The sequence below is a fragment of the Hemicordylus capensis genome, chromosome 2 (genome assembly GCF_027244095.1).
Source record: "Hemicordylus capensis ecotype Gifberg chromosome 2, rHemCap1.1.pri, whole genome shotgun sequence".
Classification (NCBI taxonomy): domain Eukaryota; kingdom Metazoa; phylum Chordata; class Lepidosauria; order Squamata; family Cordylidae; genus Hemicordylus; species Hemicordylus capensis.
This window is the reverse complement of record NC_069658.1, coordinates 276,663,684-276,735,772: the sequence shown is the minus strand read 5'-3', so window position 1 is coordinate 276,735,772 and position 72,089 is coordinate 276,663,684. Positions and strand designations below refer to the sequence as shown.

The 72,089-nt window shown below is 44.4% G+C and overlaps 1 protein-coding gene across 3 annotated transcripts; it reads right to left on the bottom strand.

Annotated features, from left to right (window-relative positions):
• Window positions 1-23,613: 23,613 nt before the first annotated feature.
• KBTBD8 (kelch repeat and BTB domain containing 8) lies at window positions 23,614-71,175 on the bottom strand. 3 transcript variants are annotated; one of them, XM_053296271.1, is made up of 5 exons: window positions 67,996-68,196; window positions 65,164-65,237; window positions 50,175-50,385; window positions 47,093-48,207; window positions 23,614-27,823 (listed from the first exon to the last, which is right to left on the bottom strand). In XM_053296271.1, the coding sequence occupies exons 3-5, from the start codon at window positions 50,321-50,323 to the stop codon at window positions 27,360-27,362; spliced, it is 1,728 nt and encodes a 575-aa protein (XP_053152246.1). In that variant the 5' UTR covers window positions 50,324-50,385; window positions 65,164-65,237; window positions 67,996-68,196; the 3' UTR covers window positions 23,614-27,359. The 3 variants fall into 3 exon arrangements, with proteins under 3 accessions (XP_053152246.1, XP_053152248.1, XP_053152245.1); XM_053296273.1 differs by lacking the exons at window positions 65,164-65,237; window positions 67,996-68,196 and adding an exon at window positions 71,058-71,175; XM_053296270.1 differs by lacking the exon at window positions 65,164-65,237.
• Window positions 71,176-72,089: the final 914 nt, after the last annotated feature.

Here is a 72,089-nt window from a genome sequence, read left to right as displayed (position 1 = left end):
TTTCCATGCATAGTCTCCTCTGCTCATGGCAGGAGCCCACAGCAGCCTAGAGCCCGAGGTTCAGTAGTTTCCCTGTCATAAGTCAATTAGCGATTGTAAACTCCACTCCCTGCTTGCTGAGAAGAAAACTGGTGAAAGAGCTGCTGCTTCCTAAACAAAAGGGCGAGAGAGTATTATAGCTACCTCCCCACACCTGTGTGATCCAGGGACCCTCTAAAAATTATCTAGTTTTCCTGCAGGAAAAAGCACTTGACAACCAGACACAGTATCTGTGACTGTCTTGTTAGAAGCCCGCATCACTTTAAGTGCCCCCCTCCACCCTATTGCTGGATTTTCCATTGCATAATTTCAGTTAATGGATGCATATTAGCAATCAAGAACAAAAACAAATATTTATATACCGCTTTTCAACAAAAGTTTTCAAAGTGGTTTACATAGAGAAATAACAAATAAATAAATAAGATGGCTCCCTGTCCTTGAAGGGCTCACAATCTAAAACGAAACATAAGATAGACACCAGCAACAGTCACTGGAAGTACTGTGCTGGGGGTGAATAGCGCCAGTTACTCTCCCCCTGCTCAATAAAGAGAATCACCACGTTAAAAGGTGCCTCTTTGCCCAGTTAGCCAGGATAAATCATATTGCAAAAGAAACCAAATCCTTTGCATTTACATGGACAATAGGCCGTTTGTCCTCAAAAGTGACCTTACAGATGTTTGCAAATCAGAAGCTGTCTGAGCAGGGAAGTAACATAAAGGTAAGGTTGTGCTCTCCAGTTGGTGTGGACTCCTGACAACCACAGAATCCTGTGGTTTACTTTGGTAGGATAGAGGAGAGGTTTGCCATTGCTGCCTCCTGCGCAGTATGAGATGATGCCTTTCAGCATCTTCCTATATCACTGCTGCCCAATATAGGTGTTTCCCATGTTCCGGGAAACATACCAGTGGGGATTCAAACCAGCAACTTCTTGCTGACTAGGCAAGTCATTTCCCTGCTACGCCGTTAGGTGGCTTGGAAGTAATATAGGCTGAGGCTATAAATGTGAGGAGGGTTTCAACATGGATACAGGAAACAGATAACCACAGATATCCTGTTCATTGATGCAGTGTGCATAACAAAACTGGGGAGAAAAGTAAGATACATAAGCAGGGGAGATGCAGTCAGAAAGCAGTAAACAACTATCTATATAGTTAATTCTCTTAAATGTACCCGTCGCTAATCTCGCGAGAGTTTGCGAGCAGCTGCTGGGGGATAAGCTACGGGGACGGGGGAAGAAAACAGCTATGGCGGCTGGTGGAGCCACGCCAACAGGAGGAGCTGGCCAGCCGGCCAAGCCATGCTGGCAGGAGGAGGTGGCTGGCCAGCGGAGCCATCCTGGCAGGCAAAGCTGAGCTGGCGGGAGGAGGAGGCCAGCCGGCCGGTGGAGCCATGCCGGTGAGAGGAGGTGGCCGGCTGGTGGAGCCGCACTGGTGGGAGGAGGCGGCCGGCCAGTGGACGAAGCCGCACCAGCAGGAGGAGGAGGAGGCTGGCTGACTAGAGGAGATGGTGGCAGGCAGGCCAGACGGAGGCGGCTGGCAGCCGGGCGGGTGGGAAGTTAGGCGTCGGCGGTGAGAAAAAGGTGGCGGCGAGTGGGAGAAAACGGCTGGGCCAAACTAGAGGCACAGATACTAACCCAGCTAGTTGTCATTAAGGGTATAAAAACAATTGTATTGGATTGTCCTCAGCTTTCACTGGAAGTCTGGGCACCTTCAGTTGTTTTGCTGTTTACTGCTCTGGATGGTGGTGGGTCCTGAAAGAAAGCCTTTCAGATAAGTAACATACACGTCTTTTCTTGGTGGGTCCTGAAAGAGAAAGCATAGTTTGTCAGTAGCACCTCCTGTGACGACTAGAAGTCTAGCCTGACATTAATCTGATCTTCTGAAAGCTGGTGCTTCACCGGAGCAAAGGCCAAGCTTGGAGTGAACCATAAACGGAAAATTTTCACTCAATTTAAAATTCTCTTTCACCTTCCACTTGAAAAAAAAGATGAGAAAAGAAAAGAAAAGGATGGTTCACAGGTTCTTGGTGAGAAAATACTATACTACCAGCCAACTCGCACAGAGCATCTGTGCGCTCTTTGGGGCTGGCTGTTCCCCCTCCCTCCTGCCCCACTCTCCCTCCCTCCCTTCTGCCCCACACTCTTGCCCCTCTTCCCCTCCCTCCCTCCCCACTCTCTCACCCTCCTGCCCCAGTCTCTCCTGCCCTTCCCCTCTCCCCCTGCTCCACTCTCTCTTGCCCTCCCTCCTGCCCCACTCTCTCACCCTCCCCCCACTCTCTTGCCCTCCCCTCCCCCTCCCCCTGACCCACACTCTCTTGCCCTCCCACTCCCCCCTCCCCCTGCCCCACACTCTCTTGCCCTCCTCCTCCTCCCCCCTGCCCCCTGCTCTCTTGCCCTCCCTCCACCCCCACACTCTTGCCCTCCCCTGCCCCTGCTCCATGCTTTCTTGCCCTCTGCCCTCCCCCCACTCTCTTGCCCTCCCCCACTCTCTCCTCCCCCTTCCCTCCTCCCCATTTTATTCTCCTTACCGGGCGGCCAAAAAGGGCCCACCACCACCACCGCCGCTCCTCCTCTTGGGCAGTGAACAGGGAACTCCCGCCGCCTGGTTCCCTCCCACCCCAGCACCCCACGGCCGCCTGGCCTCAGCAGCCTGTCCCGCCACCTCCTGGCCGAGAGCCGCCTCAGCAGCTGGGCCCAGCACCTCCACGGCCTGGCCCACCGCCGGGCCGAGTGCCGCCATTGCGGCCGGGCGTGCCGTGGCAAGTGCCACCTCTGCAGCCCACCCGGCCTGCTGCCACTACTTGCCAACCTCTGTGGCCGGCCTCTTCAGGGCCGGCTACCTCTCCCCAGCCCCCAGCCCCACCTTCAGCTCCAGTCTCCGGGCACGGATGGGCCCAGGCTGCTGGGCCAAGCGCCGCCTCTGCGGCCGGGCCCGCCGCCTCGCCTCTGCTGCCCAGGCTGGGTGCCGGGACACACATTCGAAGGCACACCCAGGAGAAATAAATATATAGATACTATACTATACTATACATCTGCAGAATTGCTTTATAACTATCTTATTGCATTATTGCATTATGTACTCCTATTATGTTCTCTCTTGCATGATGAAGTCATTCTATTCTGGGAAAATAAAAAATATTGCTAGTATAAAAAGGAATTCGATTTTATTGCAGGTGGTTCATTCACCTTTCAGAATTACATCAACTCACAAAACAATCCGGCAGTCTGGTTATTTTAAATGCATTTTTGATTTTTTTTCAGGGTCATCAGTAGATCAACCCTTGGCCTACTGAGCCTGAAAAAATGGGGGGGGGAATCCTTTAAAATAGCCTGATTGCTTTGTGGGTTGGGTGGTTGGTACTCTGGTACTCAGCCACTCTACAAACCAAGTCTTCAGCCGACCTGCCAGGGTCACCCTTCATGATGCACCCTTCATGACGTACCACCCAACCCATTTTGTTGTCCCTCGGCACTACTCATAGGGATTAATGGGATGGTTTGAATTCCCATTATTCCCTATAGCAGAAATTCATATGGCAAGTACATTAAAAAATGTACACCAGTGTGGTGTAGTGGTAAGAATGCTGGTCTTGGACTGGGGAGACCTGAGTTCAAATCTCCATTCAGCCATGATACTTGCTGGGTGACTCTGGGCCAGTCTCTCAGCCTAACCTACTTCACAGGGTTGTAGTGAAGAGAAACCTACATATGTAGTACTTAGTATGTAGTACATACTCTGGGCTCCTTGGAGGAAGAGCGGGATATAAAATGAAAAACAAAACAAACTCCAGCTGGCGTGCCAACCTCATCACATTGGCAACATTGTCAGTTACCATGAAGTCCCTGTGAAGGTTTGGCCACCCAGTCATTCCTTCAACAGGCACCCGATGACCACTGACAGCTCATTTGCTGTGTGACTGAAGACCACACTGACCACTGGGGGCAGGGTATGTACCCTGGCAGGTCAGCTGAAGACTTGGTTTGTAGAGTGGCTGAGTACCAGATTGGGTCAATCAGCAGAGTATGTCTTGACCCAGGGGTGTAGTGATAATTAAGCAGATGGGTTCAAAGCACCTTGGCCATCTAGCTCCTGAGAGCCCCCCAACTCCACCCCTCCCTATTTTCTTCATTATTTCCCTTACTCCAAGGGGCCATCAGGTTGAACATGGTTTCCCTCTCCCCTAGCTACCTTAGCTACCCTCTCCCCTAGCTCCCATGTCTCGGCCTGCCTGTGTGATGCAACCATGAAGGGCAATGCGGTCACTCCTGATATGCTGTCTGAGTGGAGGGCCCTCCTGGTTTAAGGGGTGTATCAAGCAGAGGAGAGGAGGCTGGGTAAGAACCAGGAGGAGGATGCTGGAGCGCCTCTTTTGAGTGCACAGTCCACACCCAGCATCAGCAGCCCTGCTTCCTGGTCCAGCAGCATGGTGTTCCTGGCAGCGCCAATGCAGTCAGCAATGCCACCTGTTCATTCCACCCTGTGGTTCAAACAAAGATGCCTTGGCACCTTGTCAAGGGTACAGGAGATGCCTACTGCTCCCTGCACTGGTACCTAGCAGAGCATTCTGCAGTACCTGCAGGAACTGGTGGAAGAGAGCCCCATGACAGATCTCATCCAGTTTTGAGCAACAGGTTGTGAAGTCTGGCCAGACTTGGCAGCGGTGTGTGTCAGATGGCTCTTCTCTTGCCTCCTGACCAGAGCGAGAGGGTGTTCTCCATGGCCAGGGACGTGGTGACCCCCCACCAGTTGTGCTTGGATGGTCTTCCTGAAGGCCAATCTCCCTCTGCTGGGCTACCCCGACATCACACATGGTCACCTCCCCCAAGGGTCACCCCCACCCACTGCAACACCAGTTCATCCTGGCCAACTCCGCATGTGTCACAGTCTGCCCATTAGTGCTGCTGACACATGCAGACATGCATGCACGCCACCGGCTCATCATGATGGACTGGCGCCCCAGGGCCAGCACCCATTGGAGACCATTGTGGAGCATAGCTGGGTTCTTTGGCAGCGGGGGTGGGGTGGGGGCTTGCTGGCTCTGGTTGGCTTGTGTTGGCACCACCAGGCTCATCCAAAATCCAAACATATTTTGGGTAAATATACTACCTGTTTTCTTTTTTTTTAATAATTCAGATTCTGCATATCTCACCCCCACTCCATTTTATGCAAAAGGCATAAATCAGCTTGTTTGCATTTCACATGTAAATGTACACCTTACATCATCTAGAATGCACACATCCAGCATCAGTTTCACCTACCAGCTCTTCTGCCACTGCACTAGCTCTCTTTCTCCCCCCTCCCCCACTCTCTTTCCCCCTACTGCAGGGATAGGCAACCTTAGCTCACCAGCTGATGTTGAACTACAGTTCCCATCATTCCCAGCCATAGTTTATTTAAGGTTGCCTACCTCTGTTCAAGCAGTCAGACAGGCCCTCTCTTTGGATGCATTATGTCACAGCGCAAAGACCTTTGTATTCAGACAGACATCTGCTTGCTAATCCTATGATGTGAGTTGTCCGTTATTCCGACAGTGATTACTGCTCCTGTTCCTTGTGTGAGCTGTATTTTATATCCATGATTGTATTTCAATCTACTGTATGACACAATCATGTATTTTATATCTTTGTTGCTTGTTTTACACTTGTTTCCATTTTTGGTTGTATTCAAGATAGAAAGGTGGTATAGAAGTGTAATTTTTATGTGTGTGGGGGCCTACCTAAAAAGATCCTGTTGGTGGACATTGAGGTCTAGTAAGAAAAAGTTCCACAAGGTTAAAGCCTGCATATTTCTGCCTATTGTATGAAAAAATTGTGTTTGAGCTTATCATCCTACAAAGCAAGAGAATGCACTCACAGGGAGATTTAATCTCCAATTCATTTTGTAAGGCCATTTTGAATAAACAATAATAATAATAATAATAATAATAATAATAATAATAATAATTTATTTATTTACATTTATATCCTGCTCTTCGCCCAGGGAGCCCAGAGCGGTGTACTACATACTTGAGTTTCTCCTCACAACAACCCTGTGAAGTAGGTTAGGCTGAGAGAGAATGACTGGCCCAGAGTCACCCAGCTAGTCTCATGGCTGAATGGGGATTTGAACTTGGGTCTCCCCGGTCCTAGTCCAGCACTCTAACCACTACACCACACTGGCTTTATTATCCTCAGATAATAATACAGTTAATAACTGCCCCCCTTTCCCTCCACAAAACCTATATTAAAAGGGATCTATACTGCTTACATGAGGAATGAAAGCCATCAAGAGGGATTTAAAACAATTTCCCTGTGGGGTTTTCAGTGCACCTACTGCAAAGGATTGCTTGTTGTCTTAGAAACAGGTGGTACAGTTGTGTGTTCTGGATAGCTTAATGCACATTCATATGTGAACATCCAGACACTGCCCAATAGATATGTTTTCCAAAAGACTTGGGTGGCATATTCAGGGCCGGAGCTACCATAGGCCAACCAGGCAGCCGCCTAGGGTGCAGCCCTCAGAGGGGCACAGAGTTATCAAATCAATCAAAATGATTGGTGTGCCAAAATAGTTTCTTTTGTAATTGAGAAAGATAATCAAAAATTGATGTATTACCTATTCTTGCAATTTAAAATACATTTAGCAGTTTCAAGTTTTGTGCTTTTTATTTTTTCTACAAAACATCTGTTTTTGAAAATCGAAGTTGAAATTGTTTTCAGGGGGTGCAAGTACTTAGCCTTGCCTAGGGCGCAAAATAGTCTGGCACCGGCCCTGGGAATATTTCAAAGATACATCATGATATATAGTTTGGTGTGGATTTTATAGTTTGGTGTGGATCCCTTTAAGGTTATTAAAGGTGGGGGGAGGCTGCTTAATAGTTTTCAAACACAATGTATTAGAGGCTGTATAAGCCATTATATTCAAGATACTGGTTCCCTGATTTCTAAAGGGGTTTTCCAGTCCTTGCTATCTCCTGGCAGGACAGGAAAAGGCCCTTGCTTGAAATCCTGGAGAACCACTATTTGTTAGTGTACAGTCCAGGGCTGCTCAACTTCAGCCCTTCTGCAGATGTTGGCCTACAATTCCCATAATCCCTAGCTATTGCCTGCTGTGGCTGGGAATTATGGGAGTTGTAGTCCAAAAACAGCTGGAGGGTTGAAGTTGAGAGCAGCCTTGGTGTAGACACAACTGGACCATTATTAAGATGGACCATTAGTCAGACTGACTACAAGGCTGACTGACTTGCTACAAGGCAGCTGCATGGTTATGTGATGCCAGAAGTTTAGAAGCCTGATGATAATAGGTAATAGGCAGGCATTCTTCTCATCCCATACATCTTGTTCTTTGAAGAGCTGTCCTATTCAGTGTTCCCTTTAACAGGAATGCTCAGATATTGTTGACTACAACTCCCATAATCCTCAACCAAAAGCCATTGCAGCTGGGGATTCTGGGAATTGTAGTCAACAACATCTGGGAATCCCTGTTAGAGGGAACACTGGTCCTATGGCCTTGTGGTCTGCACATGCAGTAGAATAATGGTGGTAGAACACACAGTATCACTGCAGACTGGGGCAAGGTGGGTCACATGTTTGGATGCTCTTGGCCACTAAGAGCAGCCCTGCAAGTAGAAACCTTGGAGAATGGGTAACACTGATGGTTTACTTGTGTAAAAGGACTTCACTTAGTTATTTGCAGGAAGTGTACAAAAAGGATAGTTTGAAAACTGAATCCTTGGTAACAGTAGTTTATGATGTAGAGACGTTCACTTATTAAAGGTAAAGTGTGCCATCGAGTTGGTGTCGACTCCTGGCAACCACAGAGCCCTGTGGTTGTCTTTGGTAGACTCCAGGAGGCGTTTACCATTGCCTCTTCCCATGCAGTGTGAGATGATGCCTTTCAGCATCCTCCTATATTGCTGCTGCCCAATATAGGTATTTCCCATAGTCTGGGAAACATAGTCCCATAGTATGGGAAACATACCAGCGAGGATTTGAATCAGCAACCTCTGGCTTGCTCGTCAAGTCATTTCCCCATTGTGCCATTAGGTGGCATTAGCTAGCCATATTATGAAAATAGTAATTTTGGACATGCCAAAATTAAGTTAAGGTCATGTGGGGCAACAAGAGCACAGGCTCGAGCTTGCTGCACAAAGTTGTTGAGTCATGCTTTCTGCTATAGAATTTTCTCATCCAGAAGAAGGCCTGGAAGAGGCCTTTGAGGTCTTTGAGTCAAACCTACAATGTAGGCACTGCTATATTATCCCTGGCAGATCACGCCCCCACCCCACCTCTGTCTTCAGTCCTCATTGCTACTGAGAATACTTACAGACCCCGAGCATTACACTTGCAACTCAAAAGTGGTACAGTCCGCTCTGGGGCTTCACTCTGCTGCTCACATAGACTGGGCCCTAGTTGCCACCGGAAAAGAACAATGGCCACCATCAGGCCATGTTCTCTCTTGGTTCCAGTACTGATAATGGGTAGCAGAGGCAACCTCCCCAGAAGGTCCTCCCTATGGAACTTCCCTGGGCCATTGCTGAGGACAGGACTTTTTTGAATTCTGGCTAGAGGCTTAGTATTTGATGTATTGACAAATACACGAGATGAGCATTAGATAGGGTTGAAATAGCAGAACACGGAATAGCAAGAAATAGCTTGAAGAAGCACCAACAAGATCGGGTGCTTCAGTTCTCTGCTTAGCTTCTCCAATGAAGTATTTTCAAAACTCAATCCATCTCTCTTGCTGCTAGAAAAAAAAAACTGCTTGTCCTTTCATAGGAAGCTGACTTATACCAAGCCCATTGGTCCATCTAGCTCAGTATTGTCTATACCAGGGCTGCACCACTCAAATGCCCTGGTGGGCTGGAATCATCCACAACTTGGTGTGCAGGGGCCAAGGTAAAATTTTTAGTACATTATTGTGTTCAAATTCCCCTGCTAACTTGGCAAAGAGGCACCTTTTAATGTGGTGATTCTCTTTATTTAGCAGGGGGAGAGTAACTGGCCCTGTCCACCCCCAGCACAGTATCTCCAGTGACTGTTGCTGGTGTCTCTCATGTTTCTTTTTAGATTGTGAGCCCTTTGGGGACAGAGATCCATCTTATTTATTTATTATTTCTCTATGTAAACTGCCCTGAGCCAATTTTTGGAAGGGCAGTATAGAAATCACATGAATGAATGAAATTAAAAATATTATTAGTTACTTGTGGATCTATTCCCCCTGTCAATAGACCCATAGTTTTAACCAACAATAGTGGCCAGAGAATAGGTCCTGTCCCTACTCAATCAGTGGGGCCCCTAGAGTGCATGCCAGCCCCAAATGAATGCCAAGTCCTCTCCTCTCTCTAAATTGTTGTTGCTTTCAGGCTGCAATGCTAGGCATGCTTACACAGGAGTAAGCCGCCTCACTGGGCATACCATGGAGCATATTTCGGAGAAAGCATACAGAGGATGGCACTATAAGGCAGTTTCCAGCTCCTGTGTTGCTGCAAGATATCTGAGTGCCAGTAAAATAGTCCCTGCGGGCCGAATCCAGCCCCCGGGCCTTATGTTGTACAGGCCTGGTCTATACAGATTGGCAGCAGCTTCGCCAAGGTTGCAGGCAGGAGCCTCTCTTGGCCCTATCTTGGAAATGCCAGGGAGGGAACTTGGAACCTTCTGCATGCAAGCAGGCAGATGCTCCTCCCAGAGCTGCCCCATTCCCTAAGGGGAAGATCTTACAGTGCTCACACAGGTCGTTTCCCATTCAGATGCAAACCAGGGCAATTCATGCTTGCTGCCACAAGACCAGCTCTCCTCTTTTTCATCTCACACATCAGTCTCTTCCATCAGGTGGATGTACCTGCCATCTTACAAGATTTATGACTTCACTCACTCAGGATACTTCAGAATAATTAATGGCTTGTTGCTGAGACAGTTGGTGATCTGCCTAAGAGAAGAGTTGGCCAGATAGCATTTATACACATAATTCCAAATTCATATTATGACCCATTCTTCCCCCATGTGAAAAGACACATCTTTTTAATGAAGCTTAATTAAATGTGTAAATTGTGTTTTTTAATGTTTTAATTTTTATTTCTTTTACATTTTACGTTGTATTTCACTGCATAAACTACCTGAAGACACAAATTGGGGTAGCATATAAATGCTAAATAAAAAATAAATTAAAAAAAAAAACAGTGTGAGAGAACCAAAAAGATGCAGCTCTGTAGTTTCACAGTAATGCACACTACTCACCACATAACAAAACATACTGAGAGTAAACCTATTTCACCAGAGATCATGGTCTTTTAAAAGTTTAGCATCCACTGTCAGCACTCAGCCCACCACTCCTTTGCTGTTATGGGGGTTCCTACACTTTTCAGAAGATCCCCCGCCGCCAAAAAAAAAAATACTCTCCCCTGTGCAATGCAACTACATTTCTGCTGGCAATTGCAAAAAGCAGGCAGTTTAAAAATAAATAAACAAACCCAGCTCAGTCACATGTCTGATATCCTACTGTATTCTTGCTTGCATTCCACTCAAAGTTCGCTTTACTATTGTCTTCAGTGACAGAAAGCTTTCAGTTGATGAAATACTTGCATCAACAACCTATAGGAACTGTACTGTGCCATCACTGTTCTTTCTCTAAATGAACCTCTTCTGTGGCACACAGTAGAAGCTGCAAAATGTCTCACACACCTGTGGAATTCATTTCCATATTTTGAAACAACATCTTATTGGTTGAAGGTCTACAGTCGCAGTGTAAACATAGCCTCATCTGTGGGACCTCAGTAACCAGTTCCAAATGTGTAAACAAGTAGGCTAACTGCAACGTTTAAATGCATTACAATATTAGAAGCTTCTGCGCATGTGCAGAAGCCTGAAATTGTCCCGATTCCTGCCAACGCAGTGTTGGCAACCCTAGTCAGGAACACTTGCAGGATGGGGAACACTGGAGTCCTCCTTCCCAGGGGCCAAGTAGCAGGACAGGGTAGAGAAGAGGCAAGAGTGCCACTTGCAAGCCAGGGAACCAGGAAAGTGAATGGTTCCAGGGAAAGTCCAGGGGAGGTCAACCAAGAGTGGTGCGGCGTTTGGATCAGGAGATGGGTCTAAACCAGAAGCTGGAGGTGAAGCTCGAGCAATGGCTGTGGCAGATGGAATTGCCAGAGCCAAAGCACATGCAGATAGTGGGTCTGAAGGAGTACACCACTAAGTGGAGCTTAGGGTTAAAATAGGCAAACGCATGCCTTTGGGCAAAACAAAGGTCACACCTCCTGATTGCAGGAGATGACATACATGGTTAACAAACAAATACATGCTGTATCATTCAATCGTGGGTGTGTGCAATCTTGAAGGACAACGGAGTCAAGTGGCTTGAAAAACCTGTATGGGATAGGGTGAAGGGGTTATATCGTTCAAAGCTTATATAGTGGGTCAGGAGGACCTTCCAGGTGTGGAAACGGGAATGCTTTTCACCCTAACAAGTCTCTTCCCTGGTCTGTGTCAGACCATTAACACTGCAATAGTGAGGTGAAGGAGTAATACAGCTTTATCTGAGCTCCTTTTGAGGTGATTGAGGTAAAGTCACTTAATGGCACAGCAGAGAAGTAACTTGCCTAGGGAGCAAGAGGCTGCCGGTTCAAATCCCCGCTGGTTTGTTTCCCAGACTATGGGAAGCACCTATATTGGGCAGCAGTGATATAGGAAGATGCTAAAAGGCATCATCTCATGCTGTGCAGGAGATAGGAATGGTAAACCCCTCCTGTATTCTACCAAAGACAACCACAGGGCTCTGTGGATGCCAGGAGTCGACACCGACTCGACAGCACAACTTTAGTTAGACAAATCTTTTGTGCCAACAAGAGGCGTCTGACTACTCTTTTAGCACTTAGCAATAGCAATAGCACTTACATTTATATACCGCTTTACAGCCGGAGCTCTCTAAGCAGTTTACAATGATTTAGCATATTGCCCCCAACATTCTGGGTACTCATTTTACCGACCTCGGAAGGATGGAAGGCTGAGTCAACCTTGAGCCCCTGGTCAGGATCGAACTTGTAACCTTCTGGTTACAGGGCGGCAGTTTTACCACTGCGCCACCAGGGGCTCATTAGTCCTTCTCCTTAACTCATGTCTTACTCAGCCAGCACCCTTCTCTGAATTGCAAAACAGAGGGGCAAGCGAGGGGGACCTTTCAGTAGCATGTCATACTTGACCTGGGGTAAAACTGCCCCATGCTACTTGTGCTAAGCGACTGAGTTTGACAAAAATGGGCATGTGGAGGCCTCGCAGTCCTGCGAATCCATGTAGCCAAGATGGAGACTGCAAGCCTGCAGTTCCAAGCCACATAGAGGGGTGCTGTTTGTAGCCCCCCAAACAGGCTGTTCCCATAACAATGTGTGATGCATGACCACTAGACCGTGGATTTTTTGGGTGGGAAAGCTGTTCTGAAGTTTCTGTCCCTCAAACAATAATACCAAACTACATAAATATAACTGTTAGCAGTTGTTCAAAAGAGTGCTTTTGGATTACTTAACTTGTGCATATGTTGAGAGGCTTGAGTTTTTAAAAACCAAACCCACCACCTGTGTGTGTGTGTGTGTGTGTGTGTGTGTGTGTGTGTGTGTGTGTGACTCTTTGAAATGCTTACAATAAGCATTATGTGCTGTTTTTGCACAAGCAAGAAAGAGCCCTCTGTGATTCAGGCTCGCGTAGAGGTGTATGTGGTCCTCATCACCCATTAGTTCTGATAGTACTAGCTGCAGAAGTGCTTTGTCTTTTGAGAGGCAGACATCATGTAGAATGCAGCATGCTGAAGCAGACCTGCTAGTACTATGTTGTCTGCATCATCCACTCTTTCCAGAAAAGGTGCTCTCGAGTGTCTCACTGAAAATCCTACTCCCCCACTGAGACATACGCTTTCAGCAGCCACAGTCTACGTCTATGAACTAGATCATGAGTATTGACTGGCTGTATAGTGTATATAGTCTCTGTATCACACCTGGGACAAATACCCTTCATTTTCTTTTTAAGATGTGAGCATAATGACATTTTCCACATTTGTCTACAAACAGATTAGGACCACAGGAAGCTATGTTATACCAAGTCAGGCCATTGGTCAATCTAGCTCAGTATTGTCCACACAAGATTTTTAGATTGTGAGCCCTTTGGGGATAGGTGACCATCTTATTTATGTATTATTTTTCTACGTTCACTTTGAGAATGTTGGTTGAAGAGCAGTATATAAATATCAGTAGTAGTAGTGCACTGACAAACAGTGGCTCTCCATGGTTTCAGGCAGGAATCTCTTCCAGCCCTTGTAAGATTCACTTGGGATCATTTTTATATTGAATAAGCACGTAGATAGGTTAACCATGTTGTATTAGATAAATGCTTGACATGAGTCTGATTGCTGATATAGTTCGGGTCTTGATCTTAACATGAACCTTTGGGCAAATGCCAAGTTCCCCTATTCCAACACATTTTCCATGCTAAAGAAAATCGGCCTGTTGGCTTGGGCACGCTTCCTCATTTTTCGATAACTCATATCGAGAACGCTCCCTCCCAAATGTTCCATCTGAGGAAGGGGAGGGGGTCACTCGACCTGCACCTGCACCTGGTTCCTCTTTCATATCTCGCCTGGTCATACAGCACACCTGGTTCCTCTTTCCGATCTTCCCTGACCAATGGTGTTTAAATGTCAAAAGTTACAGGTTGAGCAAGGGGTCATAAATGGTCAGGACCGCGTCTTGACCAATCATCGTTGGTGCGTGGGCGGAGAAGTTGGGGTATTTAGAACCCTGATCTAGAGCAGGGAATTACATATGGACCAATGGCTGCCAAGGCCAAAGAATTAGAGGAGGATTGCCCAACTTGACATACCGATACTCCGAAAAGGGGAACATCAGTCTCTCTTGGTAAGCTCAGGAGATAAACCACAAAGGGTGAGTGGAAACTCTGATGATCTATAGGGCGTCAGTTAGATATTATCTTAGTTGCTTTGTGTGAGAGAAATAACTCTGCTGCATGCTAGATGCTATATCACCTGAATAAAATAAATCTGCTTTGATTGAATATATACCTTTCCTCTTCTCCTCGCGTCTTCTTGGGTCTTGGGATTCTTGACAGCCAGTACCATCAAAAGAACCCATTGGTAACGTGAGGATTTTTGGAGCCCTCATTTATTCCTGGTTGCAGGAGTTTTGGGGTGACAAAAATCTCTTACACCCTACCTGGAGATGCCAGGTACCTTTATGAAAGGAGACACTCTACCTGGGACTTTTATGCAAGGAGACACATAAGAATTGCTGGTTCGGGCACAAGGCCCATCTAGTCCAGCATCCTGTTTCACACAGTGGCCCACCAGATGCCTTTGGGGAGCCCACAGGCAAGACGTATGTGCATGCCCTCGCCTGCTGTTGCTCCCCTACAACTGGTATTGAGAGGCATCGTGCCGCTGATGCTGGAGATGGCCCACAACCATCAGACTAGAAGCCATTGATAGACCTGTCCACCATGAATCTGTCTTAACCCTGTTTAAAGTTATCCAAGCTGGTGGCCATCACCACATCCCATGGAAAGGAATTCCATAGATTAATTATGCCCTGTGTGAAAAAGTACTTCCGCTTGTCGGTCCTAAATTTATGTTCCTTCCTGTTCTCTTCATTTGAGCAGTCTTCATTTGGGCAGGACTTCCATTTTCTGAAGGAAGTTTCCTTCCCTTTTATAGCTTCCCTTACTCTACTTGTTAGCCATGCTGGCATCCTCCTGAATTTGGTAGTAACTTTCCTCCTTCTTGGTATACATTCCAACTGTGCTTCTAGTACTGTGGTTTTAAAATCCTCTCATGCTTTCTGGAGTGATTTGACCCTCCTGACTTTCCCTTTGAACTTCTTTCTTACCAGTCCCCTCATTTTTGAGAAATTTCGTCTTCTGAAGTCCAACACATATGTGTTGAACTTACTTGACAATTCTCCACTCGCATATATGATGAATTGGATCACACTATGGTCACTGCTACCCAGTGGTTCTGCAACTCTGACATCTCACACCAGGTCCTGGGCACCACCCAGGATTAAATCCAAAGTCACCATCTCTCTGGTTGGTTCCGTGACTAACTGTTCTAAGGCACAGTCATTTAGCACATCTAGAAATCTGGACTCTTATTACCTGAATGTGAATTTACCCAGTCTTTGTGTGAGTAGGTGAAGTCACCCATTATTACTGCGCTCTCTTTGACGCCTCTCTTATTTGTTTCTCCAACTCCATGTCACTCTCAACGCTTTGATGCAGAGAGCGGTAGCACATCCCTAGTAACACATTTCCTTTCAGTCCTCGTAAGGTTACCCATAATGATTCTGTGGAAGACTCTGGTCCACCTAGGTTTTCTGCCTTATTGGAATCTATCCTCCTTTGATAGACAGCACCACTCTTCCCCCAACCCTCCCCTCCCTGTCCCGTATATAGAGTTTATATCCAGGAATAATTGTGTCCCACTGGTTCTCACCATTCCACCAGGTTTCTATTACACCCACTATATCTGTTTTCATTAGTAGTAACCAAGTACTCCAGCTCACCCATCTTGTCTTGGAGGCTTCTGGCATTGGTATACAGACACCTATACACTGGTTCCCTCATATGAGGTTGGCGTGTGCTATCTCCCTTACCATCATTTGACTTATTTGGCAGGCTGTCCTGTGTTTCTTTTTGCTCAACTCCTGGCTCTACTCTGTCCCCTTCTGGTTTATCCGAAACATGTTCACCCTCACCCCTTAGGGGATTTTGCCAGCTGAAGGTGTCATTTTAAAAACTGCTCTGCAACCTTCTTGATTTTTAGCGCCAGCAGTCTGGTTCCATTTTGGTTCAAGTGGAGCCCATCCCTTTGGTACAGGCTTTGCTTTCCCTCAAATGTATCCCAGTGCCTAATGAATCTAAACCCTTCCTCCTGGCACCAGTGACTCACCAGTGACTCATCCACGCATTGAGACCCCTCAGCTCCGCCCGTCTTGCTGTCCCTGCACGTGGAACAGGTAGCACTTCAGAGAACACTACCCTGGGGTTCCTGGACTTCAGTATGCTACCTAGCAGCCTAAATTAGGTTTCCAGGACCTCCCGACTGCATTTCCCAACATCGTTGGTGCCAACATGCACCACGGCAGCTGTCTCCTCCCCAGCACTGCACAACAACCTACCTAGACGCAGCGTGATGTCCGCAACCTTCGCCCCAAGAAGGCAAGTAAGCGTGGGGTCTACACGTGAGTCACAGACCTATCTTTCTATGCCCCTAATGATTGAACCACCCACTACTAAGAGGCCTCCACCCCACTGGAGGAGTATCCTATGTGTGAGAGGATATGAGCGCATCACCCAAGGAAGGGGTCCCTGCTAAGGGAGCATTTCCCTCTTCCTCAGACCAATGTCCTCCTTCCCTGAGACCCTCATTCTTCATGAAAGCAGAAGCACCATCAGCCTGGGAGTGGGATGCCTCTACCACATCCTTGAGGGTCTCATCCACACACCTCTCTGCCTCCCTGAGTTTCTCCAGCTCCACCTTGGCTTCAAGGGAACGAACCTGTTCCCTGAGAGCCAAGAGCTCTTTGCACCGAATACACACCCACGACTTCTGCCCCTCAGGCAGACAGTCATACATGCGACATTCTGTGAAATACACTGGGAAGCAGCCCCTCCCCTGCTGGCATTCTACCTTCATAACTAGTTTTATTGGCTATTTAGAGTATATGGGGTTTGAAGCTAGGTACTGGGTACAGTTGTCAGCTAATTAATGGTTTTTAGTTTTGTCCTCCAAGAAAGTGTTGAAGGTTTGGTAGTATTCACCCTCTTCTTGCCTTGTGTGTCTCACCACAGCTTGGAATGAATAGATCACCCACTCAGGCTTCTCCTATAGCAAAAACACAAACACTGCCAGCCAGCCAGAAATCCAACCCTAGGAGATTCGCAGACCTAGGTTCTCCTTCCCCTCTTTTCTTGGTGAGTTATTTATTTATTTAATATCCTTGCTGTGGAAGTGTTGCTCAAACTTGTTGCTTCCTCCCTCCTCAAGACCAGCAAGCAACAGTCTACCACTCAGCTATTGGGTAGAGCTATTACTGTAGACAGCACTCGCATGTAGTCACCCATCCAAATGAAAACCAAGGCAAATGCTGCTTAGCACAGGGGACAATTCATGTTTGTGACTGCTTGATCTGCTATCAATCTACTTGCTCGACTTTGGAGAAAGATTGTTTTGTACGACAGCAGCTTTCTGCTTCAGGACAACACAGAATGACAAACATAACTTGCAGTGCACATGTCTAAAGTATTCCACAATTCTGTGTTGCATTGCCAACTTGCGAGTCTTCACCCCCACACCCTACCAGACCTGCCATCCCCAGCACAGTATTCCTCCAGGGGCTGCTGGTGGTATCTAAATTATGTTTCTTTTTTAGATTGTGAGCCCTTTATGGACAGGGAGCCACGTCATTTATTTATTTATGTATATTTATGTCAACCGCTTTGGAAACTTTGGTTGAAAATCGATATATAAGTATTTGTCATATTCATCTTTCGGCTGAAACTGCTCATTTGGTACCTTTGGGCTCAGCACTTACAGAGTGTCAGTCACTCTTGTGACTGACTGCAGCCCTCTTCTGCAGGGATAGAGCTCATGGTTGTGGTTTTTGTAGCAAGCGTTTCAGGGTTCTGTGTTTTAAAACAGTTCTGCACTGAACAGGCAGGCATTCCCCATAAACATCGTGTGCAGCATAACAGACTGTGATGATCACTTCTAGAATTGCTCCTGCAGAAGCAATGACAGCTACGACTTCATCACCATGAGTTCTTGGTAGTGGGACTCCTTCAGAATAGTCAAGAGCTCCTGCAGGGAGAGCAGTTTATTATCTATTCCAATGCCATGACGGTAAAACCAAAACGTTCTCTAGACAGAAATCATATAGGTCACTTCTGCAAACAAGAGTTTTTGTGAATAGCTGACACAGCAGTCTCAAATTATTGTTGCTATAGCAGTCAAATAAGAATATAATTACAGCCCTGCCAGGTCAGGCCCAAGGCCTATCGAGTCCAGCATCCTGTTTCATACAGTGGCCCACCAGATGCTTCTGAGAAACCCACAGGCAAGAGGTGAGGACATGCCCTCTCTCCTGCTGTTGCTCCCCTGCAACTGATATCTTGCCTCTGAGGCAGGAGGTAGCCTATAGCCACCAGACTAGTAGCCGTTGATACACCAGTCCTCCATGATTTTGTCTAAGCCCTTTTAAAACCATCCAAGCTAGTGGCCATCACATCCCATGGCAGAGAATTCCATAGATTAATTATGTGCTGTGTGAAAAAGTACTTCCTTTTGTTGGTCCTAAATTTCCTGCCCTTCAGTTTCATGGGATGACCCCCTGGTTCTAATGTTGAGAGAGAGTGAAAACAAAGGTTGTGTTTGAAAACTGATGGCTATGATGCAGTACTGCAAACAAAAATTGATTTATCTAGCTACTTGCTATTCTATCACCTCAATAGGTCTTAATGTTCTAGAACTTTACCAGGATTGTGTCCATCACATTACACAGTGCAACAGAGCATGTTTATAGAATACATTCCGCGCAATACGCCATTTCAACCCCCGTTATGGATTAACATCTTCCCCCCCTCTTCCCCCCACCCCACCCCCCAATTATTTTTAGATTTTAGAGTCCAACCAAGGGGTGGGAGGCAGGGGGAAAGAAACCAAACTGGAGAATCAACATCTGAAGGAAGAATTAAGGTACGAATAATGACTCAGGATTCAACTAACACAGTTTCAATTTAATGCATACTTACTTTGTTGGGGAAAAGTGAATGGCCCAATGTAGATATAAAAAGCAAAAAAGGAAAGGAACTGGCATAGAACCTGCAAGAGTCACAAGTAAGGGTGTTCATATACCTGGCCACTCCCCCGGCAACATCAATTGCTGTTTTGTAATATTGCTCAGTTGCTGCTCCCAAACTACTCCCACATTCTACATATTGACACCGAGGGTGAAAAGGAGAATGCTCAAATCAGGAAGAACATATTATGCAGAGAGGCAATATAATTTGACATGGTGGTCATCAAACATGAACACTGGGACTTAAACAAGATTGGCAAAGCTAAGTGGTTTCATGGAGGTGCCCTTCATTTAGGACAGAAAAGCTCACTTACACTAGCTAGCAATTGATTTAATATGCTGTCTATAGGTTCTCTGTATATGGTTAGGAGGACTCCAAGCATCTTTGAGTCTAACTCCATCAGTTTGACCACAACCAAAAAGTATCATTCAATGATGCTTGGAGGACACTTAACAGGAATGCCAAGGGTTCCTAGAGATATCTCCTGAGTGACTGACTGTTCAGTATCTGGACTACTCTTCTTCCTGTTCTCTTTTCAGAAGCAACACCCTTCTATGTGGGCAAGAATTTAGGGTCAAACTACATGCTTTCTAAGGCAAATGCAAGTTTTATCCTGACTAGTGCTCTGTGTGTGCGGGCGCATGCACTCACCCTTGTAATCTGGGAATGGAACATCATGCAGCAGTGAGGTGGGCCATTTCTAATAGAAGCTTCTCCCCAACCGTTTGTTTTTTTTTTTTTGCTCCACCAGCAGAAGGGTGTGTCTCTGTTTTCCTGGGGTTAATTAGGAACAAGGAGGGACAAGTGGGTATCAATGGGCCAGTTCAAACAAACATCTAGGCGATAGCTAGCTATTTTCCCCTAGCTGGAGTTGTGTAGCCTTGGCACTCCGCTACCAAAAGTGCAGACTATGGAATGGCATGCTAAAAATATTATGTTTTGCTTGTGGGACAGATCTCAGGCATTTGCTAAACATGGCTCAGATGAAAAAGGAACATTGGGTCTTACCTGTGAAGGGTCCTTTTTCACCGTAATCGGAGCCCATCCTCTAGTTAGGGTATTTCCTTCATGCTAACAGAATCGACAGGAAGTTATCACAGCAAAGATTTCCTGTAGGCTAGGATGATTGCTAGTCCCCAGTTCCAACTGTCGTGCTGAAGGATGCTGTGAAGAACTATGGCGCGAGAGCGCTCTGTTTTGAAGTTAGTAATACGAATAAAATTTTTTAAAGTGGGAAATAGATAGATCAGACTCCCTCCCCTGCGAAGGGATAAGCCCATCCACGTGACGTCGTCAGACTCCTCTTAATGACTACTCTCTGTTCCTTCTGGAACGTTAATATTTTCTATTTATAATATCTATTCACAAAATATTGTAACCCCTACCACGTTTATGACACTATAGCATCTATATATTTTTCGATGTCTATATCTGGTCCAGCCCCGTGATTCATGTTTCAGTGTTGTCCCCAATAGTATTGTACTCATTATTATTGTAAAAACTTATCACTAGTACCAATTGCTTCCGCGGGTCAGGACGGATGGGCTCCGATTACAGTGAAAAAGGATCCTTCACAGGTAGGACCCAATGTTCCTTTTTCCACCATAATCGGAGCCCATCCCCTAGTTAGGGACATACCCAAGCAGGATGAACAGTCTGGGTGGGGCGTGGAAGTCTATAAGTGTATTAGACAACCTGCTGGAGAACAGTTTGGCCGAAAGCTGCCTGCTCCTCATGGAAGGCTGAGATCTTGTAGTGTTTTATGAACGGAGTGACCGAAGTCCATGTTGCTGCCTGGCAGATAGTCTGAAGCGATGCTCTGGCTGAGAAGGCTGCTGAGGTGGCTGCACTCCTCGTGGAGTGTGCTGTAATGCCTCCTGGGACCGGAATGTCTAAGGTGTTGTAGGCCAGTATGATGGTCTCTCGTATCTATCTCGCCAAGGTGGTCTTTGACACCTTATTTCCCATATTTGCTGGATTGTAAGATACAAATAGGGACTCCGTCCTGCGGAAAGTCCTTGTCCTCCTGATGTATGTGCGCAAAGCTCTTCTGACGTCCAGGGAGTGCCAGGCTCTCTCCCTTGGGTGTGATGGTTTTGGACAGAAGGAAGGCAATATGACCGGTTGTGACCTGTGGAAAATCGAGTTTACCTTGGGTAAGAATGTTGGGTCTAGGTACAAGATCGCCGCCGCCTCCTGAAAGATGCACAGTTCCTTTCGTACTGAAAGGGCGCTAAGTTCTGACACCCTGCACGCAGAAGTGATTGCCACCAGAAATAGTACCTTCCCTGTGAGTACTCTGAGGGAGGACTCTTTAAGGGGTTCAAATGGGGGTCTTGTGAGTGTGTTGAGGACCTTGTTCAGGTCCCATGACGGGAACCTTGGCAATGGTGGTGGGGCCAAATTTGAGGCCCCTCTCAAGAAACGCCTAATGTGTGGGTGAAGAAGAATCGAGCCTTTCAAATTTAGCTCGAGTATGGAGGCCAGAGCTGAGGTTTGTCTTCGTAGGGTGCTAGCCCGCAGCCCCTGGTCAAGTCCATCTTGAAAGAACCAGAGTACGTCCTGAACTTTAGCTGTAGTGGGTGAGACCTCCTTTCTTCTGCACCATAGCAAAAAGGCCCTCCAGGTGGTCTGATAAATTCTGTTGGTGGATGTCCTTCTAGAGGCCAAGATTGTTGACTGTACCTTGTGGTTGTACCCCAGGGCCGCTAACGCTTCCCGCTCAGCATCCAGGCGCAGAGTTGGAGCCATTCTGGATCGGGGTGGAGCACGGGATCCTGGGATAGTAGGTCTGGTCTCCTTGGGAGAGGCCAGGGTGGCTGTACTGACATTACTAGTAGGTCGGCAAACCATGGTCAACGTGGCCACCGGGGGGCGATTAGGATGATGTTGGTCTCTTCCTGCCGTGTTTTCTGAATCACTCTGATGATTATCGCTGTGGGGGGAAAGGCGTAGAGCAGGCCCTTCAGCCAACTGGTGGGAGTGGGAGTGTGTAGAGCTTGTTATAAAACTGGGCCATAGACCTGTGGGAGAAGGGTGTGTTCCATTCGAACGTTAAAGTGGACAGAAACCATTGGGGGAGGGGGACTATAGGTGCAGGATTGGAGGTAGAAGGGAAGACCTCCTGATCCAGCTCCTGCCTGACTTCCAGGGGTTCCAGCAGGGAGACCGCATTAATAGTGTGCCGTGTCTTTGCCAGCAGAACCTCAAAATCTGACTGAGTGAATAGGTGGGTCGATCTTGCAGGCTGCTGAGGCAGCTCCCCCTCCTCAGATATCTTTCCCTCCTCTGTCCCCAAGGAGTGATCCGGGCTGTCAGACCCCTGGGGGTACATCTGGGTTGGCCCCTGGACCTTGTGGGATTGGGAGTGACTTTCCTCCTGAACCTTGGGGGACTAGGGCTGCAGGCGTACCAGGTGGGGGCCTTCTAGATTGTCTTTTCAGGGGTGCACACTCAGGCTCTGAGGAGGAAGTTGAGGGGGAGCGGTAGCACCTCCTTTTTCTGAGTATGGGTGCCCGAGGGACAAAACGGCCCCGTTCTCCCCAGGAATGGGCCCCCTGACCATTGCAGAATCTGGGGAGGATGAGTCTCTGCTCTGTCCCATTCTTATTGTGGGTGGAGGCGTCCCCGCCTCCATAGGCAGGGCAGGGAAAAGCGCTTTAAATTCCCTGGCTATAAAGTCCCTCAGCCACGTGGCTCCTTCCTCAGAGATAGCTGGTTCCGCAACGCCCTGCCCCAACGGGGAATTACTCACAAGTAACGCTGAGCTGGACCCCTGGACATCTGCAGCTCGGGCTTCTGTGGAGTCAGGCATGTTGTTCCCTTCCCGGGCTCTGTTGCCCTGATTCGCCACAGAAGCAGTCACGGGCGTTAACGTGGCACCCGTCACTGTGTTGGCAGCCTTCCCCAGCTGGTCTGCTCCCTGGTGGGCCAGTAGTCTTGGGGACAGAATCCGCCTGGGCTGTCGCTGCTGGCAGACAGCCTGCAGAAGCAGTCATTCGCTCAGCTGCGCGATCGGCGGCTTTGAAGCTTTCCGGCAGCCTTCAGCTGCTCCGTCGCCGCAGCGTGCCGCTCTTTCTTCTTCTTCGACTTTTTTCGTGATGCAGCATCAGCCCCCTTAGAAAAGGTGGCGCGTTGGACTGAATCCTGCTACCCTGCTCCCAAACTCGCCCCCATTGTAAGGGTGGCGCTTGTAGGCATTTCCCCCTCCGACAAGGAAGCCATAATGGCGTCGGCGGCATGAGCGCGCTCCATTGGCTGCGGTAGTAAGGCAAGAGAGGGGAGGAAGAGCGGGAGATTCCAAGTTCTTAGGAGATTTGCTAGGAAAGAGGCTTAGTAGCTGAATGAGCAGGGAGGATGAGATCGTTTTAAGCAAAGACCAGCAGGACCGGTATAGTGAGCAAGGAGAACAAAGAAAAAACAAAGGAAGTAAAGAAACGAAGTTTAGAGGAGCTCTCTCTCTGCTGCCAATCCTGAAGGCGACAGGAAAGGAACTGGGGACTAGCGATCATCCTAGCCTACAGGAAATCTTTGCTGTGATAACTTCCTGTCGATTCTTTTAGCATGAAGGAAATCCCCTAACTAGAGGATGGCCTCCGATTACGGTGGAAAAAAGTGAAACCACAAGTATGAATCAGCCCTGAGAGTAACTATCTAGAACATTTACAATTGTCAATACTAAGCCACAGCTTTTTGGAAATATATGTTGCAAGTTTAAAGAACAAAAAGCAAACTACTGAAACCAATCATATTGAACAGGTTTATTATAAGAAAATTAACATGACATTAAGTAAAAATGCAAAATTGTGCAATTATGGCAAAACCACACATTTGCCCTCAGAGGACTACAGTACTTCTTACTAACATACCTGAGCGCTGAACATCTGATGCCATTTCTAGTCCAATTTTGGAACACAGGGAGCTCTGATATTATGCAAACCACATGCACTGCACACACACACCAAAGCCAGTTGTAGTGGATTTGGGGAGCAGCCAACTAGGTACTGCCACTGCACAGCCCTGGTTTATGCTTGTGGGACTTGTACAATGCTGTGGACAATGTGCAACAGCAGCGCTTGGTGGACTATGTCTCTAAATCAACAAGATCTACACTGGGATCTTTTTCCAGCATGTTTCCAAAAACAATGTGCTTTTAAAAAAAAAGATTCATGACTCAAGATAGGCTAAGAAGAGCAGGGAGAGGATGGGCAAAGAAATCAAACGTAGCCCTGCATATGTTACCGCACAATTATGACAACTTTGGTGCAGGTTTGTGTCACCTGTTCCAATTCTGTGCAAGGTTGCTTTTGAAAAAAATCCAATTCTAACACAATATAAACACTGGCAAATTCTCACTGGATAATTTAAAAGCATGTAAACAACTAAAGATTCTCTGTTAATATTACTGCTTAAATAGTTAATTATTCATGCATAAGACTCGGTGTATCCCATCCCCGTGGCAAAAATGTCAAGAGTTAGTTTTCAAGCACGCTACAGTTAAACCCTCCCACCCCCCAATGTAAATGGTTAGAGAAAAAGTATTTGTATTTAGTGCAGATTTTTGTTTTTGTTTTTTTTTTAAAAAAAGAACAAACCTGCTGCAGAATTAACCACAGCATATTGTACTTCTATACATCACATGACAGGGTCATTTGCTAACTTAAGCTATGTCTTAAATTTCAAGTCAGATTGACATTTCTACTAAATAAATAGAGAAGATTGTCAAAAAGCAGCAATAAGTCTAATAAAAAAATTAACTGAACTTTTTGAAAGATACATAACACTTTTTGCAAAAAAAAATAAAATACTAATGCAACAATGTAAGGGAGGGTGCTTCAAAAAGTTTGCAGCTAAGAGGCTTACAACAGCGCAAATGTAGCCAACTAAGGATAATGAAAGCATTAAATACATGAAAGTAACTAGACAAAAAACCTGTGAACACCAGTATCCCCAAGAAACCATAACTCAGCATCATTTAATATTCAGCCTTGGCAACTATGCTTAGGACGTCAAAGCCTCAGCTTCCTGTGTAGATAAGCTCTATGACTCACATCTAAAATAGCAGTCACCCACCACATTGGACAGCACACCTCATAATATTTCAGCCCTAGAATTAGTCACACAGTATTGGGGATCATTTCAGTCCACCCTGATCTTTTTCCATTCTGTTGTTACTTAATAGTGTGGACAAGGATATAACTTTACAATGCTGAATGGCAGCTGAGCCAGGCACACACATCATCCCAGTACCCATTCACATCACCAATTAGCTGCACAGAGGGTCAGCTGCAGGATCAGAGGCTGTATGAACACTATCTGTTTGATTTTGCATCCCGGCTACTTTCTCAAGTTCAATGCTTTTGAGGGAAGGTGGAATGCAATGTTGTGGCCCTTCATGAACAACAAGTGTGTGTTAATTAAACTGCAGCTCCCTAGCACATATTATTTCCTAGCCTGATATGTGAATGCTCGAGAGAGACAATATGGGGCATTAAATTATTTTGCAAGCAAAACAAATGGTTCAAGCGAGTTTTGTCTCAATGTTCAGAACTATTGTACCTTCAGCATGACGACATCTGAAGAAACCTGAACAAAAAGCTGTTTGCTGAATTGCTGGAAGATGAGGTATGTAATGGAGGCTTTATCATCCTTTTAGTTTCACAGTTGTGTTCTTAATATATTGTGCAAGTTTAAAACACATACAAAGTCAAGTGGAATTCATATTAAAACAAGAAGTCTTACCAGCAATTACAAGCCCATATTTACTTAATTTTGTTCTTAATTTAATATCTTAACTTTGACTGACTGGAGGGTCTACTATTAAATAAAAGTAGCAACCATCCATGAATATAAGGCCAACTTCTGTTTTAAAGCAAATGAGAGTGAACTGAGATGCCACACTTCATTCTTGAGCAAGGAATCCTGGCAAGGAATCACTGGTAGAAGGTAATATTTGTTGTTTTTAGATTCAGATTTTAGGAAAAAGACTACTTTGCTACTTCAAATATAAGTTATTCATAGAGAAGGAATCTCAATACACTGAACTCTAACTTAGTTCCAAAAAATGTTTTCAACTGCAGGCTTCCAAAGTTGTTGTTCTTGGATCAGAAAGAGAGCTCAGTAGTGCAAACCTTCACATTACTCCAGAAACAACTGGAGGGCAGGAGACAGGCAACAGACAGAAGGATCCAAGGGTACTGCTGATAGCTAGAACTGCTTCCATATTAGGCTGATTGGGGGCAAGTATTGCTCCATGATAATTCACTAGTTGCAAATTAAAGATACCAAAATGGCAGCAGCAGCAAAGAACAAGGCGATGGTTTAGTACATCATGTTTTTGCAAGCTGGCCCAATGTTATGTTCCTCAGCAGTCACAATCTCAACCAGCGCATTTTAGCTGTCTAGGAGTGTCCCAAGTGACACTGTTCAGGTTTGAAGATGGATTTTTAAAAGTGCATTTAGCGCTTAATCTTCTAAGAGATGGAACAAAATCTCCCCAAACTAACAGCCATTACAACTACTTGGCCTATCCCTTTTCTACACATGAAATCACTCCCAAGAGAAATTCAAAATGGGTGTTCAAACACAAAGCAGCAAGATACAGGTTTAAGACTAGAGACATTAATACTAACCAACTGTCTTAAATTAGCAGACCCAGTCGACCCATTTCAGACTTACAAGTATTAAAAATGTACTAGCACCATTGGGTTTAAGCCCTTTATGGGATGACCAACTAGTTCAACTGCTTCTGAAGCTCTACTTTTAACTGTCAGGAAATAGTGACACCTTATTATGCTGTTGGAAGATTAAGAACAGAAACTACACACATTAACTCTAAACCCACAGAAGAGAGGTGAAACAGTCCCCTGAAGTAGGCCTTTCATTTCAAATGGTAAATTCACGTTCTGCTGCAGATTTTGATATTTCAGCACAAGCTACCACAATGTATAAACATAAATATTTCAGTACCTTTATACATATAGAAGAGGTATAAGGACCAGATATTCAACTATTTAGTGTCACTGAATCTAAAATAGCAAACTATTGATATTGCCTCAGATTTTACCCGTATTTTAAATAAGTCACTTCAAACTTGCTCTCTTCACCTTTGCTATTCACGTTAGATCTGCTTTCACTTTAGTGCATAGTTACTCCAATCCAACTACTCTTGCTCTGAGTCAAACTGTCACTCTTGAAAAACATGATCAAATGCTTAGCAGAGAAAATGATGATAATTGCACTTTGTAACCCACTCCTTACTCCACAGGAAAACATCCATTAGGAAACTAAACCACTAATTTCCTTCTCCCCACTGCAATCTTTAAAGAGCACCCATCCCCATATTAAAAAAGCCATCGATTTCAACTCACATTAAATACTGACAGAATTGGAGTGGTTGTTTTTAAAAAGAAAATTTTCTGCTAGCATTAAATACCAAGTCACTAAGGCCTTTCACCAATGAAAAGGGGGGGGGATGCGGGGAGGAGAGAGATCAAATAACTTTCTGAAGACACTGAGGATACAGTTTAGCAACAGCACATTCAAAATGACGTCCTAAATCCCAGAGCTTATCTGGAGTCTCATACACCTTCTGCCACTGGTCAGTAACTTCATCATACTGGTACAGAGAATTCTTCCTGCTGGTTCTGAAGACATGTTCCTCAACAGTGACTTGAGTAGCTCGGACAAATAAATGTAGTTTATTCTTTAGGACAACAAGTTTAATGTATGGATTAATGGACTGGTCGCATGGGAAGTCTTTCTTCCGAGTCCATTTGTTCAACTCAATGTCATAGGCCTCTACGGTAAACATGCGCTGATGGTTTCCACAGGTTCCAGCAATGTAGTAAATGGAGTTGTTGTAGACAGCTGCCAAACCCTGGATCCTAGGCACAGTCATAGGGGTTAGGAAACCCCAGTAATCTTTTCGAGGATCATAGCAGAGGAAAAATTCTCCTAAAGATAGAAAAGATGACATACTAAAATATAAAAATTGATAAAATTTTGCTCTAAAAAGATTAGACAAATTCTAAAGTAAGAGGCTTGCTCTTCCATTTTCCCAATGGATGTTTCCCTAAAAATGAAACCATACTGTGAGAGCCTCATCAAGTTTCTTACTACAGCAACCTGCTGGACTTATTCAATACTACTCCACAGTAACTGCTGCTTTAAGTTATATTCCCAAATATATAATCATTTCTGAACAGTAGTTATGATCTTGTTAATACCAGTTGCCTTTACAGGAATAAGCAGCTGAGAATAATCATGCTATGGCAGAGAAATCACGTAAGAATCTGAGCTTCTTTCACAATCAAGTGTTTCTGTAACCAAGAGGACTTAATCATAATAGCATAATGAAAGATGTAAAATCTCCAGAAATTTTCAAGTCATAAAAACCCCTCTCCCTTTGCAAAAAAATGGATTTTTTGGGGGGGGGGGGGATTGAAACACACACAATACTCTTTTTTTTACACCACCTTTTGCAGTTCCATAGTCATACTGTTTCTTTTTGTACATTTCTTATGGGCACAGAGCATCTGTGCCTCTAGTGCGTCCGGGCCCACCGCCGCCTGCGCTGCGGCCGCCGCCGCAGCCGGGCCCGAGGGTGCCGCCGCCGCCGGGCCCTGCAGGCCCACCGCCTCGACTCCGCGGCCGGGCCCGCCTGGCTCCCCGGCCATGGCCGCCGCCGTTCTCCTGGGTGTGCCAGGACCAATCAGGCGCCCCCGCAGCCCAGCCAATCAGCTGGGCTGCCGGGACGCATTTCTCCTGGGCACACCCAGGAGAAATATATATATATAGATAACCTGCTTTGCTCATAAAATTGATCATGTCTGAGGTATTACATTTAGGAGTACAGTACAGTTTATTCAGATAATTAATCCAAATGTAGTAGTTTACTTTTAAATGTTCTTTGTTACAAATGGATTAAAATCTGCTGGATTCCAAGGAATCCAGCATCTCTGTAACACAGTTTCTTCTATTTTCAATATCAACATTTTGCCTGCTTCTCATAAACTGTCAAAAACTGTTTAAGAGAAGGCGGCAAAATGTTGAAGTTGAAAATAGAAGAAACTGGCTTACATACAGTGCAGCGCCCTGTGAACTGAAGTGTGGGGTGAACACAGTCATCATGAAACTTTGACTAATCAGTCTCATTTTCCAAGCCATCACTATGAGCAGTTTCTGCTTCTTCCGATTCTTCATTTTTATCCTCTAAATGACTTATGAAAACTGAATTGCCTGAACTGAGATACGCCTCTATACCTTTTCACATGTTCATTTATTTCTTGATCTAGTGTATTTTCAAACATAGACCAGTTTCTTTCACATGCGACAGGATCTGAAGTAAGCAAGAAGAGGCCACAAAGGGACAAAAGAGCCCCATACAAGCTTGTGAAACAGCTCCATGTGTTAAAAGGGTTGAAAAAGTGACTTGTGGCACACTCATGTTGGATAGAAGAGTCTTTAAACAATGCATGAAGATCAAGAGGCATTGATCTGGGACTCTGAAACTTGTAAATCTCTAAAGAATTAACATCAGAAGAACATCCTTACTGGATCACGACCATCTAGTCCAGCATCCTGTTTCACACAGTGGCCCACCAGATGTCTCTGGAAAGCCCACAGGCAAGAGCTGAGAGCATGCCCTCTCTCCTGCAACTGGTATTCAGAGGCATCTTGCCTCGGAGGCTGGGGGTGGCCTCTAGCCATCAGACTAGTAGCCTTTTTCAACCTGTCCTCCATGAATTTATATAAACTTTTCTTAAAGTTAGCACTTATGGCAGAGTCCTATAGGTTTATTATGCGTTGTGTGAAGAAGTACTTCCTTTTGTCGGTCCTACATTTCTTAGCAATTTTCTTAGTTTCATGGAATTACCCTGGTTCCAGTATTATGTGTCAGGGAGAAATCTCTCTCTCTCTCGCTCGCTCTCTCTCTCCCCCCCCCACCCCACACCATGCATGATTTTATACTCTGTCATGTCTCCCCTCAGTCATCCTTTTTCTAAACTTTCTAAAGTTTGGGGCAGTACAAATTTGATAAAATAGAATAAAATAAAATAAATAAATGGAAAAGAACCAGGTGTGGTAGCCTTGCCTTGTAAGGAAGGTGCTCTAGGCCCCAATCATCTTGGTTGCCCTTTCTGAGCTATGGTGACCAGATCTGCACGCAGTACTCCAAATGTGGCTGCACTATAGTTTTGTATAAGGGCATTATAATATTAGCAGTTTTATTTTCAATCTCCTTCCTAATAATTCCAAGCATGGAATTGGCCTTTTAAAAACCCAAAAAAGAATAAACAGCTGCCACACATTGAGTTGACCCTTTCAACAAGCTGTCCACTACAACTCCAAGATCCCTCTCCTGGTCATTCACCAACAGGTCAGACCCCATCAGTGTATATGAAGTGGGGCTTTTTTGCTCCAATATGCATCACTTTACACTTGCTAACATTGAACTGCATTTGCCATTTTGTCAGCCCCTCACCCAGCAGTTTGGAGAGATCCTTTTGCAACTCTTCACAATCTGTTGTGGATTTCACTAGGTCAATTTTTCTGATATGGCAATATACCACATAGACAGATACCAAGATGTCAAAGACATGGTTTTATGCTTCCAGTATTGTGCAATGGATAATCTAGCCGCAGTTAACATGAAAACTATAAGATCCTTAGACAATAATGCCAAATTAGCTCCCCCAAAAAAACATTTAATAGAGCCAACTCTGGACTCATATCTAAGCTCTGTTGTGTAATTTTACCCATTTCTAAAAATACCTCTGTCCAAAAGCAGAAAATACTGGGACAAGACCACCATAAAGGGGAATATAGGAACATAGGAAACTGCCATATACTGAGTCAGACCATTGGTCTATCTAGCTCAGTATTGTCTTCACAGACTGGCAGCGGCTTCTCCAAGGTTGCAGGCAGGAATCTCTCTCAGCCCTAACTTGGAGAAGCCAGTAGTAGTGTGCATGGTTCGGTCCGGGCACACTGTTACAGACCTCCAGACCTGTTCGGCAGTCCGGAGGTTCGGATGGGCGGGGGCATGTTACTTTAAGCGGGTAGTACTTACCCCCCCGCTGCTCTTCCCCCTCCGGCGCTGGTCTGTTTAAACATCTTCTTGGGGCGGCAGAGCGGCGGGGGGATAAGTACTACCTGCTTAAAGTAACATGCCCCCGCCCATCCGAACCTCCGGACTGCCGAACAGGTCTGGAGGTCTGTAACAGTGTCTGTTGGAACTCTGCCGCCAACGGCTTCCATTTCAGTATTCCATTCCATTGTGAGTCGCTAATAGCTTGTTATAGTCATTTTCCCAGGCCAACTTAAGGCCAATTAATGGATCAGATGTTTGAATTATTAGAATCTCGTATAATCTAGAAATAAATCCCTTAGAAACTTCTGAAGTCTTTAATATTAATTCCTCAAACATAGTCAAATACCTGTTAGCCTGCTTAACTATATCAGGATGTAAAATAAAGGACTGAAAAAGAAGAAAGTTTAACCAAAAGTAATGCTTATTCATAAACTGCCGAATTGGTTCTAAATCAATTGACTTATCCAAATAATACAAATCCTTTAATCTATTTGCAGCACCTCCAAAGACACCAAGGTCCAAGGTGAATCCAGAATCTGGTCCAAGGTGAATCCAGGTCCAAGGTGAATCCAGAATCAATCCAGAAGGTGAATCTAAAGCTGGAAATTTAGGATGACTACAAATGGATAGCAAGGGGGAACCTCCATCTTCACCCAGTATTTAACTTCCGGGTCTACTATTAACCACAAAATCTCCCTAAGATGTGAGGCTTCATAGTAGGCCATTAAATTTGGAACTCCGATGCCACCCTGTTGTAATTTCCTATATAATGCATTGTTATGAAATCTAGATTTCCCCCTGGCAAAAATAAAAAAGGTTTAAAATCTTTTGCCAGCTACCTATAGTAGATTTTGAAAGTTTAATTGGCAGCACCTGAAATAGAAATAATAATCTTGGATGTAAATGTATCTTTGTGGCAGCTATCCAACTCAAAGATAGCCTAACACTTTCCCATTTCCTAATTTTCCTTTTTATTTGACTGATAACTGGAGAATAATGCAATCTTTTGAGCTATGATAAATCCATTGATATAAATAATCCTAAATATCAAATAACTTTAGAAATTTTAGAAACCCCTAAGGATTTTGCCAAACTATCTTGAGATTTAGAACCTATTCGGAACACAAAAGCTCTGACTAAATCAAATCTATTTTCAAACCAGCAATTTGTTCAAATCTTTCCAACTCTTCTTGTGTGGCAAAGATAGACCTCAAAGGGTCTGTCAAAATTAATGCGATATCATCTGCATATAGATTAATTTTATGCTCTACGTATTTTAAAAGGCCCTTAATGATCAAGTTATGGCTGATAGCTTGAGCCAAAGGTTCGATAGAGAGTATAAAGGCGAAAGGAGACAACCTTGTTTTATGCCTTTTAATATGCTAAAGGGTTTAGAATCGCAAGAATCCATGTGAATTATTGCGGAAGATTTACAATAAAGTTGTTTAATTATGTTGACAAATCCTGTGCCCATTTGTAATTTCTCAACTAATTTAATTAAATGTCCATTCTAGACGGTCAAAGGCTTTAAAGATATCTAAAGTAAGAATAACCAGCGGAGACTTCTCCCCCCTACAATAATTCATACAGTTTAAAATAAGACGTATAGGGTCCGCAATCTGACATCCCTTGATAAAGCTGGTCTGATCGGGGTTTATATATTGAGCTATAAAGTTATTTAACCTTTTTGCCAAACAGGCTGTGAATATCTTAAGGTCTTGGTTAAGTAAAGCAATGGGTCTATAAGATTCTACAAGTTCTTTATCCTTATTTGCTTTCAGAATCATTACTAGTCTGGAAAATCTCCAGACTGTTGTACACCGCCCAGAGCCTCTGGATGGGGTGGTTTAGAAATGAAACAAACAAACAAACAAACAAACAAACAAACAAATGCAGGCAGGCATATTAGTACTCTTTCAATTTGGGCAAGACCAGTGCATTTACAAAATAAACCATACTATCTAAAGATAATGAAATGTGTGCTTATAACAGCCAACTTAATAACAATTCTGTTCTACATCTGCTTAGCTATATTTGCATTTGCTAGTTCACTGGCTTTCAAATGACCCCAATTTACTTGGGGAAGAACTACAAGTTATCCCTGGCTAGCAGGTCTTCACCAGTAGTCTAGTCCTTTAAGACAGGACTATCAGCTTTCAGTGCCTACTTTTCCACCAGAAGCCTGCTTCGTTGGGCCAACAACCACAGGGTATTTCCAGAGAGCAATAAACTCTAGAGTACTTAAAGGTTTTGCAAGAGCTGCAAGTGTATGGGATTTTCCTTCCCATACACACAATACTGCAAGCTCCCATGCTATTTCTTTACCCTCTGCACATATGCTGAACAGGAACCTCATGCCACTTTTGCAGTGCCACCTGCCTGCCATCTCTTGCACTCCAAAAAGAAGCTCTACTCTTCTCCAGTTGCCACAGAAGTAGTAAAAGAAAAAGTGTGCGGGTTCTTCTCAGAATGAAAGAACTGGCTGGCAGATGGCGCTGCAGATGAGATTCTTTATTACTGTACATGACCAGCATAAAACAAAACAATGGCTGCAAACATTGTGCAAAGTTCCTGAGTGGCATCCTAAGATTGCACTTGGAAGTAGTAGCATGGTAATTCGTAGCAGCCTGTGTTAAGGATGCGCTTGGAACCTGTGCAAGATCTTTGAACAACCTGTTTATTGCCATCTGGAAAGACCCCCACACTAGCTTTTTCCAACCAGTCTAATGTTCTCTGGAATGTTTTGAAGTAAGGCTTTCTAGTCTGTAACTTCTGCTTGTCCCAAGGCTAAGTAATTAGCAAAGTAATTTAAGGCCTGAAGAAGTTGACTGAGATGGGAGAAGCAACTGAATAGTGAGTTTATCAATTCCACGTGGTTTTCAGGAGCTGATAAGAAATTTCTTCTTTGTAACAGCGGGGCGCGGGGTGGGGTGGGGGAGGAGAGTGACTTCTTCCACTGCCCCACTCCTAATTTAAGGGGAAAGTTACTTTTCTTCTGCTCAGAGGTCCTGTAGTCCATTATCTGACGTGCTCTAGAGCTGAGCAACATACATCAATTCAGTCTTGATTCAAATTAAGCATTGGATATTTACAGCGGAAAAAGGGAACATATATTGTTTTATCATTTTTAAAGGCTAATTTCCATTCTGCCTCTTTTCCAAACTGACCTACTCAGAGTACAGAATTAAAAGCAGAGCCCCGATAGTAACAGCTCCCTATTTCTTGGTATGGAATATATAACTTCTGTAATTTTTGCATTCTTTTGATGTCTTTCATGCTCTTTATGTAAACTGTAAATGATTGTTATAAGTGCTATGTAGAATGGTTGATTTTAAATAAAACTCATTCCTAAAAAAAAAACACAACTCTAATTCCTGATAGGAACAGCTTTCTGGTTAAAAAAAGTGTCAGTTTGAGCTGTGTTCTCATCAAGGAAACACCATGGTATAGATTTCTACAGCTCAGAACCAGTTGTTCAGTTTAAGAGTTGTAGGCCAAACATTTCTACATTAATCATGAAGTCCAAGTTATGGATGCATACATAAGGGTACGTTAGATGTCCAGCACAAGTACATCCGATTACCATAGGTCACACATGCTCAAACAGCAGAAGGGCATGAAAGTGGAGAGAATGACTGGACCCTATTTGCACAACATAAGGTGGAATACTTGAGTGAGTTTCTCCTGTGCCACATTTTCCCTACTTGTTCAGGCAACATTTGCTCACTTTTATGTTTGTCAGAAGCTGGGGGAAAATTTCCATACAAGTGCAACATATACCGCCCCCCCCCCACACACAAAGGCTGTTCAGATGATAGCAACTGCTCTAGAAAAGGGGTTGTCAACCAGGGGTATTTTAAAGCCTCACAGGAGGTTCATGGATGCACCCTCCCATCTCCTTGTCTCAGTTGCATGCTACATTATTGGCTCCTACTCCAGGAGGGGAGTGGGAGGAGTCAGTAAGCATCCTTCTCTCCTCCCCTTTTTCCACATGACTGGCTGGCTAGGTGCTCAGACTCAGCCTGACAGGTCTGGCAAAGAGGGCAATGCTGAAGCTGAGCGTGTCGGTATTGTCCTGGCTGCCAAGCCACCCCTCCCTCAGGCTGAGGGAGGGGTGGGATGAGTCTGAGCACATAGGTAGCCGGTCATGGGGCGGGGCAGGTCAGGGGTATGCCGTAGAATCCTGGCCATGAGGCTCCAGAGGATGGGAAGAGAAAGGAAGCCACAGCATAGGGTTAGGGGCTTGTTTTATTTTTTGCTTGATTCTCAGTTCACTTCGCTTGCATTTTATTTCTCACCAACTTTAGCAATATTTAGTTCTGGGTGTCCCAGTTCTTCGCTGCTTATATGGGGTACCTGAGCTGAAATTCTAAGGAGGAAGGGGTACACTTGTTTTAAAAATGTTTAAAGCCCTGCTCCAGACCAACAGAATGTTGACCAAATTGGAGGTGGCAGGACCAAAGCCCTAGTATTTGCACTAAACAGAAAGGAGGAACAACGGAAGAGAGGAACTTCCTAGATCAACCAAGGCTGATTAATGCACACAGAGCACAGTATAAAAAACAAAACAAAACAAGAGTGCTGAAGATGAGAAAAGGTGTCTTTATATCAATCAAATCCCTAGAGATGCTAACTAGAAGACATACTTAACTAGCAGCAATACCAACACATAGCCACGCAGAAAACATTAAATTTTGATGGAGATATATGTTTGGGATGCTGGGAAGCCACAGCCAATCATGTCTGCTCACTGCCTCTCAATCACTGAAAGACATGTAGCAGGAATGTAGTTGGAAGCACATTTAACAAGTAAACTGTGAAGTAGTCCCAAATCAGGGCAAGGAAGAGGCGGAAGTGAGGAATCCAAAGGTTACATTAGCAATCTAGACTTGTAGACTAGCTCTAGGTCAGAGTCTGGGCCAACTTGGCCTTCCAGCTGTTGAACTACAACTATTATTTCAAGCCACATTGATACAGCACTGAACCAGCCTTCACTTCCAGTCATGAAGGCTTAAATATATGTTTTACTTCCAGGCCTCTAAGGTGACAGACAAGGAGCTACAGCCGATTTACTATATGTTCTCTAAAGTATAGTGCATCAAGAAAGTGAAGGTAGAAACTGCCAATACAGCAAATCTCTGTTTAGAGAAGCATCATACACTGCAGAATGCTGTCATGTGCATAATCCATACAGTCTTGGAGGAAACCAATTAACGAGACCCATTTCAAACTGGCTTTCCAGCAGGCTATGGGGTGGAGACTGCCTTGGTCAGCCTGATGGATGATCTCCAACTGGGAATTAACAGAAGTGTCCTCCTGGATTTCTCAGTGGCTTTTGATACTATCGACCATAATATCCTTCTGGAACATAAGAGAGACGTTGGGGGTGAAGGCACTGTTTTACAGTGATTCTGCTCCTACCTCTCAGATTCCAGATGCTGTTGCTTGGAGACTGTTGCTCTTCAAAATGTGAGCTTATGTATGGCGTCCCCCAGGGCTCCATACTGTCTCCAATGCTTTTTAACATCTACATGAAACCTCAGAGAGAGATAATCAGGATATTTGGTGCGGGATGCTATCAATATGCTGGCGACACCCAGATCTATTGCTCCATGTAAACATCATCAGGAGAAGGAATAACCTCTCTAAACACCAGCCTGGAAGCAGTAATGGGTTGGATGAGGGATAATAAACTGAGACTGAATCTAGATAAGGAGGTACTTATTGTGCAGGGTCATAACTCCAGAGATTATTTTGATCTGCCTGTTCTACATGGGCTCACACTTCCCCAAAACGTACAGGCGCACAGTCTAGGAGTGCTTCTGGATCCACACCTCTCCCTGGTATCTCAGGTTGAGGTGGTGGCCAGAGGTGCTTTCTATCAGCTTCAGCTGATATGCCAGCTGTGTCAATTTCTTGCGACCTCAAAACACTGGTACATATGCTGGTAACCTCCAGACTTGACTTCTGCAATGTGCTCTATGTGGGGCTGCCTTTGTATGTAATCCGGAAACTGCAGTTGATATAGAATACAGCAGCCAAGTTGGTCTCTGGGTCATCTCGGATCGACCACATTACTTCTGTGTTGAAAGAGCTACACTGGCTGCCAATAGGTTTCTGGACAAAATACAAAGCGCTGGTTATAACCTATAAAGCCCTAAATGGTTTAGGCCCTGGGTATTTAAGATAATGTCTTCACCATGAGTCCCAGCACCCACTGAGATCATCCCAAGAGGTTCATCTTTGGTTACCACCAGCTCGTCTGGCGACACATGGAAAAGGGCCTTCTCTGTTGCTGCCCCAAGACTGGAATGTGCTCCTGACTGAAACACGAGCCTCCCCATCTGGCAACTTTTAAAAAGCACTTGAAGATTTATCTCTTCACCAAAGCTTTTTAATCTCACGCTGGTTTGAAATTATTTTAAGGTTTTAATTTTTCTGTGTTTTAACCTGTTTTATGTCACTGTAAACTGCCCAGACATTATAGTTTGGGATGGTGTCCAAATTTATAAATAAAATAATCTCATCATCCTACCCGCCCATTTTTATTGCCTTAAGTCACTTCCAGAGCAAGTTATTCTGGGATAACTTGGGAGTTGCTACATGTAGTCAACTAGCCACTCTGGAAGCTCTCTCTAGAAAAAGATGGCTTCCAAAAAGATTTGAAAGCAGAGCAATTCCATTCATGCAAAACATTTTGCAGGTTCAGTGGAACAGATCTGGCATGCTAGCCCTAGTCTCTCCACCCCAGGGATTAACAGATGGCTGGCAAAGGAAATGATGGATGCCATTTCCCCTTATCTACACACACAAATTATTGCAGATCTCCCCCTATTTAAGAATTTGCATATTAACTGGGCTGGTGGCAAAAGAATAATAATTTGCGAAGCAAAAGTCATTTTCAAAAGGACAAGTGCTGCATAAGGAGCCATTAAGATCAAGAAAAAAAGAATAGGAGCATATGAAGCTGCCATATGCCAGGTCAGACCACTGATTTATTTACTTAGTACTGTCTATAACAACTGGCAGCAGCTCTTCAAGGGCTGAGGTACAGATATTAGGGATGTGCATGAAACTGGCGGGGACTGGTCCGAAGGCAAAAGTGGGACAACTTTAAGGGTGGGGGGGGATGCACTTAACCCTCCCTCCGCTTCCACCCCCTGCCACAGTCTGGCGGGGTCCGTAATGTCCAGCAGGGCGACAGCGTACAATCCTGAAGCCCTGTCCACAATTCGGAATGGAAAAAGGTGGAAGTAGCTCATGCATGTGCAGACGTGCCCGGCACATGCATGAGAGTTACTTCTGTCTACTTCCAGTCCGAAGAGCAGACAGGGCGGCAGGGAGGTATGCTGCCACCCCACCGGACCGGTTTTCAAGAGAGCATGGGGGGGGGAGAGAGAGAGAAGCAGAGAAAGGGGTGAGTGCACCCTGTCCCACCCATTATGTTGTCCCACCATCACTTTCGAACCCTCGGTGTTGGAACCTGTTCGGAAGCCTGTAGAAGGACCTCTGAATAGTTATTTCCCAGTCCTGCCACCCAAGCGTCGTAATACTACTACTACTACTACTACTACTTATTATTATTATTATTATTATTATTACTTTCTGCCACAGCCTTTCAATTTCAATTTGTAGATCTTTGAATTTTGTGATTCAGTCAGTCAGTCTATTCTTTTTCTATTTCTTTTTCTTCTATTCTGCTATCCCCTGGTATTGCTATGTCGATTCTTTTAACTTGTTTTTCTTTCTTCTTGACTACAGTTATACCTGGTGTATTGTGTGGCAGATGTTTGTCTGTTTGTAGTTGGAAGTCCCATAATATTTTTGCATCTTCATTTTCTACAACTTTTTCAATTTTATGGTCCCACCAATCTTTGGCTAAAGGTAGCTTGTATTTTTTGCAGATGTTTCAGTGTATCATCCCTGCTACCTTGTCATGCCTTTGTTTGTAGTCAGTCTGTGCGATCTTTTTACAACAGCTGATTAGGTGGTCCACTGTTTCATCTGCTTCTTTACAAAGGTGGCACTTGCTGTTTGTGGTTAATTTTTTGACATTTGCTCTTATTGCATTTGTTCTTAGTGCCTGTTCTTGTGCAGCCAGTATTAAACCCTCTGTTTCTTTCTTCAAGTTGCCATTCTTAAGCCATTGCCAGGTCTTGGTGATGTCTGATTTTCCACTTATATTGTGCAAATATTGACCATGCAGGGGCTTATTTCTCCATTTTTCTGCTCGGTTCTTGACTTGTTCTTTTTTGTAGGCCTGCTTTGTTTCATTGGTGTTGAATAGTTTCTTGTTATTGACCATTTCAAGTGCATCTTCTTCACTGTCCTTGATATATTCTTTAGGCCTCTTTTCTCCTCCTCTACTGTTTGATGGATTTGCAGCATTCCTCTTCCACCTGAGCTATGAGGGAGGTATAACCTATCTACATCACTGCGGGGATGCAGAGCATGATTGATGGTCATTATTTTCCTGGTCTTGCAATCTAGCGTCTCTAGCTCTGCCTGGGTCCAGTCTATTATTCCTGCAGTGTATCTGATAATACGTATAGCCCAGGTGTTTATGGCTTGTATGGTGTTCCCATCATTGAGTTCAGACTTTAGGATTTTTCTAACTCTCCTGATGTATTCACTTCCCATTTTTCTTTTAACTTCAGTGTGTGCGATGTTATCAGCCTGGAGAATGCCCAAATATTTGTAATGTTCTTTCTCTTCCAGGTTCTTGATCTTGCTTCCATTGGGAAGTTCTATTCCTTCTGTTTTTCTTATGTTCCCTCTGTTCATTATTGATGCAGCACACTTGTCTAGTCCAAACTCCATTGCTATATCGCTACTGAATATACAGACAGCGTTTAGCAATGATTCGATTTCTGACTGGGACTTTCCATACAACTTCAGATCGTCCATGTACAGCAGATGGTTGATTTTACTTGATGTTTTAGATGATTGGTATCCGAGGCCTGTTTTGTTTAGTGTTTATGAAAGTGGAGTCATGGTGATTACAAACAACAGAGGGGATAGTGAGACCCCTTGGAAAATGCCTCTTCTAATGCTAACCTGTCCAAGTGTCTCACCATTGATTGTTAACTGTGTACTCCACATGCTCATTGTTTTTTAAATAAATATCTGAATGTTTTTGCTGACACCAGTTCTTTCTAAACATTTTAGTATCCATGTGTGAGGCAATGAATCGAAGGCTTTCTTGTAGTCAATCCATGCAACACTTAGATTGGTTTTTCTTCTCTTGCACTTTTCTAAAATCATTTTGTCAATCAGCAGCTGGTCTTTTGTACCTCTGGTGTTTGGGCAATTTCCTTTCTGTTCAAATGGAAGCTGTTTGTTAATTAATAAGTGTTGCATCACTTCATCTGCTATTATTCCAGTTAATAGTTTTAACATTGTTGGCAGGGAGGTTATCGGTCTATAATTACTTGGAACTGCACCTTTTGCTGAGTCTTTCATGATGAGATGAGTTTTCCCAGTTTTTAGCCATTGTTCAATAACACCTCCTTGCAAAATGTGATTAAACTCTTTTGATAGTTGTTTATGAAGGCTTGTTAGGTGTTTAAGCCAGAAGCCATGCAGTTCATCGTCGCCTGGTGCAGTCCAATTTTCTTTGCTCTTTCACTTATTAATTCTGGTGTTGTTATTAGTTCTTGCATTTGTTGGTTACATTTTTTGACCTCTTTCACCCAGCCTGCTTTTTTATTATAATCTATTGGATTGTCCCATCATTTTCCCCACAACTGCATTGTTTCTTCTTTATTTGGTGTTTCTATGTTTCTTGCAGTTTCTCCTTCTATGCTTTGGTAGAAACGTCTCTGATTCTATTGGAACTGGTGATTCTGCCTGTGTTGTGTAATTTTGGCTTCTTATCTGGTAATCTTCTTTGACACTGCTGTTATTTGCTGCTTTATTATTTGCAGGACTTCTCTAATTTTCCTTGAATCTAGGTGGTATGTTCGAATCAGATACTGTTTGGTCTTTTCATTCTTCAGCTTCTTGTCTTTCAATTTACTAGCATCTGATCTAAACCTGGTGATTTTATTTTCTAATCTAATCTTCCATTTAGGTGATGTACTACTTTCTTTTTTTACAAGTCCATTGATCTTATATCTGAGCTCTTGTGTTGTTGTTGCTGTTGCTCTGTACATTAGTTGGTTTGTTTCTTGCAAATTCTTGGTTGTTATTTCTGCAAGTGCAGCATTGACATCTTTTAATGCCTGAGCAAGTTGTTTTTTGGCAACTGTTTTTAGAGCTGGAAGTTGAACCCTGGTGGTTGTTTGGTTCATGTGCTCAGTTATTTTTTGCTTTAGTTCTTGTTGCTTTTCTGTTAAATGGCATTTGGGTTTTTGAGGTGAAGGCAAAGGGGAGGTTGCCTGGTTTTGATTTTGAAACAGTTCAGCAACAGTGGCATCCTCGATTTCCAACACCTCCTCCACCTGTGCCTGAGCAACTTCTTCAGTTGGTGGTAATTCTTCTTCCATATCTTGAGCCTGTGTTGCTCTTTGCAGTTCTTCCAGCTCAACTCCTGTGAATACTTTATTTCTTATTATGAATCTTCTCTGGTCTGCTAGCCTTTGTTCTGCTATTTCTGTATCTGGATGCTTCTCTTTCCAAATTTGGTACATTCTTTTTAAATAACCTCTATTAGTTGGACTAGACTTGTAATAGCAGATCATTATTTCCTTGTTGGCATTTTTCGTATATTTTTTCCGGTTACGCGACGTTTCTTCCAGTACCCTTGCAGTCTCCAGCCCTGGTTGCTCAGCTGAAGATCCTGAGTCCTGTAGCCCACTTGCCACCAGATGTCCAGGGACTCCAGCACCTGGTGCGGTCCTTGTTGACTCGGGCGATGACCAATCCGGTATAGATTTATTAAAGTTATGTCTCACCATATTGTTGATGGGAGAGGCACTCTTCGTCTAGCTCCTCTGGTGAGACCTGTCCAGTATGGTTGGACCTCTGGCATAGCTCTCACATTCCACAGAGCATGCAAGCCCCATAACCACGCCAAGGTAGTGGCTTACTGGGGGATTATTATTATTCTACACATTTCTATACTGCCCAAAACTTCCATCTCTGAGCGGTTCACAAAAGATAAAAACAGCATTAAAACATTAGTTTAAAACAAAACCAAGAAATTTAAAATACAATTTAAATTTTTTTAAGACAGTGCTCTAAAACAATATTAAAAACAATCAAAACAGTATCAGCTAAAAGCCTGGTGAACAGATGTGTTTTTAAGGACCTTTTAAAAGCTGTCAGAGATGGGGAGGCTCTTATTTCACTAGGGAGCGCATTCCAAAGCCTCGGGGCAGGAACGGAGAAGGCCCGTCCCTGAGTAGCCATTAGACGAGCCGGTGGCAAATCCAGACGGACCTCTCCTGATGATCTCAATGGGCGATGGGGTTCATAACGAAGAAGATGTTCTCTTAAATACCCAGGCCCCAAGCTATTTAGGGCTTCATAGGTTATGACTAATACCTTGAATTTTGACCGGAAACATATCGGCAGCCAGTGTAACTCCTCCAATACAGGAGTAATATGGTCTCTCCTGGATGAACCAGAGACCAGCTTGGCTGCCGCATTCTGAACCAACTGTAGTTTCTGGACTATGTACAAGGGCATCCCCACATAGAGTGCATTACAGTAATCCAGCCTGGAGGTAACCAGCAGATGTACCACTGTTTTGAGGTCATCTATCTCAGGAAATGGACATTCATGCAAAGTTTATTACGGTCTATGACCAGCACAACGGCTGCTGACAATACAATAAAAATATAAATTTATTTATTTATTTAAGTCAACAGTCTAACGCATCAACAATATTATAACTGAAAGGTTATAGAGCAGCACTAGGACTGTTGATTAAAAACTGGCGCACTCTTCAAGCTGCTGCACAAAAGCCCGCCACTTTCCGAGTAATGGCAGGTATGCTGTCCTCAAGCAGGAAAGCTACTTGTTGGCTAGGCGAATTTCCTGGGAAACGAGCCAACAGTGGAGATATTAGTTCTAAACGTAAGTCCCTATAAAAGGAGCAATAAAGCAAAACATGTTCGATTGTTTCAACTTCCCCATCACCACAGGGGCATAGATGCTCCGCATAAGGAGTCCCACTGTAGCGACCTTCAAGGACAGCAGAGGGAAGGCATCTACATCTGGCCTGTGTAAAAGCCAACCTATATCTGGGGATGTCTAATTGTTGCAGATAAGATAAAGGAGCAACAAGGTACCTTGTGGTATTGTTACAGTAGAAACCTGGAGACTTAGATAAATCGTCCTGCCGGTCCGTGTCTAATATTTTCTGTTTCATCAAGGCACGGGCTTGTGATATTGACATTTTGAGCAGGGTAAGTGGAAGCAACCCCAATGTTGCCAGTTTAGTAAATATTCTGCGTTCCCAGGAGACATGAAATTAATCTTGTAGTGTGAGAAATACTAAACTACCATGGGAGTGATGGATTTTAATCCAGTAAAATATCGTAAGTATCCAATATCTAGCCTCCACCTTCACTAGACCCGTCTCCAGTCTCAATCTGGCATGAGAGACACAACGGGGGGTCGAAAGTACAGCTCTAAGAAATTTAGATTGAATTCTTTCCACCGGCTGAAAACTAGATAAAGGCCCTAGCTGTGCACCATATGTAAGCTAAGCAAGAGATTTGGCAAGAAAAAGTTTGATAGCAGAGGGTATAAAATGCCCCCCCTTACTCCAAAAAAACCTGAGAATAGCGGATGCACTCCTTTGAGCATTCTGGGACACATAACAATAGCAATAGCAATAGCACTTACATTTCTATACCGCTCTATAGCCAGAGCTCTCTAAGCGGTTTACAATGATTTAGCATATTGCCTCCAACATTCTGGGTACTCATTTTACCGACCTCGGAAGGATGGAAGGCTGAGTCAACCTTGAGCCCCTGGTCAGGATCGAACTTGTAACCTTCTGGTTACAGGGCGGCAATTTTACCACTGCACCACCAGGTACTTCCTAGAGCCCAAGGCATGGAAGAGGACCCCCAAATAATTGAAGGTAGAAACTTGCTGAATCGGGTGGTCATCAGTTTTCCAATTGTGATGTTTAGGTTTTTTACTGAGGGCCATGATCTTTGTTTTAGCATAATTAATTTCAAGACGATTTCCTTTACAATAGGAGGCCAATACCCCCAGGGCACGTCTGAGACCCACAGGTGTTCTTGCCAGGACGCAGCTGGTATATCAGCCGGAGCTGATAGAAGGCACCTCTGGCCACTGCCTCAACCTGGAACACCAGGGAGATATTTGGATACAGAAGCACCCCTAGACTGCGTACCTGTTCCTTCTGGGGAAGTGTGACCCTATCCAGAACAGGCAGATCAAAATTCTCTCCAGAGTTTCGACCCCACACAATGAGTACCTCCATCTTATCTGGATTCAGTCTCAGTTTGTTATCCCTCATCCAGCCCATTACCGACTCCAGGCAGGCATTTAGGGAGGTTATGCCCTCTCCCGATGATGCTGACATAGAGAAACAGATTTGGGTGTCATCAGCATACTGCTAGCACCCTGCACCGAATCTCCTGATGATCTCTCCCAGTGGTTTCATGTAGATGTTAAACAACATCGGAGACAATATGGAGCCCTGAGGAACACCATACAAAAGTTCAGATTTTGAAGAACAGTCTCCAAGGGACACCATCTGGAACCTGCCCAATAGGTAGGAGCAGAACCACTGCAGAGCCTCTCACCCACAACCTTCTCAAACACTCCAGAACGATACTATGGTCGATAGTATTGAAAACCACCAAGAGGTCCAAAAGGACCAACAGAGTCACACTTCCTCTGTCAATTCCCAAATGGAGATCATCCATCAGGCCGACTAAGGCAGTCTCCAACCCATAGCCAGCCTGGAAGCCAGTTTGAAATGGGTCTAGATAATCCGTTTCCTCCAAGACTGTCCGGAGCTGGGAGGCCACCACCCTCTCAATTACCTTGCCCAGCCACAGAAGGTTGGAGATAGGCCTGTAGTTACTCAGCTCTGAGGGATCCAGCGTAGGCTTCTTCAGAAGCGGTCTAATAATTGCCTCCTTAAGACTAGGAGGCATCCTACCTTCCCTCAGAGAAACATTTATAATCTCTACCAGGCCTTCTACAACAACCGCCCTGCCAGATAATATAAGCCATGTCAGACAAGGGTCAAGAGGACAGGTGGTGGGCCGCACCATTCCAATCAGCTTGTCCACATCCTCAGGAGTCACAAACTGGAACTGATTCAACCTAACTGCATAAGAGGCGTCACTGGACACCTCCACATCAGACACTGAAGTAATTGTGGAGACAGAATCTAAGTCGGCCCGAATACGAGAGATTTTCCCCACAAAGAATTCATTAAACACATCACAGCGGGTAATTGGTTGTTCCAGATTCTGATTCAAGGGAGGAGGAGGGGCACATACTAGTCCTCTCACAACCTTGGACAACTCCGCTGGACGTGTACTTGTGGATGCAATATGGTCAGAAAAGAATCACTTCTTTGCCACACGTATTGCCTGAGCATAGATCTTCAGATGAGCTCCATGTTGCAATCTGTTGGATTCAAGCAGAGTTTTTCTCCACCTGCGCTCCAGTCATCTACTTTGCCGCTTCAGCCCCCTTAGATCTTCTGTATACCACAGGGCCAATTTTGAAGCAGGTTGGAGAGGACGCTTAGGAGCGATCATGTCTACTGCCCCGGTGAGTTTGCTGTTCCAGTTCTCCACCAGGGCATCAACAGGATCACCAGCAGAACCAACACTAAATCCCTCCAAGTCTTCTTGAAATCCTATCGGATCCAATAACCTTCTCGGGCGGACCATCGGGCGGACCTTCGCGCCCCTGCGAAGGTGGGGTGACTGTGAGTCCAACCTTAACCAGATGGTGGTCCGTCCATGACAATGGGGAAATCACAGGAGTCCCCACCCACGGAACACCACCCTGATCAGAGTGAAAGACCAAATCAAGCGCGTGACCCGCAATGTGCGTCAGTCCCGAGACCACTTGAGATAGGCCCAAAGTTGTCATGGCCACTATGAACTCCTGAGCTCCCCGGACAAATTGGTCCCGAAATAAACATTGAAGTCACCCAGCACCACAAGCCTCGGGGACTCCAACACCAAACCCGAGACCAAGTCAGTCAGCTCAGTTAGGGACTCTGTTGAGCAGCAGGGCGATTGGTACACCAACAGAAGCCCCAGTCTATCCCTGGTCCCCAGACTTAAGTACACACATTCAATATGGTCTGACACTCGAACAGGGATCCTGGTAAGGGAGATATTATTCTTACAGACCACAGCCACTCCACTTCCCCGCCCCCGGTCCCTCACCTGCTCCTCAACAGAGTACCCTGGAGGGAGGAGCTGGGACCACACAGGGCCCCCAGCCTCTCCCAGCCAGGTCTCTGTAATACATATCAGGTCAGCGCCTTCATCCAGAATTAAATCATATCATAGATGGTTTCTGATTTGTTTTGGACTGACCTGGCATTACAGAGTAGCAAGGTGAGGTTCCAAGGGTGGTCGGCACTGCTCCCCAAGGTCAAAGAGCTGGCAGGACAGTCGGAAGGGGAAACGGCTATTAAATTTCTATGTCCCCTTCCCTTGTAACGGCGCGCTGACTTGCCAATGTTACTTAATTAGAACTGCCAGGGACTGAACCAGGGACCTTCGTCAGGCAAATCATGAGCTCTACCACAGAGCTATGGCCCAGTCAATGCTGCTGCTCATGAACTTCCTGACGTTTGCATTCTGTGGTAAACAGTCAATGGAAGAGTAATCCCTTACCTTCTCCCACCAAATGTAAGCTGGTCTCACAAGCTTTTATTTCACCTACAGGCCAGGCTTCTTTTCTTTGTGACTGATGACTCCATTATTTCTGGCAACAGATGTCTAAACTGATCCTTATGCCAATTTTACTTTCTAGTCTGAAACACTGAACTAAACAGCAAGCCCAAATACTACAATGATTAAAAACACACACAGTTTAACAGTGTGCTGCCTACAAGTTAGGACATGAGCAGAATCCTTCATTTGAATCACAAAGGTAAATGTTGAGGCCACATTTCAACTACAGATGTTTCCCCCTCACGGGATGGATGGACACACACAACTTACCTTGTAAGACATAGATATTCTCTTTATATTCCACAGCATTATGAAATTCCATTGCTACAGGCATTGGACAGACAGCTGTCCAGGAGTTCTCTCTGCTATCATAGCACTCCACCGATTTCAACGAGTTGCGCCCATCTCCTTCATAAACCCGGCCGCCTATTGCGTACAGTTTGCCACAGCAATGAACTAGTTTGCAGCCTATCCTTGCACGAAGCAGCGGAGCCTTTGGAATCCATCGATTGCCTGAATGGTCATACATCCAAAAGTCACTTTCTGCTCTGTGGTCTATGGAGACCTCACTGCTGCTTGGTCTGTACCCTCCTGCAATATAAATGTCATTGTCGGGTGAAACAAGGATCCCCACTTCTCGCAAATCACTGGGTGGTTTGCATAGTTTGAACACCCTCCCCGTGACGGAATCTAAACAAGGCACTGTTTGCTTCTTTCCTGAGTGTTTGTGGGCAGCATCGAAGCAGATGATCATTTCTGAAGCAGTCATTCCAAGCCGTTGGGTATAGCCATTGGCACTACTTTGTCCTTTCTGTATGCAGTTTTTGGCTATAGCCTGTGCAAACATGGGAGGAATTTTCTCGATGAATGCTTCATCTAACAGGGGCATGCGGATGCATTTGGCAAATATTTCGGGCAAGGAGTTTTCTCTTTTGTTGGGCTCATGTTCAAACCACCTTATTATGCTTTCATAAACATGCTCTTCCTTATCAACATTTAAATCATTGCTGTCCAATATGCTTACAAGTTGGTCTTTCCTCAGATGGAGGAACTCTTGTTCTTTGGTGACACTCAGGAACTTTTTACGAATATAATCTTGTGACCTAACTTTAAGTTCCTGGTGCCCATAGTGATCAGCAAAGATAAACACACCAATGGAGTTCTGGGGGTCCAGATGACTGATCATATATTTAGCACACTGGTCTTGTATAGAAGGAATCTGGAAGATACTAGCTGCAGTGAACAAAGCTTGGACATTGGCCTCTGTCAGTGTTACTCTGGAGGTATATGCATAGTTCAGTACTAAATGCATGGACTCTGCTTCAACACCAACAATCCGAACTTCTTTCTGGGTACTCTCAGTAAGGCCACTAGTGAACATTGATCTAGAAGAGAAAGGATGCAAAATTATTGAAGGAACTACTGTTAAATGTGTCAACAGCAAAGCAAAGCTTTGTGCTTTGAGCCATCAGATAGGGAGGTATAGAAATAATCATCATCAACAGCAGCAGCAGGTTGTGAGAGCAGACTGTGAAAGTGAACTGTCTGTCTGAACAAATATATAAAATAAATATAATATTGCAGGAGAGGCAAGCAGGTGCAGTTCAGCTTTGTAGAGGTTACTCAAAGCCCTGTTATACTGGAGTTCATCTTCGCCTATTTCAGTGCAATGAAAAATAGTTAGTAGGGGAGGGCTTCTAGTAATGTATATATTTCAAGGGTAAAGAATAACAATAAGGATTGGGTAAGAGCTCAATCAAAACTAAGAAATTAATCTCAAGGGTGGAAGTCAGATTAACCAGGGCACAAAAGACAGTGCTACAGATCCAAAGATGCAACAAGAATGCAATGGTAGAACTCTAGAGCTTGTATACAGGTTCAGCAATTTCAACATGAAAGCCTTTATAGTTATGGTCTCCATATTTATTAAGTTGCCTTATTTGATCTGGTTTCCCTCATAATCAAACTGCTTGAAGCTACTTTATACATCTTTATAAGAATGTAGCATCCCAGCAAATATGTCAGACATAACCTAAAGGAGCATCTTGCTTGGACACCATAGATATATAGCAAGAGGAATGTCCCCTATACATGTCACACAACAGTGGACTAATTCATTTCCCATAACAAATGCAGTACCTCCAAGCACATTCCTCTTGCTATATATCTATAGGTGTCCAAGCAAGATGCTCCTTTAGGTTATGTACCCTGATCTAACACTAACACTAACAGGTCTTTCCCACGGTCACCTATGCAGCAGCTTACACTAAGGGATCTTTCTGTTCCTCAGCATAACAAAAGGATACAATGACCTGACATATTTGCTGGGATGCAACATTCTTATAAACATGTATTTAGTGCCTACATTCACTGCTGCAGCCAACATTATTCAAGCAATTCACCACATGAAAACATTCCTAAATAATTCCCTTAAGCTGAGATTTCAAGTAAGTGACAGATGGGTTCTAGGGCAGGATGCGCCAGACTGGTAGTTTCAGACAACACAACCCATCTTGACATATTACAGGGCTACACAACTCCAGCTGTTATTAGACTACAACTCCCATCATCCCTGACTATTGGCCACTGTGGCTGGGGACGATGGCAAGTGTAGCCAAACAACAACTGGAGGGCGGAGGTTGTGCAGGCCTGGCATATCAGAACCTACAACGGGAAAGGATGCAGGGAATGTGCTCTCCCAGAATGGCAGCAACCCCAGCTGCCACCATTCCATGTCTGAGTTCAAGTTCCATCTCTGCCATGAATTTAGGCTTCAGTCCTATGCACACTTCACTTAAGAGTAAGCTCCACTGAATTCAACGGGGCTTACTTCTGAGTAAAAAGGTGTGGAATTCATTGTTAGCGATGATCCAAGATCTCACACACTCTCTTGACTCTCTTCTCAGCTGCCAAATAGGAAGAACCCATTTCAGTGAGTGTTGCGAGGCCAAGACTGCACAGCACTTCAAATGAAGATGCTATGCAAGAAATAGCAGCATTCATATATGTCTACAATACCAGAGAGCGTTTACTGCACTTCAGTTGTCAGCAGAATATTCTAAATGCCTAGGGAATTAGTTTTGAGACAGGCATGATTCATGCTCATGTGGAAGACGTAAGTCTGAAGAGTTTGAAGAATGGAGATGTCTGTAACAAGTGAGTAGCCATTGTTCCCAAGTTAGCATCAGTTTGTTTAAATTGTTCCACACATTCATGTTCAGCCCAACTGCCAGAAGAATGAATGTGTGGAACAAATCTGCAACATCAACACTATTATATAAGAGGCACTTACACTCAGTAATTAAAATATTAGGCAACAGATGTAGTTAACTGGCAACAGAACACGATATACCTGAAATAAGGACTGATTGCAGCAAGAACGTTGCGATGACAAGAAAACTTTTTTCCATGATCCACTTCCACCACAATATCAGTCAGCTGTCCTTCATCATACATTGTTTTGAGCTGCTGGAGAATGCTACAGGCATGGAAGGGATCCATCCCACTACCAACTGTGCTCGAAGCAGGAGTTCCATTCAGCGTTTGTGAAAACTTGTTCTGTTCTGGTGAAACATTGAAACAAAAGGGCTTAGCACAGTGGAAAAAGGTATTACATCTGATTAGTATTACCACAGATCAAGAAACAAGCCTTATTTCTTGGGTTGTGATCACTGGGAGCTAGTTCTCAAGCCCAGGGGGATTGACCAGCCAGCAAATATTAGGAGGAGGTCCCAAAACTTCTCATAAGCTACACCACATTCCAGGTAGTAATGGGCATTCACAATACCCCCCCCATTAGTGTTATGCATAGAGGGGTTAGAAAATCTGTACCCCAATGCGTAGTAGTCCTGTAAAGTATTTGCTTTACATGTCAGAAATCAGAGGTATGAGTTTTGCTGAAATCCAGATGCCACATCAACTGTTTGCTCAAGCAGGACACAGTTCAACTTAGATGTCATAGTAGCCTAATGTTTACTTTTGCTATTGAGCAATAGTATGTGTGTGGAAAGAGTATGCATGGCATAGTCAGAAAAATAGAAGGCTCCTGGTTAAAAGCAGAACACCACAGATATGCACCCCAAAGAAGCAAGGGAATTTGTCTCCTGAAAAAATATGCATCTTAAGAGACTCCTGAGATGGCAAGTAACTAAAGCCTGACCTTGTGGGACCAACCTGACCTGAACAAAACCTTGGGGGACTTTACAACATGCTGATTAAGTGGGTCTTTTTGCCCCAGCATCCAGATGTGGGGTGATCAGAAGAAATTATGCCAGGAAACACCTCCTTTGAAGTCTGACTATAAAGGAGACATTTGGGAGAGCTAAAGCAGAGAAGCCTCCATCTGCAACCAGGACATGTATGCACGCACCACGCTTCTCTGTCCCAACCAAGCCCAACCACCAACTAATTCTTGGAGTCTGACCAAGTCCAAAGTTAAAGTATGAATGTGTGAGTGAATAAGGTGCATCATTAAGTCTTGTTATTGAAATGTGGATGATGCTACTATGATTTTTGCCATCTTCATTATTGTCACTGCTGCCAATGCTAAATATATTTACCTTTGCGCAACCCTTGCCTTAATATTTTACTACTACTACTACTACTACATTTATATGTTTTGGCCACTGGTCGTAAATAAAGTATCTCTCTATTATGTTTATAGACCGCCCCATCCAAAGGCTCTGGGCGGTGCACAACAAATTTTAAAAGGACATAAAAAACACACACCATCTAACACGCACACCTTGAAGCTATATAAAAACAATTTTAAAACAATTCAAAACCATTTAAAATACCCCAAACCAATATAAAAACCTTGGAACGCCAGGCTAAACAAATACGTTTTCAGGGCTCTCTTGAAGGACAACAGCGAGCCTAAACTGCAGATATCTGCTGGGAGTACATTCCATAGGCCAGGAGCAGCTACAGAGAAGGTCCAGTTCTGAGCTGCCACCAGACGTACCAGTGGTAACTGGAGTCGGACCTCTCCAGATGACCTCAACATGCAGAGGAGATCATATAGAAGAAGATCTCTAAGGTAGCCCAGACCCAAGCCATTCAGAGCTTTAAAAGGTAATAACCAGCACTTTGTATTTCGCCTGAAAACACTTTGGCAGCCAGTGCAACTGTTTTAAGACAGGCATAATATGGTCTCTCTGGGTTACCCCAGAGACCAGTCTGGCTGTCGCATTTTGAATTAACTGACGTTTCCGATCTACATACAAAGGCAGCCCCACGTAGCATTGCAATAGTCAAGCCTGGAAGTTACCAGCTGATGCACCACTGTTTTGAGATTGTTGTCTTCAAGGGATGGATACACCTGTCGAATCAGCAGAAGCTGACAGAAAGTGTGCCTGGCCATTGCATCCACCTGAGATACCAGGGTGAGGCCTGGGTCCAAGAGCGCTCCCAAGCTGCATACCTGTTCCGTCGGGGGTGGGGGGGAGTGTAACCCCATCCAGAACAAGAAGATCTAACTCATCCCTCAAATTCCATTTCCCTGCAACAAGCACCTCCATCTCAGCTTCAGCTTCAATTTGTTATCTCTCATCCAGTCCATTACTGCCCACAGGCAAGCATTTAAGGAGTGAATTCCATTTCATGGTGGTGGTGGTGGTGGAGGAAGAAGAAACCATCACACAATATCCTTAATTTCACATGCTAGCAAAATAATGTTCAGGATCATCCAGTGTTGATTAGAGCCCTAAGTGGAAAGGGAAATGCCAGATGTTCAAGCTGCTTTCAGAAAAGGCCAACAAGAGGCATCATTGCTGATGCACACTGGATAATTGAGAAAGCCAAAGAATACCAAAAAGAAGTCCATATGTGCCTTATTGACTACAGAAAAGCCTTCGATTGCGTCAACCACGTCAAGTTGTGGAATATCCTTAGGAAAATGGGCGTCTCAGAACACCTCAATGTTCTCATGAGAAACCTATACACAGGACAGGAAGCCACAGTCCAGACAAAACACGGTGAAACAGACTGGTTCCAGATCAGCAAAGGAGTAAGACAAGGCTGTATACTTTCTCCTTTATTCAATTTATATGCTGAACATATACTGAGAGAAGCTGAATTGGAAGAAGATGAGCATGGTTTTAAAGTTGGAGGAAGAAACATCAATAACCTGCGCTATGCTGATGACACCACTCTGATAGCTGAGAATGTGGATGATCTGCAAGCTCTAGTAATTAAAGTCAAGGAGCACAGTGAAAAAAATGGGACTATGACTAAAAGTAAAAACCAAACTAATGACAATGGGTACAGCAACCAGCCTCAGAATTGACAAGGAAGACCCTGAAGTGGTGGATAGCTTCTGCCTTTTAGTATCGACTGTCAACAGTAAAGGATCCAGCAGTCAAGAAATACACCACAGACTAGCACTTGGTAGTGTAGCAATGAAGGCCTTGGAAAGAATATTTAGATGCCGTGACATGTCTACACCTACAAAGATTAGAATCGTTCAGACAATGGTTCTTCCTGTGACACTTTATGGATGCGAAAGCTGGACTTTGAAGAAGCAAGATAGGAAAAGTATTGATGCTTTTGAACTTTGGTGCTGGAGAAGACTTTTGAGGACACCATGAAAAGCTAGGAAAACAAACAAATGGATCACAGAACAAATCAATCCAGAATTTTCACTCGAGGCACAAATGACCAGGATCAAACTATCATTCTTCGGACACATTATGTGAAGATCCAGCTCCACAATGCTGGGTAAAGTTGAAGGAAAGAGAACAAGAAGAAGACCAGCAGCAAGATGGATGGACTCGATTACAACAGCAATAATTGCACCACTGAGAGAGCTTAAAGGCCAAGTTGAAGACAGATCATTCTGGAGAGAATCTATGTGGTCTCTAAGAGTCAACACCAACTTGACAGCACTTAATCAATCAATGTAAGTATCCTGCTAGAGAGATCCCCCGCCCCCCGATTGGCTCTCCTACTGACCAACATTACCTCCATCTTGTCCGGATTCAATTTCAGTTTATTAGCCCACATCCAACCCATCACGGCCTCCAGCCCCCGTTTCAGGACATCCACCGCCTCCCTAGGATCAAGTGACAAGGAGAGATAGAGCTGAGTGTCATCCGCATATTGCTGACAACTCAGTCTAAGTTCCCGGATGACCTCTCCCAGCGGTTTCATGTAGATGTTCAACAGCATGGGGGACAAGACCGAACCCTGCGGGACCACACAGGCCAACGGCCACAGAGCCGAGCAGTAGTCCCCCAGCACCACCTCCGATTCCCGTACTCGAGAGGCGGCCCAGAAGGATACAATGGTCGATGGTATCGAACGCCGCTGAGAGGTCCAGCAGAACCAACAGGGATGCACTCCCCATCTAGTTCCAGGCATAGGTCATCCACTAGAGTGACCAAGGCAGTCTCCGTCCCATATATGGGGCGGAAGCCAGACTGAAAAGGGTCTAGATAATCCATATCACCCAAGACCCTCTGCAGCTGGGACGCTACCACATGCTCTATCACCTTGCCCAAAAAGGGCAGGTTAGAGACCGATCTATAGTTGTCCGGGTTAGAGGAATCAAGGGAGGACTTTTTAAATAATGGTATTACCATCGCCTCCTTGAGGCACGATGGCATCTTGCCTCAACCATCACCTCCAACCATCTACCTGTCCCCTCCCTGGCAGCTTTTATTAGCCATGAAGGACAAGGGTCAAGAGCACACGATGTCGCCCACACATTGCCCAGGATCTTGTCCACATCCTCAGGCTGCACCAACTGAAAAATATCCTACACAATAGGACCAGATGGTACCAGAGGCACGTATGCTGGAACTGCCAAAACTTTGGAGTCCAAATCAGCACGGATGCAAGCGAGTTGAATGAGATAGGAACACTGGTACTCACTGTGAAGGTTTCTTCTTGCTGGTGTTATGGAGGTCACCCAGGATGGGTTATCCCAATCTACATGCTCCAGGAGGCAGGATAAAAAAACTTGAGGAAACCTTAAACAGAACTCCAGTGGACAGTTCCTTCAGTTCTACTGAAAAGCATATGCCCAGAACAAACACACAGCTCCAAACACATGAACAAACAGTAACATACAGGTGGACCTCGATATTCGTGGGTGTTCTGTAGCTGTGCTGCGGACATGGAAACCGTGAATACAGAACCATGGATCCCTATGGGATCACGGGGGTTAGGTTCCAGGTCAGTCATTTTCAGCCGATTTTTGCAGGAGGTGGAGCTCCTTAGCAGTCTCTGCCATTCCTTCCAAGTTGCACTGTGCCCCCAAATGGCCTAAAATGCCCCCAAATCAGTCCAAAATTATCCAATTTTAATGGGGGGGGACTTCTTACCTTGCTCCCCCACCCCGAGACATGTTAATGGTTTTAATGCTGTTTTAAAATATTATTTTAAAATGTTTAAATTGTTGTAATGTGTGTGTTTTCCCCCTCCCCATTTTTGTTTTAATGAATGTTTTACTTTCTTTTTATCCTGTTGTAAACCGCCCAGAGATGTACATTTTGGTGGTATAAAAATGTTTTAATAAATAAAAATAAAATAAATGTTGTGCCCCAAATCAGCCGAAAATCGTGGCTTTTTGGGGGGAACAGGAGCCATTTTGTGGCTCCGATCCTTGAAACGGCAGCTGGAAATGACCTCCGCATTCATTTCTGGCCACCCCCAACTCACAGATATGCAATGTCAAGGTGGGGATTCTTTGTCCCCACCCCCGACGGCGTATGCTGAGGTCTGGTGTCATTTTCCCAACTGCGGATATGCCAAACCATGGATAAGGAGGTTCACCTGGCCTGTATGTACAATGTCTCATAAGTCCAGGAGAACCCTAATAAACTAATAGGCCGCAGTAAAACAAAACTGTGTAATGCAAAACAAGGAGGGAGGGGGAAGAGTAAGGAGAATCCCGCCCCCTGGCAGTAATCCCGACATAAAAAAACTAGATGGGCATGGGTGACCTCTGTAATACCAATAAGAAGAAACCTTCACGGTGAGTACCAACGTTCCTTGTCTGTGCTGGTGTAGTGGTCACCCATCATGAGTAATACCAAAGCACACAACCATAGGTGGAAACAAGCCCATGCTGAATTTACTGCCTGGGGAGGACCTGTTGCAGAACTCTCTGACCAAATGCCACTCTCAAAGAAGCGTGCATGTCCAGCTTGTAGTGTCTTGAAAACAGAGGGTGACTTCCAAATGGAAGCATGACATCTCAGGCATGCATTCATGGCCAAAATCACCGCTGATCTTGTAGAGTCAGCTGTAATCCGCTGAGGGCCTGGCAGCTTCTGCAATTCATAAGACAAGCAGGCCTTCACCAACAACAGTTCATGCCTTCTGCCCATGGATCTGGGCTCAAATGTTAGAAAGAATCTGACTTGCAGAACAGCATTGTTCTATCAATGTAAACGTGGAGAGCCCCGATGTCCAGTTTGTGCCACTGCTTAGTCCAATGAGGAGCAGGACAGAAAGATGGTAGGTTGATGTCCTCTGATCTGTGAAATACCGAATTGACCTTGGGTATAAATGAGCGGTCAGAGATGAGTCAAACCACATAAGATAAACTGTCCTTGACTGAGAGTGCCTGCAGCTCAGATACACAATATGCAGATATAATCACCACCAAAAATGCCACTTTGGAGGAAAGGATGCCGTCTGCATGGGCTCAAATGGAGGCAAGTGGAGCCCCTGTAGTATGGTAAGTTCCATGTTGGAAATCAATGGCACACACAGGAGGAGACTACTAAGTAGCCCCCAGCAGGAACTCTTGGAGGAGGAGGTGCAAAACCTTCAGCCCCTTCCCATGGAGAAGCATTTGTGCAAGGCAGACCACCTGTCTCTTTAAAATACTAGTTTTTAAGCCATGGTCAGACCCTCTTCAAGGAAATCAAGAAGGACCCACAGCTTACAAATGTCCAGATGTATGGAACATCAGGATACCTAACTCAAAAAGCTCCTGCACGTTGTGTGGTAAATACAGTTGTTTGTAGCAGAGGCCCAAGGGGGGGGGTACTGGCTCTATGGCCCAAATCTGCAGCAGGCCACGGAAAGGCTTTTACCACGCCTGGGGAAAAACCCACCTTGGTACCACCACCACCCATACAGAAGGGGGTATATTCTGTCCTTTTTATGGTACTGAAGAATGGCTTACTGCAGGCAGTGCTGGACTTGAAAGCAGTTGTTACAAAGAAAGCCTGTCTGGGGGGCTCCCTGGAGCACCCACTACCTAGTTTCAGAGCTATAATTCTGTAGTGCCCCATTATTGCTCAAGACCTCATGAGACTCATGAGATCTCCATTTTTAATTCACTTATCGCTAACTTACAGGGCATGCTGCTGGGAGTGCTGGCTAAGACGATTGCTCTGAGGTCAAGGTTCTACTTCAGGACTGCAGAGAGAATATCTTAATCAAACACTTTTTTCTTTCATGAAGAGCCAAGTATTATCCCTATGTTAGCAGAACAGATTAAATCATGTTATCAGTTACTCAGGAAGAGCAGATAAGCAGGTAGAAGGCATTATCTTTGCTAATGAGTATGTTGATGGCCCGCTCCTAACAGGAAGACAGCTTGTTTGAAACACTTCTACAGATTCTAAAAGACAGGAGATAACCCCTGATGTATTTACTGTATTTCGCTTCCCTAGCTTTTTCCAAGAAGAAACTTACTCTTCATTTTTGAATAGCACAATAGTGCAGTCTATGTTTTGTCCCTTTTGTCTGCCTTTGTAAGGTACATTTAGCATCAGCCCCCAGGAAAAATTTTTCCTATAACTAGTGAAGACACCATCAATCAGTGCGTCTTTCTGGGTCACCAGTACCTCAGAACCACAGTCTTTTTCCTGCGTCTTGGCATTGATACTTATATCCTGCCTTGCTTTGACCTGTACCTCCATACCAGCTTTTCCTAACCCAGTCTGCCCAGGATTTGTGGATGCAAGGTCCCATTCATTTTTTGATTTATTTTTGGCTCCTGGACCCCTGCCTGGTCTCTGGGTCCCTGCTACTGACATGCCCCAGAGAAGAGAAGCTTCTCAGTAAAAACTGAGCTGCAAAGTTTTGATGCATTTCTCTTGGAAGGAGCGAGGTAGTATATAACCCATATCCTCAAACTATTTACCTTTCTCCTCATTTTCCTAAAATCCAAATCTGTTTGCTTTTCTCTAGCCAGGCTTGAGTGAACTTAGTTTGGAAACTCAAGCCAAATTAACTCCTTGTGAGCTGTAATTTAGTCTTGGCAACTTGTTGGCCTTGCTAATCCATATCATTTAAATATTATTGCCTTATAACCATTATTATTCTCTTCCCTAAACCCTCAAATAAAACCTTTGTTTTTGATCTTTAACCTCTCCATTCAGTTCTTTCCATGACTGAAGCTATGAACAAAATTATTATGAAGGTAGACCATTCCATTTAAGATAGCCAATTTATTTTATTGTTAAATTTCTATACCGCCTTTCATTAAAACAATCTCAAGGCAGTTCACACAAAGGTTAACTACAAAAAAATGCACAATTAAAATATTAAACTAGAATATTAAAATGCAGATTTGATTTTTTAAAAGCTCAATATAACCATATATTTATTTTATGTCCCCGGGAGCAGCTCCATTAACACAGTGAACCAGTTTGTAAAAAAAAGAAACAATTCCATATGGAGATGCTTTAGTTCACTGCGGAGGCACTGCAAAGTGGGGACTACTTGGCTTCTATAGACTTAAAGGAGGCATACCTCCACATACCCATACATGTGGAGAGCAGACTGCTTCTCAGATTTTGTTATCAAGGCCAGCACTATCAGTACCAGGCCCTGCCCTTTGGACTTTCATTGGCCCCCAGAGTCTTTACAAAGGTGCTGATGCACCCCCTTTTCCTTCTGTCTGTGGGGTACCAGCTCTACGGTCCAAATCTGTAGCAGGTGTTACATGGAGTGTAGCAGTCCCAGATGTTTGGACTTTGGTATAGGAAGGAATGTGTCGCAGGGCTGGCGAATAAGTTTCACACAGTAATCTTGAGAGACTATGTCCTTGACTCAAAGGTCCAAGGTGGATTCTTTCCAGGCATGGTAAAAGCCCAAAACCTGCCAGCCCAACTACCTCCGTGGCCACAAAAAGGCCTGAAGGATTGGTTGAATCTGTGTTGTGCCCCCTTCTGTTCCTGTTTAAGTGACAATGAGGGCAGTGCCTTCCTCTTGTCCCTAGTCTCTCTGAGTATGTCCTTGAGTGTCCTTCATCCACGAACAGCTTTGAACCCGTAAAAGGTACAGATGTGGCCTTAGAGGCATTGTCCAGAGTGCCTCAGCCATATGTTGGGTCTGGCTACTACACTGGAGCTCAAAGCGCATGCGGTCTAATGTTGCATCCACTGTGAAGGCAACCCTCAGAAGCTTGTGTCTCATTCTGCTAGGTTCAGTTTGTGGATGACTGAGGAGCTCATCGATCCAGTGGACAGATGCCCTGGAAACCAGAGAGGCTGCAGTGTCAGCCCTAATGGCCTGATGTAGATTCATGGGCCCTACAGATGGAGACATCTGTCTTCTTGTCAGCTGGGTCCTTCAGAGTGGAATACCCATCCTTTGTGATCACCACTCCACTGAGAAGAGTGTGGTCTTCAATTGGGGTGTCAGCACTTTGAGTAAATCTAATGTCCCCACCTCACAATTATAAAGTCTATTGGCTAGGGTAGTAGAGCATTTTTGTGTAGATGGCCTGTTCCTTCTTTATAGCCACCAAGAATCCCTTGGGCATAGGAGCTCTCATTTGAGGGAGCAAAGGTTTAGGAAGCAACACAGAGCCCTTATACAGGAGCTCCTCATGATGAGCAGTTGTAAGGCCTAAGCCAGCTATCCTCGATTGACTGCTTGATGGCCTGTTTAACCCATTCCTGCCAGAACAAGGTAGGAGACCTCCCATCAAGAGGTGCTGGTTGAAGGAGCCCTGGTGTCATGCAGGGGTAGGATGGTCGTGAATGGGGTAGGATGGGCATGAATGGTCCAATCCACCACCACCCCCAGGAAAGGAGAGATTTCACTGGAGTGGTGGGATCCTCCAACGCATTCCCATACTCAGGATGCTGGATCTTCTCCATCCACTGGTGTAGCTCTGCCAGCGTCATTTAGGCAGTAGGCTGGATATTCATCCCAAGCTCTCCTCCAGCATTGTCGGCTGCAATTCCCTCCTGCCACAAGCAAGCCTAATGCTGCATGGCGGGATTAGTGCACTGAGCAATCAGTAATATGAGAGGGAGTGGCAGCAAGTGTGGTTCTGCTGGGGTCAGGCACTTGCTCCCTTTTTTGGCATCCTTCCCCTCTGTTGCCTTGGAATGTCACCTGGAGTGAGAGCGTTTCCTTTGTTTTGGGGTGTGGTCAGGTGAGTCCTGGAGGCCGATATCACGCTCAACATCCGCCCCTTCATCCTTCCCGGTCATCTGTTGTGAGGAGGAGAACAGCTGTGGTCCGGGGGTGCCAGTGAAGCTCTCTCTCTGTTCCTCGTAGCTGCCCTCTTCTTTGGAACATCCCGATGTCTGGCTGGAAAGAGTTGCCACCAGGAGAGTTTGGCTTGAAAAGCCAGCATGCTAAGCTTCTTGTGCTCAGCCAACATATGGCTGGAGGGATCCTCCCGGTACTGAGGCAAGAAAGCAATAAGGGGATAGGTAGGTTGGCCAGAAAAAAGCGGGGGAGAAGCAGCAGAGTTTTGTTTGTTTTAAGGAAGAGAGTAAAGTTGAAAAATATAAGCAGGAGAGATGGAAAGCAGAAGAAGGAGAAAGACTATGAAAAACACTGGAAAAGCTAAGGTAAAAGCCTAGAAACTTGGCAGGTTAAGGCCTCTGGAGCAGAGGCAGGAAAAGAACTGACGGAACCACCCACTGGGACTCTATTTAAGGTTTCTTCAAGTTTCTTATCCTGCCTCCTGGAGCATGTGGGTGATGTTAATCCACAATGAGTGACCTCCTACACCAGCAGAGAAGTGGATGAACACAGGGTGTGCAAGAGAAGGAAATGGAACTAAAAGGTTGAGTGAAAGTAGCATGGAAGCGTGAGCTTGCCTGTGAGATATGAATACAGCTATGAAGACACTGATATGTATGAAGTATACATACCACTCAGGCTTATGAACACTGCAAGAAAAGAATTGGTATAGAAGTGTCTGGGATTATACATAGACTTTTCAGTGTTTATTTAAAAAGCAGCAAATGATACAAGTGGTAAATACCAGATTATAAACAAGAAGTGAATCCATTCATCTTTGCTTTGATGTCCAGTAAGGAAAGACTTACTTTCAATGTTTTTTGTTTCTTTTGCTCTTATTTTTAAAGTGTTACCATCTTGGCCATTTCCCAATAGTTCACCCATTATAGCACATTAGAGCTATTCCAAATCTCCAATATTTGGGGATTCCAAATTAATTCAAACTGAATCTTTCCCTTCGGTCACTTGAGTAGTCTAAATACTACACCGACAGGATTGAATGGGGGCTTAGATGCTGAAGCTTTGATTTCATTAACCACTTTCCTCCAGAACTCCTATGTTCACACAATATTGTCAAACGTGAATAAGATTAGCTTTACAACCATATTTCCAACATTTTGCTGAGTATTTTTATAGATTTTCCTTAGTTTGTGGGATTAAATGGAAACATAATAGTTCTTTCTCCATTTAATTGACTGGACTGTTCTTATAACCCATTCTAAAGCAGGACTGTTCTTATAACCCATAACATATCCAGGTGAAACCATATCAATTTCTTGCCTCCAATTCCTTGATCTACCTTGTACCTGGGAACTACCATATTTACCCAAATAGAAGAGGACTATAAATTTAAGGTGAACACTTTGAAAAACTGAGGTTCAATAAGGTTATACCTGTATTCAGCCAAAAGGAAGAGGACTCTGAATATAAGACACACACATCTCAATTTTAGAATAAAGAAACTTGGGGGGGAAACTAGTCTTGGATTCAGGTAAATACAGTCAAACATAATATGTTTTACTCAGATGTTTTACTGAGAATTCCATAACAGATTCAGAGTTCTTCGCTTCACTGAGGTTGCTTTAGGAAAATATAGACAGCATCCACACCAAGTAAGTCATGACTAAATCAGATTGTAACAAACAGAATATAAGTTAGTCATGATTAGAGTTGCCGTATTCTGGCTCTCCAAATCTAGGTACCCTAATTTGCATATTATTTAAATTGGCCTGCAAATAATTTGCATATTATGCAAACTAACAGATGCATTTTCCAGTTGACTTACTTTTGCTCTGGATATCTACCAACAATAGCTGGGGAAATATCTTTGCCTGAAGATAACAGCAGGATCTGGCTGCCCGTTTCCTAGTCTGACACACAGTCCCGTGGAGGAGAGAGGCCGAGAGCACATGTCCCTGCTGCCCTCGTACCTTCCCTCTCTCCTCCAGACCCAGGAGCAACAGCAGGAGAAGCATTGCCAAGGCGGCCACCAGGAGAGTGCTTGGTCCCACGCCTGGGACTTCTCAGCTGGAAAAGCCACTCATCGAGAGGCTGAGAGCACCACACACACTGACCCACTCCTGGAGCAGCAGCGCAATAACTGACACAGCAAGCCACACCGTTTCTGGTAGAGCGAGTCTTGAACAGTTCAAAGCCACCAAAGAGATGGCTAAGCAGGCATGCATAGAATCCTTAAAGCCAGTCCTTAAACATGACAGTACACATGCAGAAGGCAGGCAGTGATTTACATAAAAATCAAGCTACCCTCTCAACTGCCTGATAAGCAATCCCCTGCTGATAAAAAACAAAGGCAATATTCCTCAGGGGATTACTGTACAGAAAGCCATACAGCACACAGAAGCAGCTGGGAAGAGATTTCTCAGGCTGCTACATTCGCTCTGCCAGTAAAATCCGGGCAAACCCAACAGCACATTTCAAATCAGGGTAAAATATGGGTGAATTCAGCAGCTGGGAGGGGAGGAGCCAGAATTCAGGGGCTACCCGTAATTCCGGGTGACATGGCAACTCATCTACTTTTGACCATGTCTTGGTAATCAAAGTGCTCCTTAAAGCGGAGGTGAGGGGGAGGGACGACACTAAAAAGGTGACTTTAAATTCTTATTCTTCCATAGGTGTGGTTGTAGAGAAATTGAAGCCTAATGGATTCCTCTCCACCGCCAAACAAAAATCCAGTAAATCATGGGGCAAACTCCACACAGTCCATGCTCATGGACCTATCTTTTTAAAAAAACCATTGGTTTTGTTAGGGGGAAGGCCTAGCAGGAGCACAAGCGGTTAGCTTTTAATTATATCCATCACTACCCAATTCCAGTCTACTACATCTTGCCTACCAAAATTCCTTCAGAAGCACCACTAGAGACAACAGTTATCAGCTCCTCAATGCTGATGTGAGCATCTTATAGTAACAATCAACTTCCTATGTAAAAATATTTTATTTATATATCTCCTATCAATCCATCTTAAGACATCCAAAGCGGCTTCAATACTTAAACCACAACAATTAGCAACAAAAACAGAGATAAAAGCCACTGTCCGGTTGCTGAGGACAGATAATTCAAAGCTCAAGCCACCTCCAGCCTCAGAGACAAGATGCCTCTAAATACCAGTTGCAGGGGAGAAACAGTAGGAGTGGGCATGTACATACCTCTTGCCTGTGGGCTTCCCAGAGGCATCTGGTGGGCCATTGTGTGAAACAGGAAGCTGGACTAGATGGGCCTTGGGCCTGATCCAGTAGGGCTGTTCTTATATTCTTAAGGTTACTTTCTTCCAAGAGGTAGTAATACGGAACTTCCGAGTAGAAGATTCTGTAGATGCTATTCAGACCCATAGCAGAGGGGAACTAGGGTGGACCTGCTACTACCCCCCCCCCCCACACACGTTTTCTCTGGCCTCTCCATACCCCAAAAAATATTTTTAAATAAATTATTTCTTGCACTTACAACTGATGGAGCCCAGATAAATTACTCCCCTTACATTTTTGGTGCCCCCTTTTTTAGACTGGCTATCAGTCTGATGCTATTACAGATAAGGCCCTCTCCTGCACACCAACCAGGTGTCCCTGCTGGACTCAATGCACTGGAAACAGTCCTTTAGAGTTTTAGAGGTGAATACCAGCACTTTGAATTGGATTAGGATGGAAGCCAGTGAAACTGGTATTATAGAGCAACATAGTCCAAAATCTTGGCTCTAGTTCAAACCTTCACTACTGCATTTTGCTTAAACTGGTTTCCAAATAGTTTTCAAAGGCAGAACCATGGAAAACACATTACAATAGTCCAACCTCAATAAAGTGCATCATGTGCACAGAAAGAATCTGGGGAAAGAATTAAACAATCCAATGCTTATTTTTCTTCTTGTATGACTAAATCACACACAGCCATGGCCAGATCTGCCTTAGCTGACACACCAGGCTAACCTGTGAAAGAGGATTCATGGCCACACCTAAGACTCCAGAAACAAAGCCAGGTCAAGAAGCACTCCCAAATAACAGCCCTGGTTTTTCAAAGAGTGCAACTCCACCCAAAACAGGGTTAATGTCTGCCCCTGCATCAGTAATCCTACTGCACGACCAAGGGCATTTTGTCTTGTTCAGATTAAGTTTTGACATAAGGCTATTCTATGCCCAAACTGCCCTGCCGCCACCCTGCAAATCTCATTTGTCACTGGCCACAGACCAATCAGTTACATTGTTCCCCAGCTGCGATACTGGCAAACTGTAGATTTTCTATACTCCCAATGCCTGCACTGCACGATAAAGACAGACTCTGGGGGAGAAAGAAGAGAGGAGTTTGTGTGCCTCAGCATCGAGAGCAGCCATTAGTCAGCTAAACCCTTTTCTCTATTAAGGACAACATTGGGGCACTCATGGCCTTAGTTTGAGCAAGCACATTCTCAGCAAAAGAACTATCCCCTAACCGAAGATGCATGAAGCAATTCAACTATATAGTTGGAAGCAGGCAGGCGGCTTTTAAAATCATTCTTAACATTGTAAACACCAAGTCAAAATTCCCCAAATGCACATTTCAACGTATTAACAGAATTCTCAAATCCTTCGGTAAAAGTATCCAGTCTCCTGCAGTAGCTACTACCAGTATTTGCATTTAAGGTTCATAACCTGACCTAAATGCAATTGTCACTACCCAACCACAGAGGAATAATTCTGAATTGAGCTTTCTACTGAAACTTGCTACTGATCCACTGCTTCAACCAGCACTAGAGTACAAGCAGCAGACAAGGCTGGCATTTATCTGTGAGACTTTTGTACACACTTGCATATTAACATTTGTAGCCAACTGACAAAAACAATGCAGACCTAAAAGAACATGTGTGCAGCATATTACATTATTTGTGATAGGATCTAAAAATCTTACATGTAATTCCATTCAGTCCAATTATCTTTGAAGAGTATGCCTCAATTACCAGCACATAAGAACAAGAACTGGGTCTGAAAGGAGTGAAGTGACAAATAAGCAACTTTTCCAAATACAAAACCTGTTTTGTTAAAGCAACAAAACAAGCAAGGATTCTAAACCAGAGATGAAATGTTGAAAGTTACAAGTCATGTTACTAACTAAACAGAAAAAGAGTTTAAGACACACTGCCACGCTAGGCACAATGCACACAGAGCAATCTGGATACTTATGGGAAGATCCTAATTCAACATGAAGGATTCTTATCCCAGTTTTGACTGGGCTTGGATAAGTAACGAATCAAAAGTTTGTTTCAGGAGCCTGTTCATCACCCAACAGAGAAGGGGTGATATCTAGTCTGACATCACACTCTGTTCTGTAGATGCTCACAAATTCAGTATGAGGTCAGGAACAGTCTCTGCTCATGCTCAGATGGAGAGCAGAAACTAATGCACTGGCTGCTGATAAGTTTCCGAACAAAATACCAAGTGCTGGTTATAAGGACTGCAACAGCTTGGGTCCAGAGTACTTAAGAGAGTGCCTTCTCTGTCATAAACCCTGTCACCTATTAAGATTTGGAGAGGTCCAGTTACAGTTACAGTCCAGTTACAGTTACAGTGGCGACTCGGTACTGGGCCTTCTCTGTGGCTGCCCTGTGGCTTTGGAATGCACTCCTTGCTGAAATAAGAGCATCTCCTTCTTTTAGGAGATTTGGGGATGAAGATTGGAAAACATTTATTGTGGAATAAGGGATAATAATAATAATAATCTTAATAATAAGGGATAATAATAATAATAATAATAATGGATAATAATAATACGAATAAGGGATAATAATAATAATAATCAATAATATTGTGGAATTTAGGTTTGCTTTTAGGAGGACCTTGACGATGTGCCTGTTTTCCCAGGTTTTTAACTGAAATGTTAATTTTTTTATTCATTCAGATTTTTATCTTTTTTATGAATTTTAACTGATTTATATTGTTTTTATATTATATTTTTAACTCGGAGATTACACCACCTAGAGATTTCTATATCAGGCAGTACAGAAACACAATAATCATACTTGCCAAGGAGAAAAAATTGCCTATGGCAATTTTCTCTTAGAATCTGTGCACTCCTGAAAATAATGTTGCATGGGATCTTTTGCACACAGATAAGCCATTAACCAACCAACAAGGTTCTCCATACTCAATGGCCAACTTTTTAAGGGGGAAAAAAATAACCCATTCCTTTGGTCAAGCACCCAATGATTCACCAAGTCCACTGCATTAACGCTTCCACTTTACTGGTCATGCTCATCTACTCTCTTGTTCCCTGAATCCATCGATTCCCTCTGGCCAAGTCCTCCTGGCTTCCTCACACCCCTAGGCTTCATGAGGCAACATACCTTTAAGCCAGGCTGCTGAACACACAATGTTATATGTATTCCAGCTAGATGGCTCATCTATCCCAGATCCTCCAGATTATAAATTCAACTATTTAGGAATTGAAAGAAGTGAGGCAAATGAGAAGAGTCATATACTGACTCCTCAGGCCCCTTTTACTTTTATATCTCCCATCCAACACCTTCCCAACCCAGTTTGTCCCCCTGAGGAGTCAAGATTCACAGATGCCCTTCTTTGTTCACATTGTTTTTTCCCTTAAGCCCTCTCCCATCATACCCAACATTTCACAGCCCCCGAACTGTTCTCGCTGCCTTATTCCACAATAAATGTTTTCCAATCTTCATCCCCAATTGTAAATCCTATTGCAACCAATCCCAAGCAAGTACCTCTCCATCTGTTCACATTTATCTAGTTAGCTTCATCTTTCTCTTTCCCCACCAGAGAAGCTATGAAAAAAAGTCAGTACCTATTTCATGGGTTTAAGGATTGCACCTAAACTATATGTAGGTAAGAATAGTAAAGCATTTTTGGCTTTCTTCTAGTCAGAGTTTAGCTTGCAAGTTCTTTAAAGAAGGACTGAGACTTGCCTTTGTTTTCCTTATCATCATCATCACCATAAAACTTCATGAGCATACCACATGAAGGTCTGAAACCTTTAAGCAACTTTTTTTTAACCAAACATCCGATTAATCAGGCAGGTGACACATTTAACACACACATATTAAAAAAATAATTAATTACGAAAGTTACAGATGGTGAGCACCATCTTAAAAAGAGGACTCTTAAAACTCTCCCCCCAAGAGAGTATGCCTCTTCTAAGATGGCACCTGCTAAAACATATATATACACACACCATCTAAAAACCAAGAAAAGTACTTCCTTTCTTCAAAATTACTGCTTCAAACATATATAAACTGCATTTAGTCAGTGAACTTATTTAAGAGATATTAATTCAACAGGTAAGATTGAAGTTGGCAGCAGTCCTCCTTAAAATAAGTATATATATGTGTGTGTAATTAAAACTCTGGGGACTGTCACTTACATTGATGGTTGCAAATATAAATAAATAAAATAAAGCACCACCACAGCCATTAAGTACATACGGTGGAAAAGAAGAACAAAAACATAATACATATATAGATCCTGGCCCACCCCTTCCCATCACCACCAGAGCCCGTTCAGTCGCCACCCTCCCCCCCCACATCCCTATTCCCCCATCCTCGGCCGACGGACTCCAACGTTTCCCCCGTCCTGTTCCAGACAACGTCTCGGCCGCTCCCCCCGCGAAGTCCCACAGAATGACCGGGCCATCCACTTCAGGCCTCGAAACCACCGCCGCCCCCCTCCATTTCGCAGCCCCGCCCCCCAGGCCGCCTTTAGGCCCCGGCCCAGCTGTGCCCACCTCCCATGGCAGCCATACTGTGGGGAGAGGGAGGCGGGCCCAAGGGAGACTGTCACCACCGGGGGGCCGCCACGGCTTCCCCTTTTCTCCCCGCGTTCCCGTCGAGCGCGGATAACGCCGCCGCCAGCGCGGCCTGAGTCGGCTCGGCGAAGAGAACGTTAAACACGCTCGAGAGCGTGGATTGGTCGACGAGTTTCCGATTATCGCTGGGAATTGTAGTTCTTCCGCGCCGTAGCCTTCTTGCGAAGTGCATGCTGGGAGTCTGGGACTCAGTTCACTCAAGGAGAGTCCTGCCAGTCAGCGTTGTGGGAGGTTCTGTTTTTGTACAGAACAGATTTGGGGACGTTTTTTGTTTCTAAATATTATCGAATTATGCCAGTTCCTTCCTTCCTTTCTTTGAATATTACTTATTAAAAATAAATACATCTGCCAGTCAAGTTGCCAACTTTGGAGCAACTTTTACTACTTTTTGGCAAGGTACTGATAATGTGGTTGATTTGTAACGTAGTTTTTGTGCTAATGGGTCGAGTGTCATAAAAGAAAAGCAGAAGTGAGAATGTGCGTGATCGAAAACGGATCTTCATGCATTTTCATGGCTCTTACGTGGTTCCGCTTACCCACTATTTCACCATGAAAACATAGAAATCATATCCGTGTCCATGGATAACACTATAGATAATGAAATTGGCACTTCCTGGCACCCGTGCCACTGTGACACAAAAACATGAACCTGAGTCACAGATTATTATTATTATTATTATTATTATTATTATTATTAATTCAATTTCTATACCGCCCTTCCAAAAATGGCTCAGGGCGGTTTACAAAGAGAAATAAAACAAATAAGATGGCTCCCTGTCCCCAAAGGGCTCACATTCTAAAAAGAAACATAGGACACACACCAGCAACAGTCACTGGAAGTACTGTGCTGGGGGTGGATAGGGCCAGTTACTCTCCCCCTGCTAAATAAAGAGAATCACCATGGTAAAAGGTGCCTCTTTGCCCAGTTGGCAGGGGCAAACTCATGATTTTTATACTGAATCTTCCCGAATTCACCAAGTCAAGAGCCACATTCATGTCCACAGCTTGCATGGTAAAAACAACACAGATCTAGTGTTCCTTCCTTGGCACCTCCAACGTGCAAAAACATGGATCTTCAGCACACATCCTCCTCATCATGGAACCAAATGATTTTACATGGATTCCCTGAAAAATGCACCATCAAATAGCAACACATCCATGACTACCACAGATAAGGGGTGGGGAAAATCCTTGATCTGGCACAAGCATGGCACAAAAAAACATGGATCTGAAGCACAGGTTCTCATCATTTTTACATCAGTTACCCCAACATGATCACATATCACATCCACTGTAAACAACCCAGACCCAGGACTTCCTATCATCACCATGATTCTTAAGCACAGATCCTCATGGATCCAAATAATTTTTACACTGATTCTATCAACTCTACCATCAAATCACATCTCACATGCATGTGCCCAGATTACAATATAAAAAGCTCGGATCTGGGTCTTCCTAGCACAGTAATTATGCTAGAACATGAATCCAACATTTTTCCCCCTTCCAGTCCCCCCCAAATCTACCATAAAATCACAGATCACATCACATTAATGTTCATTGTAAAAACCACATATATGGTGCTTCCTGGTGCCCCCATGATGCAAAAATATGGATCTGAGATATGAGTCCTTAGAATTATTACATGGCTTCTCACCAAATCCACTATCAAATTACAAATGACATCAGTGTCCATATATCACAGCATAAAAAGCCTAGATCAGGCACTTTTGGTGCAATCATAGTGCAAAATCATGGATCTGGAAGCTTGTGATTGTTACTCTGAGACCCTTAAATCTATCACCAGACCACCATCATACCTCATCTGTGTCAGTGAGTGTAATAAACCCTGATCTGGTGCTTCCTGAGGCCATCAGGGCACAAAAACTTGGCTCCTCCCATCCACTTTTTTCAGGGAATCCCCCAAATCTACCATTAAAAATATAGACTGACATCATTTAGTTAGTTCAGCCCCGCACAACATAAGGCCCGGGGACCAGATTTGGCCCACAGGGGCAATTTTGATGGTAGCCAACAAGAGCCCCGGAATTTGGCATTTTGTGTGGGGCTAGACAGGTGCCCACTGACTGAGCAAAGACAGGGCTTATTTTCTGACCACTATTCTTGGTTAAATGTAGCCCATGTGGCGGGGGGAGGACACAACTAACTAGTAATTGCTTTAATATCTATCTTTACAATTAATTTTACTGCAATAATCAGTGACTTTGCCCCACCCCTCCCATACATCCTCATGGTTGTTTCTGGTCACCCCATACCAAAAAGTCCTTGGGCAGTTCACAATATAACATAAATTAAAATATTAACATAATTAAAACAATTTAAAATACAATAAAACTCTAAAAACGATGTTTTAAAATGATAAACCAAAATTCTGACTAAACAGGTATGTTTTTAGGTTCTTCTTAAAGATATTCAGAGAAGGGGAAACTGTAATTTCATTAGGAAGCACGTTACAGAGTCCTGGAATGGACTAAATTACTTGACAGAAGTTCTATTGAAATCATGTCATTTAGAGTAAGCCTTGAATAACACTACTGAGTAGCACAGTCTGGATGTCAGTCACAGATTGCATCCATGTCCACAAATGCATGAAAAATTACAGTATTAATGCTTTTTGGTGCCAGCACAGTACAAAGATATGCTTAACACAGACCATGGATCCTTATGAGTTTTACGGCGAGTTTCCATAAATAAACTACCAAATTACATATCACATCTGTGTCCAAAAGTTATAGAGTAAAAAGCACATATCCAGTATTTTCTTGTATTGCCATGGTGCAAAAACATGGATCATGGGCACAAACCTCCATGGATACTTCTGATTTTTACAGGGAATTATCCCAAATCCCTCACCAAATTGCAGATAACACAAACTCTCTGAGGATGTTTTTTAAAAGGATGGTGCATTTGTGTACATCAGCCCAAGTATATCTGGAAGTTCCGCCACCTGCACTGCTCACAGTTATGGCAATTGTCTGAAGAGGCTTCCATAAATTGCTTCTTGGAGCGCTCGGTCCAGGATGATGATCATAGTAGCGCTCTCCATCATTTGTATGATTTCCACCTCCAGACATACACTGTAACCATGAACAGCACAGGCAGGTGTGGTGATAGGTTAGTAAACACTGTCAGTCAAAAGGAATTTCAACTTAGGAAACTCCTCTGGAGAGAATTCCTAAGGGAGGGGCTTTGGAATGGAGTGAACAGGTGGCTATAAAATTCAGTTGGCGTTAACTGACAGATTCAGAAAGGGACAGTTAGGGCCAGAGATTGGATGTCTGGTTAGGGTTTCTAGAGCAGGACCGAGAGTGGAATTGGGAGGTCGGTGGGTAGGTTTTTACACACCAGGCATGACCTCTGTAGAGGTCATTTTTGATGTAAATGCTGTCAAATGTAAATGCTGGGAGTGTATGGTTGATTACACAGAATATAAAGCCGGGGAGGTTGTGTCCCAGGAAAGATGCTGAAAGTATAAAGAAGCTTGTTATTTCTAAGCATTCACCTCAGTAACTTCAAAGTAAAGCCTTCGTTGATGTACTGACACTATGGATGTGTGAGCTGGCTTGAGGTCGAGCTGGTTCACACCCAAACTGGCCTGGCTAGAGGGCTCGCCCACGAGCTGGTCCGGGCCCAGTTCAACTCGAGGTTGAGCCGAACGCGGCAAGCTGATCCAGGGGTGGTATGGTTCTTAATTTTTTTTAACCAAGAAAAAAAGGCTTACCTCCATTGGCTTCGGGTGGAAGGGGGCTGCCATGGCTGTAGGGGGATCTCCTGAGGTTCACCATCCCCTGCTGGCCTCCCTCCTATCTCAAACAGCTCATTTTGGGCCATTTTTGGTCCATTCTGGGCCTCTCTGTACCGGCAGCGTCCATTTTGGAGGCCGCCATACATATGCACTGGCCATCTGCATGGACAGGCCATGTCCAGGCCATGCAAATGGCCAGTGCACATGCACGGCAGCCTCCAAAATGGCCACCTCCAACACAGAGAGG

Excerpts from the sequence above, each read along its gene's own strand:
- KBTBD8 (XM_053296270.1), bottom strand. Across the intron at positions 48,208-50,174 it reads GCAATCAGTCCTTATTTCAG|ATCAATGTTCACTAGTGGCC; the intron begins GTATATCGTGTT and ends TTTCTCTTCTAG. Across the intron at positions 27,824-47,092 it reads GAATATCTATGTCTTACAAG|GAGAATTTTTCCTCTGCTAT; the intron begins GTAAGTTGTGTG and ends TTCTATCTTTAG.